The 72,089-nt window shown below is 41.5% G+C and overlaps 3 protein-coding genes across 4 annotated transcripts in view; 1 reads left to right on the top strand and 2 right to left on the bottom strand.

Annotated features, from left to right (window-relative positions):
- Positions 1-13,420: 13,420 nt before the first annotated feature.
- LOC120058239 (ceramide synthase 6-like) lies at positions 13,421-36,487 on the bottom strand. Of its 2 annotated transcripts, XM_039006757.1 has the most exons (11): positions 36,129-36,486; positions 31,699-31,804; positions 31,096-31,226; positions 26,223-26,280; positions 22,840-22,890; positions 22,608-22,700; positions 17,449-17,577; positions 16,978-17,084; positions 14,831-14,987; positions 14,281-14,304; positions 13,421-14,032 (listed from the first exon to the last, which is right to left on the bottom strand). In XM_039006757.1, the coding sequence occupies exons 1-11, from the start codon at positions 36,296-36,298 to the stop codon at positions 13,865-13,867; spliced, it is 1,194 nt and encodes a 397-aa protein (XP_038862685.1). In that variant the 5' UTR covers positions 36,299-36,486; the 3' UTR covers positions 13,421-13,864. The 2 variants fall into 2 exon arrangements, with proteins under 2 accessions (XP_038862685.1, XP_038862687.1); XM_039006759.1 differs by lacking the exon at positions 14,281-14,304 and having other exon boundaries at positions 36,129-36,487.
- A 1,932-nt stretch (positions 36,488-38,419) lies between these two features.
- LOC120057771 (STE20/SPS1-related proline-alanine-rich protein kinase-like) lies at positions 38,420-65,527 on the top strand. The gene is made up of 18 exons (XM_039006243.1): positions 38,420-38,525; positions 40,226-40,338; positions 40,836-40,944; positions 42,893-43,034; positions 43,423-43,478; positions 44,011-44,120; positions 44,213-44,314; positions 44,462-44,595; positions 44,876-44,924; positions 45,021-45,086; positions 48,338-48,460; positions 49,220-49,261; positions 49,819-49,875; positions 51,300-51,367; positions 62,589-62,641; positions 62,781-62,849; positions 63,244-63,308; positions 65,453-65,527. Exons 1-18 carry the CDS (start codon positions 38,420-38,422, stop codon positions 65,525-65,527), a joined length of 1,539 nt encoding a protein of 512 aa, XP_038862171.1.
- A 6,067-nt stretch (positions 65,528-71,594) lies between these two features.
- Positions 71,595-72,089, bottom strand: part of LOC120058011 (beta-1,3-galactosyltransferase 1-like) — a 990-nt gene continuing 495 nt past the window's right edge. The window contains exon 1 of the mRNA XM_039006498.1: positions 71,595-72,089. This exon is cut by the window's right edge and continues 495 nt beyond it. Coding sequence (XP_038862426.1) covers positions 71,595-72,089 — 495 coding nt within the window.

The raw sequence follows: 72,089 nt of genomic DNA, 5'->3' as shown, positions 1-72,089 counted from the left end.
ATCCTGGAAGGATATTGACCTCATCCCGTCAGTAGAGGATGCCTGGTTATTCTTTACAAGTGCTTTCCTCACCAGCTTAAATAAGCATGCTCCATCCAAAAAATGTAGAAAAAAGAACAGATATAGCCCTTCGTTCACTCCAGACTTGACTGCCCTTGACCAGCACAAAAACATCCTGTGGCGTACTGCATTAGCATCGAATAGCCCCCGCGATATGCAACTTTTCAGGGAAGTTAGGAACCAATATACAGTCAGTTAGGAAAGAAAAGGCTAGCTTTTTCAAACAAATTTGCATCCTGTAGCACAAATTCCCAAAAGTCCTGGGACACTGTAAAGTCCATGGAGAATCAAAGCACCTCCTCCCAGCTGTCCACTGCACTGAGGCTAGGAAACACTGTCACCACCGATAAATCTACGATAATCGAGAATTTCAAGAAGCATTTTTCTACGGCTGGCCATGCTTTTCACCTGGCTACCCCGGCCAACAGCTCTGCACCCCCTGCAGCAACTTGCCCAAACCCCCCCCCCCCCCCCCCCCTGCTTCTCCTTCACCCAAATCCAGACGTCTGATGTTCTGAAAGAGCTGCAAAATCTGGACCCCTACAAATCATCTGGGCTAGACAATCTGGACCCTCTATTTTGAAAATTATCTGCCTCAATTGTTGCAACCCCTATTACTAGCCTGTTCAACCTCTCTTTCGTATCGTCTGAGATCCCTAAAGATTGGAAAGCTGCCGCGGTCATCCCCCCCTTCAAAGGGGGAGACACACTGGACCCAAACTGTTACAGACCTATATCTATCCTACCCTGCCTTTCTAAAGTCTTCGAAAGCCAAGTCAACAAACAGATCACCGACCATTTCGAATCCCACCGTACCTTCTCCGCTATGCAATCTGGTTTCCGAGCTGGTCATTGGTGCACCTCAGCCACGTTCAAGGTCCGAAACGATATCATAACTGCCATCAATAAAAGACAATACTGTGCAGCCGTCTTCATCGACCTGGCCAAGGCTTTCGACTCTGTCAATCACCACATTCTTATTGGCAGACTCAACAGCCTTGGTTTCTCAAGTGACTGCCTCGCCTGGTTCACCAACTACTTCTCAGATTGATTTGACATACTGAATTCTGAGGGCCTGTTGTCTGGACCTCTGGCAGTCTCTATGTGGGTGCCACAGGGTTCAATTCTCGGGCCGACTCTTTTCTCTGTATATATTAATGATGTCACTCTTGCTGCTGGTGATTCTCTGATCCACATCTATGCAGGCGACACCATTCTGTATACTTCTGGCACTTCTTTGGACACTGTGTTAACAAACCTCCAAACGAGCTTCAATGCCATACAACACTCCTTCCGTGGCCTCCAACTGCTCTTAAATGCAAGTAAAACTAAATGCATGCTCTTCAACCAATCGCCGCCCGCCTGCCTAGCATCACTATTCTGGACGGTTCTGACTTAGAATATGTGGACAACTTCAAATATCTAGGTGTCTGACAAGACTGAACTTTCCTTCCAGCCTCGCATTAAGCATCTCCAATCCAAAATTAAATCTAGAATCGGCTTCCTATTTCGCAACAAAGCCTCCTTCACTCATGCTGCTAAACATACCCTCGTATAACTGACTATCCTACCGATCCTTGACTTCGGAGATGTCATTTACAAAATAGCCTCCAACACTCAGACTGCATCCAATTTGCTGAGTAATCACAGTGCCATCTGTTTTGTCACCAAAGCCCCATATACTACCCACCACTGCGACCTAGTATGCTCTCGTTGGCTGGCCCTCGCTTCATATTCGTCGCCAAACCCACTGGCTCCAGGTCATCTATAAATCTTTGATAGGTAAAGCCCCGCCTTATCTCAGCTCACTGGTCACCATAGCAACACCCACCCGTAGCACATGCTCCAGCAGGTATATTTCACTGGTCATCCCCAAAGCCAACACCTAATTGGCTGCCTTTCTTTCCAGTTCTCTGCTGCCAATGACTGGAACGAATTGCAAAAATCACTGAAGCTGGAGACTCAAATCTCCCTCACTAACTTTAAGCATCAGCTGTCAGAGCAGCCTACCGATCACTGCACCTGTACACAGCCCATCTGTAAATAGCCCACCAATATTGTTATTTATTTTTTTGCGCTTTTGCACCCCAGTATCTCTACTTGCACAATCATCTTCTGCACATCTCACTCCGGTGTTTAATTGCTAAATTGTAATTATTTCACCACTATGGCCTATTTATTGCCTTACCTCCCTAATCTTACTACATTTGCACACACTTTATATAGATTTTTCTATTGTGTTATTGACTACGTTTGTTTTATCCCATGTGTAACTCTGTTGTTTTTGTCGAGCTGCTTTGCTTTATCTTGGCCAGGTCGCAGTTGTAAATGGTTAAATAAAAAGAAGCACAAGCATTTCGCTACACTCACATTATCTGCTAACCATGTGTATGTGACCAATACAATTTGATTTGAAGTGGATTATTAGATTTAGTCCTTCATACACTTTTTTTGTTGGTCTCAATAGATATGAGTATTCAGAAAAAACAGGACACGCTTACTTTTTCCTTTCTTTAAAGTGATCGTGTCCCAAAACAAAGCCAACAAAGACAGAATATATCAACAAAGCCAAACAGGGGTTTCGGGATTGGAAATTAGAGAAATGTATGGTAAATGGGGAATAAATCTGTTGGTAATATTGTAACGTTTGAACGTTTTAGTGTTGACCATGTGTTAAACCACAGACGTCAAATTATTTGTTTTTCTTTTATTCAAGGTGAGATATTGCATTTTATTTTCCGAGACATCAACCAAAGTGACTGACTGTGCATACAGTTGAAGTCGGAAGTTTACATACACTTAGGTTGGAGTTATTAAAACTTGTTTTTCAACCACTCCACAAATTTCTTGTTAACAAACTATAGTTTTGGCAAGTCGGTTAGGACGTGTACTTTGTCCATGACACAAGTAATTTTTCCAACAATTGTTTACAGGCAGATTATTTCACTTATAATTCACTGTATCACAATTCCAGTGGGTCAGAAGTTTACATACACTAAGTTGACTGTGCCTTTAAACAGCTTGGGGGGGAAAAAAATATGTCATGGCTTTAGAATCTTCTGATAGGCTAATTGACATCATTTGAGCCAATTGGAGGTTTACCTGTTCAGGTATCAAGGCCTACCTTCAAACTCGGTGCCTCTGCTTGACATCATGGGAAAATCAAAAGAAATCAGCCCAAAGATTGTAGACCTCCACAAGTCTGGTTCATCCTTGGGAGCAAATGAAGGTACCACGTTCATCTGTACAAACAATAGTCCACAAGTATAAACACCATGGGACCACGCAGCCATCATACCGATCAGGAAGGAGACGAGTTCTGTCTCCTAGAGATTAGAGGTCGACCGATTAATCGGAATGGCCGATTTTAATTAGGGCCGATTTCAAGTTTTCATAACAATCGGAAATCGGTATTTTTGGACACCGATTTGGCCGGTTTTTATTTTTTATTACACCTTTATTTAACTAGGCAAGTCAGTTAAGAACACATTGTTATTTTCAATGACGGCCTAGGAACGGTGGGTTAACTGCCTGTTCAGGGGGAGAACGAGAGATTTTTACCTTGTCAGCTCCGGGATTCAATCTTGCAACCTTACAGTTAACTAGTCCAACGCTCTAACCACCTGCCTCTCATTGCACTCCACGAGGAGCCTTTCTGTTACGCGAATGCAGTAAGAAGCCAAGGTAAGTTGCTAGCTATCATTAAACTTATCTTATAAAAAAACAATCAATCAATCATAATCACTAGTTAACTACACTTGGTTGATGATATTACTAGTTTATCTAGCGTGTCCTGCGTTGCATATAATCGATGCAACGCAGGGGAATGATTTAACAAAAGCGCATTTGCGAAAAAAGCACAATCGTTGCACGACTGTACCTAACCATAAACACCAATGCCTTTTTTAAAATCAATACACAGAAGTATATATTTTTAAACCTGCATATTTAGCTAAAAGAAATCCAGGTTAGCAGGCAATATTAACCAGGTGAAATTGTCTCTTCTCTTGCGTTCATTGCACGCAGAGTCAGGGTATATGCAACAGTTTGGGCAGCCTGGCTCATTGCGAACTAATTTGCCAGAACTTTACGTAATTATGACATAACATTGAAGGTTGTGCAATGTAACAGCAATATTTAGACTTATGGATGCCACCCGTTTAGATAAAATACCGAACAGTTCCGTATTTCACTGAAATTCTAGTTTCCGGATTCGACCATATTAATGACCAAAGGCTCGTATTTCTGTTTGTTATGTTATAATTAAGTCTATGATTTGATTGAGCAGTCTGACTGAGCGATGGTAGGCAGCAGCAGGCTCGTAAGCATTCATTCAAACAGCACCTTCGTGCGTTTTGCCACCAGCTCTTCCCTGTGCTTCAAGCATTGCGCTGTTTATGACTTCAAGCCTATCAACTCCCAAGATTAGGCTGGTGTAACCGATGTGAAATGGCTAGCTAGTTAGCGGGGTGCGCGCTAATAGCGTTTCAATCGTCACTCGCTCTGAGACTTGGAGTAGTTGTTCCCCTTGCTCTGCATGGGTAACGCTGCTTCGAGGGTGGCTGTTGTCGATGTGTTCCTGGTTCGAGCCCAGGTAGGGGCGAGGAGAGGGACAGAAACTATACTGTTACACTGGCAATACTAAAGTGCCTATAAGAACATCCAATAGTCAAAGGTATATGAAATACAAATGGTATAGAGAGAAATAGTCCTATATTACTATAACTAAAACCTCTTACCTTGGAATATTGAAGACTCATGTTAAAAGGAACCACCAGCTTTCATATGTTCTCATGTTCTGAGCAAGGAACTTAAACGTTAGCTTTTTTACATGGCAAATATTGCACTTTTACTTTCTTCTCCAACACTTTGTTTTTGCATTATTTAAACCAAATTGAACATGTTTCATTATTTATTTGAGGCTAAATTGATTTTATTTATGTATTATATTAAGTTAAAATAAGTGTTCATTCAGTATTGTTGTAATTGTCATTATTACAAATACCGATTAATCGGCCGATTTAAAAAAAAAAAAATATATATATATATTTTTTTTAAACGTACTTTGGTGCGAAAAGTGCAAATCAATCCCAGAACAACAGCAAAAGGACAATGTGAAGATGCTGGAGGAAACAGGTACAAAATTATCTATATCCACAGTAAAACGAGTCCTATATCGACCTAACCTTGAAAGGCTGCTCAGCAAGGAAATAAGGCACTGCTCCAAAACCGCCATAAAAAAGCCAGACTACGGTTTGCAACTGCACATGGGGACAAAGATCGTACTTTTTGGAGAAATGTCCTCTGGTCTGATGAAACAAATATAAAACTGTTTGGCCATAATGACCGTTATGTTTGGAGGAAAAAGGGGGTGGCTTGCAAGCCAAAGAACACCCTCCAAACTGTGAAGCACGAGGGTGGCAGCATCATGTTGTTGGGGTGCTTTGCTGCAGGAGGGACTGGTGCACTTCACAAAATAGATGGCATCATGAGGCAGGAAAATTATGTGGATATATTGAAGCAACATCTCAAGACATCAGTCAGGAAGTTGAAGCTTGGTCGCAAATGGGTCTTCCAAATGGACAATGACCCCAAGCAGACTTCCAAAGTTGTGGCAAAATGGCTTAAGGACAACAAAGTCAAGGTATTGGAGTGGCCATCACAAAGCCCCGACATCAATCCAATATAACATTTGTGGGCAGAACTCAAAAAGCGTGTGCGAGCAAGGAGACCGACAAACCTGACTTACACCAGCTCTGTCAGTAGGAATGGGCCAAAATTCACCCAACTCATTGTGGGAAGCTTGTGGAAGGCTATCTGAAACGTTTGACCCAAGTTAAAAAATTTAAAAGCAACGCTACCAAATACTAATTTAGTGTATGTAAACTTCTGACCCACTGGGAATGTGATGAAAGAAAAAAAGCTGAAATAAATCATTCTCTCTACTATTATTCTGACATTTCACATTCTTAAAACAAAGTGGTGATCCTAACTGACCTAAGACAGGTAATTTTTACTCGGATTAAATGTCAAGAATTGTGAAAAACTGAGTTTAAATGTATTTGGCTAAGGTGTATGTAAACTTCCGACTTCAACTGTACATACACCTTCATGCTGAGGATCATACCAGAGTGAGTACAGTAAATAGTAGAGTATAGTAACAAGTGGTTTGGGCAACTTGGAGTGTTATCATGAATGGCTGGGAAATGTGATAATAGTAAAACATATTTTTGTCCACAGTTTTGTCGAGTGACCCACTCGGAGCAGGGACTTCAGGAGATTAACAACTTCTCTGCCTTCCTTGCTAATGTTCGGAGAGAATTTGTCACGATCTAAAACCTGAAAAGTAAATACACTTAATCTGTTCAATATCTTCTGACATATTTTAGAAATATCCGGTGTATTTGTCTCAAATATACACTGTCACCTAAAATGTGTATGTAATACATGATAATGTGTGTTCATGATGTAAATGTTAAATGGATGCAAGTTGGTGGGGTTCTTCAGAGGCTCCCACATTGTATCGGTCATTTGGGAATTTATATAAATAAACTATCTGTACACCTGCCACATTGAAGTTTTTCTTTGATATTTTACCATGTGCATTTGCTCCAATACAGACTATGATACTTCTGCGGTTCCTACAACACTTAACATGGGCAGCTCCTCCATGTAGGGTATTTCCCATCAACCTATCTGTCCATTCAATATCCCATGTCTTCCTTTTGATAGATGTCAAGAAGGTCTCCTGTAACAAATTATTTTGTTAGTGTATAATGAGGTTTTTCGTCCATCCCTACAGTCTTTTTAACGTTCCTTACCTTCTTTCATAATCAACTAATCTCTGTCTGATGTGATTTGCATTTCCCAATGCTACACCACTCTGCACCTGAAGGAGACATTATTATGTATGTGTTTTTTGTTTTTCAGAGGCAAGATCAGAATGATAAATCTTTGTGATCGTTCATGTTTCATTATTTATTTGAGGCTAAATTGATTTTATTTATGTATTATGGGTGTTACTTTCCTCGTCATCAGTCTTGGCCGTGGCTCTATCTTGGACGAAAGCAGTGAAGACAGTTTGCTTTCACTGGGGCCTCTGTTGATCTCACACAGAGGGTCCTTAGTAAACGATGGAGCTCCTGATTTTGACTGGACGAGCCAATTGAATAATACTGTGCTCACAATCATTTTGAAAACAGAACATAATCTGGTTAGGATGTACACTGCTCAAAAAAATAAAGGGAACACTTAAACAACACAATGTAACTCCAAGTCAATCACACTTCTGTGAAATCAAACTGTCCACTTAGGAAGCAACACTGATTGACAATAAATTTCACATGCTGTTGTGCAAATGGAAAAGACAAAAGGTGGAAATTATAGGCAATTAGCAAGACACCCCCAATAAAGGAGTGATTCTGCAGGTGGTGACCACAGACCACTTCTCAGTTCCTATGCTTCCTGGCTGATGTTTTGGTCACTTTTGAATGCATGACAATGCCCCCGTGCAAAAAGTGAGGTCCATACAGAAATTGTTTGTCGAGATCGGTGTGGAAGAACTTGACTGGCCTGCACAGAACCCTGACCTTAACCCAAAGAATTTGAACGCCGACTACAAGCCAGGCCTAATCGCCCAACATCAGTGCCTGACCTCACTAATGCTCTTGTGGCTGAATGGAAGCAAGTCCCCATACAAATATCTAGTGGAAAGCCTTCCCAGAAGAGTGGAGGCTATTATAGCAGCAAAGGGGGGACCAACTCCATATTAATGGCCTTGTGAATGTTGACCTGTTTAAAGTTCTTCCTCACATCGTCTACGGAGAGCGTGATCACACAGTTGTCTGGAACAGCTAGTGCTCTCATGCATGCTTCAGTGTTGCTTGCCTAGAAGCGCACATAGAAGTCATTTAGCTTGTCTGGTAGGCTCGTGTCACTGGGCATCTCACGGCTGTGCTTCCCTTTGTAGTCCGTAATAGTTTACAAGCCCGGCTACATCCAACGAGCGTCGGAGCCGGTGCAGTAGGATTCAATGATGCTTTGCCTTTTTTGATGGTTTGTCGGAGGGCATAGCAGGATTTCTTCTAAGCATCCAGGTTAGATCCCCGCCCCTTGAAAGCAGCAGCTCTAGCCTTTAGCTCAGTGAGGATGTTGCCTGTAATCCATGGCTTCTTGTTGGGGTACGGGCACTTTGGGGACGACATCATCGATGCACTTATTGATGAAGCCAGTGACTGGTGTACTCCTCAATGCCATTGGAAGAATCCCAGAAACATATTCCAGTCTGTGCTAGCGAAACAGTCCTGTAGCTTAGCATCTCCTTCATCTGACCACTTCCGTATTGAGCGAGTCACTGGTACTTCCTGCTTTAGTTTTTGCTTGTAAGCGGGAATCAGGAGGATAGAGTTATGGTCAGATTTGCCAAATGGAGGGTGAGGGAGAGTTTTGTACACGTCTGTGTGGAGTAAAGGTGGTCTGGAGTTTTTTCCCCCCCTCTGGTTGCACATGTAACATGCTGGTAGAAATGAGGTGAAACATAAGTTTCCCTGCATTAAAGTCCCCGGCCACTAGGAGCGGCGCCTCTGGATGACCATTTTCTTCTTTGCTTATGGCCTTATACAACTCGTTGAGTGCGGTCTTAGTGCCAGCATCGGTTTATGGTGGTAAATAGACAGCTACGATAAATATAGATAAACTCTCTTGGTAAATAGTGTTGTCTACAGCTACCTCAGACAAGCAAAACCTTATTAGATTTCTTGCACCAGCTGTTATTGACAAATAGACACAGACCGCCACCCCTTGTCTTACCGGAGGCAGCTGTTCTATCTTGCCGATGCACCGAAAACTCAGCCAGCTGTATGTTATCCATGTCGTCATTCAGCCACGACTCTGTAAAACATAAGATATTACAGTTTTTAATGTCCCGTTGGTAGGATAGTCTTGATCGGAGCTCATCCAGTCTATTATCCAATGATTGCACGTTGGCTAATAGGACTGATGGTAGGGGCGGGTTACCCAATCGCCGTCGGATTCTTACAAGGCACCCCAACCTACCCCTATATCTCTGTCTCTTCTTCATGCGAATGACGGTGATTTGGGCCTTGTCTGGTGTCTTCGTCCAGTACAAGGTGAGTAATCGCTGTTCTGATATTCAGAAGCTCTTTTCGGTCATACGAGACGGTGGCAGAAACATTATGTACAAAATATGTGTTGCTGTCATGTTATGTTGTTGTCTTAGGTCTCTCTTTATGTAGTGTTGTGGTGTCTCTATTTGTCATGAATTGTGTTTTGTCCAATATTTTAATTTTGAATCCCAGCCCCTGTCCCCACAGGAGGCCTTTTGCCTTTTTGTAGGCCAGCATTGTAAATAAGAATTTGTTCTTAACTGACTTGGCCAGGTTAAATAAATTCTTTGCAAACCTTTTATTTTTTTAAGGAAGGCTTACCTTGATTTGTTCACTCCAGTTAGTCACAACAAGTTTTCCGGTTTCCTCAACAACATTATCAAGCTATTCAAGAAAGGGATAAGAATAATATGTCTCAGTGTAGAATGACGTGTTGGTAGGAATAAATGATCCAAATTACTTACAGGTCTCTTCCTCTTGTTGTGCTCCTCTATGACTTGTTGAATTTCTAAAATGGCTTCTGCCTGAAAAGCACTTCCTAGTGCTTTAAAACCAAAACATAATCTCAGGGTACAAAATATCCAACAACATCTTTACTACAGGAAAGGCTCATAATAAGGTCATGCGTATAATACCTGTGTGCGTCCGCTGTATAGTACATTTCAATAGATACATGGCACCATGCTCGGTAGGTGGAACTTCATGGAAATGAAAACAACATGCAGTGTTTTTACAGCACTATTACAACTTTTATAAACATTGGCACATGACTTACACTTACAGTAGATATGATAGAAAAGGTACCCTACTCACTTGTCATTCATCAACTTGGATGCCTTGATGAGTTTCCCAGCAAGCTTCTGCAGTCCCTTGGCATAACTGATCTCCAGCTCAGCCCTAGTCACAGAGAAATGTCATCAAGGCACGTTACTTTTGTCACACTGAGGTGAAACAGTAACTACAGGTAATTCAAATTCAATCCGGAAGTTAGGACTTCAGCATGCAATTCTGAATGGATGTGTTGGTACGCACCGAAAAAAAGAATGGAAATGTCATGAAATATGTGCAGTCCAGCTTCAAAAGTGTTTAACTTCTCCAATCTGAGATGGCATACTATGCTCAAATAAATTACCTCACTAAAAGGATATTCAAGGAGTTGTGTATGCAAATACAATACATAACATCACATTGACCATACCTTTGCTGAAATACTGTCATGACCTTGCAGAAATGCTCCCCATTGTTGGAAAACCTCTTCAAATCGTGGTACAACAGGTTGTACTATAACACATTTACCAAGTCATGGTGTTGTCAAGCTGTGGCTATCTTGAGTAACCACTAATACAAACAGCTATGAAGAAAATCCATTACATTTTGAATTATGATACACACATATAAAAGAGAAATAAGCTACATTTCTCTTTGCCATTTGACTAAAAGTTGTCTTTGAAAAGAGGTAGAGTGAGTACTCACTGTACAGTTGCTCACAGGGTCCGGCGTTTTCAGTCTAAGGTGGTTTATTGACTTTGCACTTTGAACACGCTCCTCCTTAAGCCATTTATGCGGAAATCACCTGAGCATATACACTGAGCATACAAAGCATTAAGAACATGTTTTGCGTCCTTAGTGTATATGTTCAGGTGATTTCCGCATGATTTACTTTAGGAGAGGTGAATCCAGGTGAAAGCTATGATCCCTTATTGATGTCACTTGTTAAATCCACTTCAATCAGTGTAGATGAAGGGGAGGAGACAGGTTAAAAAAATGATTTTTAAGCCTTAAGACAATTGAGACATGGATTGCATATGTGTGCCATTCAGAGGTTGAATGGGGTAGACAAAAGATTTAAGTGCTTTTGAATGGGGTATGGTAGTAGGTGCCAGACGCACCAGTTTGAGTGTGTCAAGAACTGCAACGGTGCTGGGTTTTTCACACGCAACAGTTTCCTGTGTATCAAGAATGGTCCACCACCCAAAGGAGATCCAGCCAACTTGACACAACTGTGGGAAGCATTGGAGTCAACATGGACCAGCATCCCTCTGGAATGCTTGACACCTTGGTGTTCCTAATGTTTTGTACACTCAGTATATAGCCAGTGTACAAAGGAAAATTCCATTAGAAGATTCAACCATTTATGTCCTCACCCATCCACTGTCACTTTGTGCACATGAAAATTAATGTCAATAACTACGTAATTCATGAAAACCCTTTTCACATCAACAGGGATGATCGATACTGCATTAGAGACCTACACAATACACATTCTATTCAATCCATGTGTCCTTGGATGAGTCATATATGCCAATACAAGTAAAAAGAGAAATTACATGGGCTCCTGGAGAGCTAATATTTCTCTCTGAAACGCTACTTGAAGTTGAATATGCAATACATCTAGTTATATTTCAATGAGAATGGATTAGCGAGATGAATGTCCCGAAAGCATTGTTTCAATTAATTTCAATTAACCAGATCGACAAACATACTTTCTTACTTGCAATCTTTAATATTGTCAAGGGTTTTAAATGCATCATTGCTTAATAATACCTTCCTCTGTCTTCCAAGAGGGCCATGAACAATTAACGAAATACTTACCAGAAATGTTGTAGAATACTTATAACAAAATGTAATTGGAAATATAGCATGGCCCTATTTTTACACACACACATACATAATGCTGTTACTGATATATCTTGTACAGCTTATGGATGGATAATGTGTGTTTGTATTTCCCATAATAATGCATTGTTGTAAGACCACATTACTATTCATTTGTGAGCAAAACAAATGCAATCAGTTTTAGCAAGTGAAGGGGGGGGGGGGGCATCACTGAAAACAAATCCATTTGTTTAGCATTTTGCCAATGACAAGACTCATGCTGTAATGTGTGTACCTGTTGATGGAATAGTGAAATGATATGAACTATGGATTGGTTCACAATTAGCCAATCTTAACACTGACAAAGTCATTGAGACATGTTGACAATAATTTGCAAATTTACAGAACCAGTCAAAAGTTTGGACACATCTACTCATTCCAGGGTTATAAAAAAAACAAACTATTTTCTACATTGTAGAATAATAGTGAAGACATCAAAACTATTAAACAACACATACGGAATCATGAGATTCTTGAGATTCTTCAAAGTAGCCACTCTGCCTTGAGAGTTTGCACACTCTTGGCTTTCGCTCAAGCAGTTTCATGATGTAGTCACCTGGAATGCAATTCAATTAACATGTGTGCCTTGTTAAAAGTTAATTTGTGGAAATTCTTTCCTTCTTAATGTGTTTGAGCCAATCAGTTGTGTTTTAACAAGGTAGGGGTGATATACAGAAGATAGCCCTATTTGGTAATAGATGAAGTCCATATTATGCCAAGAACTGCTCAAATAAGCAAAGAGAAACAACAGTCCATCATTACTTTAAGGTCAGTCAATGCAGAACATTTCGGGAACTTTGAGTTACCAGCCTCAGAAATTGCAGCCCAAAAAAATGCTTCACAGAGTTCAAGTAACAGACATTTCAACATCAACTGTTCAGAGCAGACTGCATGAATCAGGCCTTCATGGTCGAAATTGCTGCAAAGAAACCACTACTAAAGGACACCAATGAGAAGAAGAGACTTGCTTGGGCCAAGAAACACGAGCAATGGACATTACACCGGTGGAAATCTGTCCTTTGGTCTGATGAAGCCAAATTTGACATTTTTGGTTCCAACCGCCGTGTCTTTGTGAGACACAGAGTAGGTGAATGGATGATTTCCGCATGTGTGGTTCCCACCGTGAAGCATGGAGGAGGAGGAGGTGTGATGGTGCTTTGCTGGTGACACTGTCAGTGATTTATTTAGAATTCAAGGGACACTTAACCAGCATGCCTACCACCTGGTTTGCGCTTAGTGGGACTATCATTTGTTTTTCAACCGGTCAATGACCCAACAAACCTCGAGGCGGTGTAAGGGCTTTTTGACCAAGGAGAGTGAAGGAATGCTGCATCAGATTACCTGGCCTCCACAAATCACCCGACCTCAACCCAATTGAGATGGTTTGGGATGAGTTGCACCGCAGAGTGAAGGAAAAGCAGCCAACAAATGCTCAGCATATCTGGGAACTCCTTCAAGACTGTTGGAAATGCGTTCCAGGTGAAGCTGGTTGAGAGAATGCCAACAGTGTGCAAAGCTATCATCAATGCAAAGGGTGGCTACTTTGAACAATCTAAAATATATTTCATAGTTTTGATGTCTTCACTGCTATTCTACAATGTAGAAAATAGTAAAAATTAAGAAAAATCCTGGAATGAGTAGGTGTCCAAAATTTTGACTGGTACTGTATATCTATCCAAAATAAATAACATAAAAGACACATAACATAATTAAGTACCCCCAGTATGCCAGTCAGACTACGTTTAAACAGCATACTTTCGCCATAATAGTGGAATGCGTTCATTCGTTGGCTAAACAGAGAGACTGGGCTGTACCGATAGGAGTGCTTTGATATTTCATTGAATGCAGTTTGATGCAAATATAGAGAAAGATAATAAAATGAGGGGAAACATGGAAATAATCAAACTGAAAACTAAGAACTTCCAGTACCAGACAGGCAATGTTGTTCATGTGGCACACATGTAGTATCTATGAATGGTGTGTGCAGCTTTGCTCCAGTGCTTATAAATGTCTCATAACAGTGGTCAGTGTTCATCTAGACAAGGGGCCCCTGCTGACAGGTACCCATTGGTCCCGTGGACTTTATTGGTCCCGTTGGTGGTGCTGTTGTGGTGCTTCTGAACAGGAGTGGGCGGAGGACCGGTGTCCTCGTCCGAGCTGGACTCAATGTCACTGCGGTCGTCTTTCGACACCTGTGGAGAGGTGAAGACGCTGTCAGAACAGCTCATATACCATCTGATGGCATGACAGAGGAAGTAAAAGCAGTTGGCCATCGCTTTTGGTTTCCTCATTTTACAACTGGTTTCCCCATTTTACAAATAAGATAATGTAAAAACGAAAGAAAGGGATGTCATGTCAGAACATTCTGTGATTGTGACTTGATAGTGAGATGACATGTGACAATACACAAGTTTCTTCTCCTTCGGTTCCAACTACTTACATGTAAAGGATTCCACTTCCCTGCCTTGAAGGTTGAAAGGTTAGCGTGAGGGATAGAAAAAGTAAAATCAAAACAGGCCCTTTAGTGAATAGCTTCTGTAGTACAGTACATGTATAGTGAGCTTGACTGCTAAGATTACCCAACGCTTTGCTTTGCATTTACAATGACAAGAAGTAACATGGTAGTACTAAATTTTAACTACATACATAATGAAATGACTTTCTAACTACATAAAGACGGTCCTCTTGAGTGTACTGTATGGAAAATATGACAATGTCTGCCCAAATGGCACCCTATTCCCTATGGGCCCTGGTCAAAAGTAGTGCACTACATAGGGTGCCATTTAGGACCCTAAAATGCGAACTGGGGGAGAATCTCAATAACGTTTCCTTGACTACTCGCATTCTCTTCTCAACTCCTTTTCAAAACCCATTGGAGGAGAAGCTCAGAGAGGGACCTCTGACTTTCTCAACCAATGAGTTTTGAGAACCAGGCGAGAGGACGCGAGTAGTCAAGAAAATGTAATTGAGACTCTCCCTTTGTCTCTCACCTTTCCTCTGGAGATGGCTCGACAGGCTATCTTCACTATGAGGTAGGACCAGAAGGAGTGCAGGAACTGCAGCAGGATCAGCAGCAGGTTGAACACCCACCAGGAGGGGTACGGCCCCACGATCTCCCAGCTCTCAAACAAGGTAGTGTTTAAAATCCTACGAGAAAGAGAGACAGAGTGTGAGAGAGCGAGAGAGAAATAATTAGTCAACTCATTTGATAAGTAAACCACACTACACACACATTCAGTGCAGCTCATAACGACAGGATGTAGTAATGAGACAACAACAACGTCTCTATTGGGAATTGGATAACAGACTGGAAATACTTATTGGTTTTAATACGTGTCTCTCTCTGAAATTAACAAAAACCTGTCAACTAAAGTACACGCCAGAAAACCCAATCTGAGGCAGGTGTCACCAAATAAGCTACTTGTTATTGTCTTAGAATTCTAGGTGAACAGAAGACAGTAAATGTTCCTGGTGCTCTAAGGTAGAGTGGAGGAATACAGATGGCCAGGTGGTTGAGAGAGACCCTCAGGGACAACATAAGAGGCTAACGTCCAGAGCCTTCAGCCCCTAGCTAAGGGTTTCCCAAACTCAGTCCTCGGGACCCTAAGCTTTGATCATTTGAATCAGCTGTTAGGGCAAAAACAAAAACGTGGGGTCTTCTCAAACCCTTGGGGTCCTGAGGACCGAGTTTGGGAAACGCTGCACTAGCTTGCTCTCCATCCTCCACGACAGACAGACTCACTCTTAACAGCCAAGGATAATTATCACCCAGGAGACAGACAAATAACTTTATCCCTTCTCCCCGCTATACCGTGCTGTGTGGGAAAGCTCATGCAGCACTTTACTGTATGAAGTCAATCTGTCATATAATGTACACACTACTAGAACCACTTTAAAGAACAAGTTAAATCCTTCATTCACGTCTCTGATGAATGGCTTGATAGCTATTTCAGTGAAGGTGGAGATATAGTTGGATAATTGTACATGATATGAACCCTGCTGATACTGAAGCCATGGCAACAGTTGTACAGTCACACTAGCTTTCTGGTTGCTGTGGTGCACTCTGCCTGCACTGTGATATACTGTATAACTCACGACGGTATACTAACAAGAGGAAATCTCTGAATGAGACTTTTCTAAAGGATTCATATTTCTTTAGAGACAGTGCACTGTACTGTGGAGGTTCATGCTTTAGTAATCTTTTGAATAAAGTGTCGTTTGTCATTTTGATCTGGTAATTAACAGCGCCGTCCGAGTGTGGGCTCAAAATTGGGGTGACGTCTCAGAGCGGGATAGTAATTCACGTCGCTTTTTCTCTTCGTACAGTGACGGTACTGCTGAGTCTGCCAAGGACATGACACAGTAAGATGGTGCGCGCATATTCCTCTACTATGACTGATTTGCTACTGCTTCGCTCTCTCTCATATAAAAAAGGTAGGATGCCTCGCTGATGACACATCAAAAACATTCCGGTGCAATCCAAATTCGTCATCTAATTGGAAGTCCAATATGTAAAAAAGACAACATTCTGGCATTGATACCAACTAACACAGGCACTGTGATAACATAAAGAATTAGGTAATTGAGGTTTTCAAAGTGTAAATTGAATGTGCCATTTTAGATTCCAGTCTCAAATTGACCCTGGCTTACATAATTAAATGATCTCAAAATAATGGTCCGTCTTTCATTTTATTTCCCCCTCCCTCTTTACTGGGGAAGATGCGTACGTCAATATTGTTGCTGTAGTATCCATAGTAACTATTACTAAGCAACAAAACCTGTATAAAATGAAAACCTTCCTGGAAAAATTGCAAAGCCCATTTGGAAAGTGTCAATATTCTGAGATCTACAGTACATTCATGTCTCCTGTATTCGGAGACAGATTATACACTGAAACAAACATTCTCCGATATACAGTATCATCCTGATCTGTCTCAACTGGCAGCACACAAGTGCATCTAAAAGACACTCGAGCCCATTGTTTCAATTGAGCTGTAGTCTTTCACAGAGAAGACATTGGCCGGGTCCCAAATGCTGCCCTATTCCCTACATAGTGCACTACTTTTGACCAGTGGCCGTAGGGAATAGGGTGCCATTTGGGACACATACATTCAATGTAGAGACAAAGCCTCCTTACCAGACAGGATAGACACCCAGTCTGGAGCTGATGAAGACCATTGCAAACATGACAAACAGGAGGTTGCAAAGTCTCTGAAACTTGGCATAGTTTGCCATTTTGGCAGCCTGCAACAGATGACACAGACACACGCAAAATGGTTACAAGAACAAAACGTGGATGTTGTATCTATCTTTTTCATACACTGAAATTGGTTTTGGCAGTACATAATTGAAATCTACAGATGGCCGATTTCCCCTCTGATAGCTACTGTGCTTGCTTGTGATTCTAAAACAACCACAAAAGAACACAGGACCCTCCCACATGTCCGTGGGGTGTGAAGAACACACATCAGGGCCACGTTCAGCAGGCAAACCTTGTGGAACATTGCAGAGAGAAATGTAATTCGTAGAACTAACAAAAATCTTTTTTTTTCTACATGCCAGACACCTGAACATGCCTCGCTGAACGTGTCCCCGGGTCTCTACTCACCTCCACCAGGACGTCGGCGGAGTCGTGGAGACACATGACCAGCGTGCCCACTCTAGCCATGTTGTTGACGTAGGCAAAGGTGATGAGGGAGATTGTCGCCAGGTGGTGCAGGAACATGATCAGGAAGTCCTGGGGGGGGGGCACAGGCGTCATAGTCATGTCACACAATGGCAGAGGGAGAAAGCATTCACAGCTCTCTATCATGTCTCACATCAAGGGGACATGTACAGCATGTGGGTTTTATGAAAGCTTCGGCGTCATGCAGAGAACATGACCGCTGTTGTATTCTTTGTGCTCACAGTAGATAAGTGGACTCCTTTGCACCTTGTACACTTGCTGGCTGCGCACTATGCAGAACATCTATGGTGACAAGGTGCGGGTGACATTCTGACAAGGACATTGCCCCTTTGTAAACATTACACTCCGTAAATGACCAGATACGCTGTGCAATTCAACTTCCCTCCTCATCTGCTTTTGCTTTGTGCTGACAATTCTATTGTTTGTTTCTCTGAACGCAGGACTCAAGGGCAGCTGACGCCTTCCTTTCTCATCTACTTTGATGGCTAGACAGTTATTCTTTTCACAAATTAATGAATGAATGTGAAAACTAAGTCTAGTTAAAAATGTACTAAAAAAAGAGAGGCGAGTCTACAATGTACTACAGCTAAAGTGATTTCTAGTCAGTCTAGAAGAGTCTAGAAGGTTAATATCCCCTGATAAGTGAGGCTGAGGCTGAATAAGGATGACATGCTAGAGCCCTCCTGTGCCCCACAGGGTTGAAAAGGCTCAGTACAGCAGGACAGCAGCAGAGCAGCCAGCCCAGAGCAGGAGGAGGAGGAAGAGCAGTGGCACAAATACAGAATGGAAGCATAGCAATAGAGTGCAGGGAACATACTGGAATTGTCAGGGGGTGCAGAGGACCTCCTCAATGCGTGGCTTTGTGCAATGAAAAAACTGAAAGGAGAAACAAAAAACCAGACATGCCAACAGTCAACACGGAGATGAGAGGTGAGGGCATAAACACCATGGCATCATGGGACAGCTGTGAGTGAGTGTTAGGTGTTCAGTGGTGTGGACAGGGTGGGGCAGAAAGAGAAGGAAGAGATGGGAGGCATGCAAATTGGCATTCTCTGAACTCAACTAGGGAGCTGGTTTAAAAGAGAATGCCATGGCCAAGGAGAGCCCTCCATAAACAATACCCCCATATTCTACCCCTTGTTCTTGACGCCGCTTAACAGTGCTAAAGAAGATTGAAAAGAACAGAAGCAAAAAGAGCTATGCTGAGGCAATATTTACAGCTCAAACATGGAGATGCCCTGACCTGGAAAATCTCTGGCAACCCGACTATGGGATGTATTAGAAAGAGTGTATGCGTGTGTGAATCAAATGTGTGAACAGACATGTCTGTCTGCAGATGAGCAGTTCAGCAGTGGTCTTTTCCATAGCGGCTGTGCATGTACGTTCCATGGATTATTTATCTTTAGTCTAGGGATTAAGTGTGAGTGGGTCACAAAACTGGGCCTGGTGTCATCACAGCTGTTTGTTTGACCCTCAGTTACTGTGTTTAAACGTCATTCAGGATGAAGTGGAGTGAGAGGCTAGGTTACGAAAAATATATAAACATGTGCTACTAACAAAATCACCTCAGATAAACCAGGTCTAAAACTAACTTGAAACCATTTATTGTGTCTCAATTTGTATTCAATATTTCAATGAATCTTTTTAATTCTTAAATAATAGTTTTCATCAGTGGGGACAAGGAATGACATGACGCTGAAATACATTTTTTTTAAATGGAGAAATGTAATAATCTTCAGATTCTAGGAACTGAATAATGAAATGAGACTGAATCGAAAACAAATGAGGGGGAAACGGTTTACAATGTCTGCCAGAAAATTCCAGTAATCCATCTCCTCCTCTCAGAGGCCTGTGATTTCACAGAGCAGAGATTAGACTAAAACACCACACCAAGGCAAAGACCAAAAAATAAAACAAAATCATAGAACAGACAATAGGAGGCCTAAATGCAGACAAACAATAATTAAGGCTTTCTTGAGATTACCACTGCACAATAGAACTGACTACAAAGAAAAAAAAAAAAAAGTAAAAAGAACACATTTGGTTTCAGAATGTATTAAAACCAGTTATGAGACATTTCCCTTTGATTTAAAGGGATAATCCACCCCAGAAATAAAAATCATGACACTCCTGTCAATTTGGTGAAATCTTCTGTTCTATCAGTGGTTAAATGAAACATTTCCCCCATGATTTAACTTCTAAGTGGTCCATCTGTGAAATCAGGAACTCATGTAGGAACATGTCATAGTTACATGGTTCTCGTCACTGGTGATATGGTATAGTGTGTTATCCCCTTTCATAACGCTTTTAAAACTATTACCTGCTCTCCAGATTGCCAAATCAGCTAATAGATGATATGGGCATACTCGTCTAGAACACATCCATCCGTTTATATTGTTATGACAATGTTTATTTTTCGATGTGCTCAAGCTAAACAGTGTACCAAATGATTCAACTCAGTTTTTCCTTCAAGTACCATCTCGCAATGCGCCCTGTGTCTGTGGGAAACGTCTGTTGTTGCCATAGCAATGTACTCTGCACTTGCTCTGGGCAGAGAATTGCTAATTGAACTCGGTGAGAGAGACTCCTAAATTGATAGTGCAGTTTGTTTAGCTACTTCACATGCTAATATTGACATTGGTATTATTGTGTGTAGCCAGCCAGCCCGGAGAGCATTGCATTGTGGGTTTAGTAGTTGACTTGAGCTGCAACAGATCTCCACAACAATTTTTACATGTTGCTACCAACCTTGTTATAAACACAAAATGAAACATTTGTTTACCCAAAAAATATTGTTCATACAGTTGAAGTTGGAAGTTTACATACACCTTAGCCAAATACATTTAAACTCAGTTTCCACAATTCCTGACATTGAATCCTAGTAAAAATTCCCTGTCTTAGGTCAGTTAGCATCACCACTTTATTTTAAGATGTGAAATGGCACAATAATAGTAGAGAGAATTATTTATTTCAGCTTTTATTTCTTTCATCACATTCCCAGTGGGTCAGAAGTTTACATACACTCAATTAGTATTTGGTAGCATTGCCTTTAAATTGTTTAACTTGGGTCAAACGTTTCAGATAGCCTTCCACAAGCTTGCCACAATAAGTTGGGTGAATTTTGGCCCATTCCTCCTGACAGAGCTGGTGTTACTGAGCCAGGTTTGTAGGCCTCCTTGCTTGCACACGCTTCTTCAGTTCTGCCCACAAATATTCTATCGGATTGACGTCAGGGCTTTGTGATGGCCACTCCAATACATGGACTATGTTGTCCTTAAGCCATTTTGCCACAACTTTGGAAGTATGCTTGGGGTTATTGTCCATTTGGAAGACCCATTTGCGACCAAGCTTTAACTTCCTGACTGATGTCTTGAGATGTTGATTCAATATATCCACATAATTTCCCTCCTCATGATGCCATCTATTTTGTGAAGTGCACCAGTCCCTCCTGCAGCAAAGCACCCCAACAACATGATGCTGCCACCCCCGTGCTTCACGGTTTGGATGGTGTTCTTCGGCTTGCAAGCCTCCCCCTTTTTCCTCCAAACATAACAATGGTAATTTTAGGACATTTCTCCAAAAAGTACGATCTTTGTCCCCATGTGCAGTTGCAAACCGTTGTCTGGCTTTTTTATGGCGGTTTTGGAGCAGTGGCTTCTTCCTTGCTGTGCGGCCTTTCAAGTTATGTTGATATAGGACTCGTTTTACTGTGGATATACAGTGGGGCAAAAAAGTATTTAGTCAGCCACCAATTGTGCAAGTTCTCCCACTTAAAAAGATGAGAGGCCTGTAATTTTCATCATAGGTACACTTCAACTATGACAGACAAAATGAGAAGAAAAAAAATCCTGAAAATCACATTGTAGGATTTTTTATTTATTTATTTGCAAATTATGGTGGAAAATAAGTATTTGGTCAATAACAAAAGTTTCTCAATACTTTGTTATATACCCTTTGTTGGCAATGACAGAGGTCAAACGTTTTCTGTAAGTCTTCACAAGGTTTTCACACACTGTTGCTGGTATTTTGGCCCATTCCTCCATGCAGATCTCCTCTAGAGCAGTGACGTTTTGGGGCTGTTGCTGGGCAACACGGAGTGGGAGAACTTGCACAATTGGTGGCTGACTAAATACTTTTTTGCCCCACTGTAGATACTTTTGTACCGGTTTCCTCCAGCATCTTCACAAGGTCCTTTGCTGTTGTTCTGGGATTGATTTGCACTTTTCGCACCAAAGTACGTTCATCTCTAGGAGACAGAATGCATCTCCTTCCTGAGTGGTATGACGGCTGCATGGTCCCATGGTGTTTATACTTGCGTACTATTGTTTGTACAGATGAACGTGGTACCTTCAGGTATTTGGAAATTGCTCCCAAGGATGAACCAGACTTTTGGAGGTCTACAATTTTTTCCCTGAGGTCTTGGCTGATTTCTTTTGATTTTCCCATGATGTCAAGCAGAGATGCACTGAGCTTGAAGGTAGGCCTTGAAATACATCCACAGGTACACCTCCAATTGACTGAAATGATGTAAATTAGCCTATCAGAAGCTTCTAAAGACATGACATCGTTTTCTGGAATTTTCCAAGCTGTTTAAAGGCACAGTCAACTTAGTGTATGTAAACTTCTGACCCACTGGAATTGTGATTCAGTGAATTATAAGTGAAATAATCTGTCTGTAAACAATTGTTGGAAAAATTACTTGTTTCATGCACAAAGTAGATGTCCTAACCGACTTGCCAAAACTGTAGTTTGTTAACAAGACATTTGTGGAGTGGTTAAAAAACGAGTTTTAATGACTCCAACCTAAGTGTATGTAAACTTCCGACTTCAACTGTATGTGTTATTTAACACTGTTAATTATAGGAATTAGTGGTTTGGAGTGGATTATCCCTTTAATAATGGCTTTATTATTTAAAAAATCTTAATATTATTATTCATTTTATTTTGTATTATTATTAACAGATTTACCTTGAAATGGGTGTTTAATCATATGCAAACAAATATCTATGGAGCAAGCAATGTCATAAACAAACATTGATTAACTATATTATATTGATGTATTTACTAAATTGGCATCCTACCTTTCTTCTGATATCTGTGAACTGGGAGAAGAGTAGGGACAGGTAGAACGACAACTCCAGTATATAGTAATAGTGGATGTCCACCGTCAGTGGCTGTGAAAATACACACACACACACAACTCAATAAAGTTGGATCAAAACCATGTCCTTTCAAATACAATAACTGTTGTAGCTAGGTGAAAAGAATTAACAGAGAAAACATTGGAGAATTTTCTCATGATCAAAACATTACCTGATAAGGATAGTCGTACCAGCACTCTCTTGTGTTCCATAACCATGGTGTCTGCAGACACAAAAAAATGAACAGAATATTAATGTATTGTTATGCTGTTTCCAAAAATGTATTACATTCATAAAGTGCATTGATCGCCACACCTGTATGCTATGCTGCCTCTGGCTCAATACTAAATGTTTGCTTAAAAGATCCAGCACATCAATAATCTTGCAACCGTAACCATGTCAGATTGTATTTTCATTAAGGGAAACTTAATTTAATCAAAGCAAACTTTTGCTATACACTAGTAGTGCAAATTAAGAATGAACGCGTTAGCCTGGGGACAAAACTGAGAATGCTCATTCTGGTCGAAGGCGACATGATGAATGCTGTAGTGAACTGGGGGATGTGGTTAAGACGGTCTTATGTCTTGACACAAGAGGGACTTATACTACAAAGGCATGGTAATGAGTTGCTAATCATCATAATCATCTCTCACAGGGTGTTTGCCTTCAATGACAGATGATTCTGGACCAAACCAAATATAACCTACTTAAAACTGCAAACTCTGCTTAAGTTGACATGCAAACATAGACTCTTACATTAGGGAGTTGAATGTATTTTGTAGGTCTATAGTGTATAGATTTGTAATAGATACAGTGCCCTTTTTGTACCACCAAGCATGTTGGGCCTAGTGAGTCTCAACACACCCGGGAGACTCACTAGGCCCAACTGTAGGAAATGAACTCCTTCCACAAAGTGCATCGTCATGCAAGTTGTTGCAATGAGAAATTATCCTCGCCGCAATGTCTCCTATTCACCCCCTAATCATGATTCCTGATCAACGGCATCATCAGCAGCATTCAATTACTACAGACACAAAAGGCTTTTGGCCTCAGTACATTACACAATATCAGTGCGCACAGAGTCAAACACATAAAAAACAAAAGATACCCCTTGGAGTATTTTCAGTTACTTCCTCACACGTGTGTATGTAGATAGATACACACACATACAGTACATACATATATACACACACAGTGCCTTCGGAAAGTATTCAGATCCCTTGACTTTTTACACATTTTGTTACAGTACAGCCTTATTCTAAAATGTATGAAATAGTTTATTTCCCCCCCCATCAATCTACACACAATACACCATAATGACGAAGCAATTATTTTGGGCTACTTTGGTTGAGGTCAGGGGATTTTGGAGGCCAGGTCATATGATGCAGCACTCCATCACTCTCCTTCTTGGTAAAATAGCCCTTCCACAGCCTGGGGGTGTGTTGGGTCATTGTCCTGTTGCAAAACAAATGATAGTCCCACTAAGCGCAAACCAGATGGGATGGTGTATAGCTGCAAAATGCTGTGGTAGCCATGCTGGTTAAGTGTGCCTTGATTTCCAAATAAATCACTGACAGTGTCCACAGCAAAGCACCCACACACCACAACACCTCCTCCTCCATGCTTTACGGTGGGAAATACACACCCAGAGATCATCTGTTCACCCACACCGCATCTCACCAAGACACGGCGGTTGGAACCAAAAATCTCACATTGGTACTCATCAGACCAAAGGACAGATTTCCACCGGTCTAATGTCCATTGCTCGTGTTTCTTGGCCCAAACAAGTCTCTTCTTCTTATTGGTGTCCTTTAGTAGTGGTTTCTTTGCAGCAATTCGACCATGAAGGCCTGACTCACACAGTCTCCTCTGAGCAGTTGATGTTGAGATGTGTCTGTTTCTTGAACTCTGAAGCATTTATTTGGGCTGCAATTTCTGAGGCTGGTAACTCAAACGTATTCTCTGCAGCAGAGGTAACTGTGGGTCTTCCATTCCTGTGGCGGTCCTCATGAGAGCCAGTTTCATCATAGCGCATGATGGTTTTTGCAACTGCACTTAAAGAAACTTTGACTGACCTTCATGTCTTAAAGTAATGATGGACTGTCGTTTCTCTTTGCTTTTTTGAGCTGTTCTTGACATAATATGGACTTGGTCTTTAACCAAATATGTCACGCCTGTGCCCACTCCCCGGCGCTCTAAGGCATTACGCACTCCTGCCACCATCATGACACACGCCTGCCTTCCCCCCGTCACGCGAATAATCGATTACTCACCTGGACTTAATCACCTCTCCACTATATATCGGTCTGGTTCCCTGCTCTGTTCCCTGCTTCAGCATTAATTGTCGTTTGTCGTTGTTTACCCATCTGCTGACACTGTTCCTGTTTTGTTACCTGTCTGTTCCTGAATGAATGTTGACTCCCCGTACCTGCTTCTCATCTCCAGTGTCGGTCATTACAGAATGCTGAAGCCGTCATATGAAGCATCGGGGAGTGCTGGCGTTGCGCGATTGGTGGTGATATCGGGTACGGGGGCCCCACCAATGGAACCGGGAGTGCCTAAGCCAGCTTGTCGGGCTGTCACGCCCTAGCTGGCTTGAGAGGTTCTTGCCCCGGAAGGCACCCATCCCACGTCAGGCCTCAGCTGGCTCGTCAGGCTGCTACGCCACCGGATTATCGGGCTCCCATGCCTCAGTGGGATCAACAGGCTTTCACGCCCCAGCTGGATCGTCGGGGGGTGGGGGGGGTACTGTCACGCTGAAGGTGCCAGGCTCCCCAGCATTACGCACTCCTGCCACCATCATTACACACATCTGCCTTCCACTGTCTGTTCCTGGATAAATGTTGACTCCCCGTACCTGCTTCTCACCTCCAGCGTTGGTCATTACAAAATAGGTTTATCTTCTGTATACCCCCCCTACCTTGTCACAACAACTGATTGGCTCAAACGCATTAAGAAGAAAATAATTGAAATACATTCTAGGTGACTGCCTCATGAAGCTGGTTGAGAATGCCAAGTGTGCAAAGCTGTCATCAAGGCAAAGGGTGGCTACTTTGAAGAATCTTAAATATAAAATCTATTTTGATTTGTTTAATACTTTTTTTGGTTACTGCATGAATCTATATGTTATTTCATAGTTGATGTCTTCACTATTATTCTACAATGTACAAAATTAAGAAAAACCCTGGAATGAGTATGTGTCCAAACTTTTGACTGGTACTGTATAGAGTAACAATAGTGTTAGACTGAAGGTGACAGTTGACAGGGAACTAGTTTCTCAACTGTGCATGTGCTCGAAGACAGTAATATCTGCATAATGGATGCTGTGCTGAGAGCAAATCTATCCATTATTTATCAGTGAGCACTCGTTGGAGTGTTTGAGAGGTGCATTATTTGTCACTTGGTCCCCCTTTCATAGCAAGATCCACCTCCTCCGGATATCCTCGAGTGCCCAAGCCTCTGTTACAGCTCCTCCTTGAATAACATGTCTTCAATACAAAAAGTGCTCTAATAACTTTTCATCAACAAAATGATTTTGGAAAGTAGCACACTCACCTTTTTAAGGAAACGTACTCCGTAGGTAAATATATAGAGGTAAAATGTAAATCTCCACCTGTGAAAAAAACAAAACAAAGAGAACAGAACATCAGTCAGTAACACAGTTTTGGGGTTTGGATGCATCCTCTGTGGAATGTCAAAAGAGAGGCCATGTCTAAGCTGCTGTAAGGGAGGCCAATCCAAGGACAGCCAAGAAAGCCACTGGCTAGTTCCGAATACCCATACTTGCGTTCTAAATAGTAGGCTTTTTGAGTATGCGAAAATAGAACAGAAATTTTGGAATATGCTTTAAATGCCAGGATGTCATACTAATTTCAACTGTTCATCAGGTAGAATTTGCTGCACACTATTGAGGAAGTGTGTTTGACAACAGCTGATAAATCAGAACAGGGCACCCGCTCTGCAAACATTTACTAAATGGCACATACACCTCCATACTGCTTAGGACCCTTCTCTGTTTTTTTTCTGTTCTATTTTTCTCAATCTAACAACACTTATTTTTATTGTAAGCACTGAATCACTGGTGGTAATAATATACACAGTTTTTACTTCTTAGGCCAATTAGTGGTGAACACAATAGAAGTATCATATTCCAAATGATTTTCAAAAGTCACAGAATCAAATGAAAATAGCTTATGAAAAAGGAAAGTCATTAGTCATGTTGATCAGCTACTCAGTTTAACCTAGAGAAGAGTGCCAATGTTACATTTCCATACAGGATTTACCTCAGCGTTTTATCCAAAAGGCTCAGACTTTTCTGTTTCCACCTACACTGGGCGGACCTGCTCCCACTTTGGCCCAAAGCCGGGGCCCCTGGTACTTTTCAGCTTGCATTTACATAACAACGGCTAACTGTGAACTTAAAAAATTGATTTTCTGATCGTAACCAGAGTACAGGTAAAGCATCCTGTATTGTGATCACTGACATTTGATACCCCAGGACTTACTGGGACTTACATGGATTTACTGTAGTGTATTCATCATTGCATATTGTGGTGTGTTTTCTGTCTACGGCTGTCAAAAATACTTACTTCTTGTAAGGCCAGCTAAAGCTACCCACACTAAAACCACCTGAGATGTATGTAAAACTCCCAATGTCACACAGCATGATCACCATTTGTCAAGTTCCCCCTCGGAGGCCAGTCAGTAACTATTAGGTTCATACAACATCCCTGTCACATTGTGCTATTCAGAGTTGGAACTTCTTGTCTGTGATTTGTAGCCTGGTACATGATGGGTATGCCTGTGTGCTGCTGTGACTGTGTGAAACAGAGTACACCTGCAGCTGACAGGCAGCTCCACCTATGAGAGGCCATATTAACGGAAAGACTCAGTCCTGAATGATTGATGCATTTTGGCATCATTACGAGCCAGAAGAAGGAATCTGTCTCAGTCAAGTGTTTCTATTAAATAATGTATTTAAGTTTTTTTTTTAATGAATAATAACTACTAAACAAATATAAATGCAACATGTAAAGTGTTTGTCCCATGTTTCATGAGCTGAAAAAAAAGATCCCTGAAATGTTCCATACGCACAAAAAGCTGATTTTTCAAAAATATCCCTGTTAGTGAGCATTTATCCTTTGCCAAAATAATCCATCCACCTGACTGGTGTGGCATATCAAGAATCTGATTAAAACAGCATGATCATTCAACAGGTGCACCTTGTGCTTGGGACAAAAAAAGGCCACTCTAAAATATGCAATTCTGTCACAACACAATGCCAGAGATGCCTCAAGTTGAGGGAGCATCCAACTGGCATGACGACTGCTGGAATATCCACCAGAGTTGTTGCCAGATAATTTAATGTTAATTTCTCTACCATAAGCCAACCTTGAACGTCATTTTATAGAATTTGGCAGTACGTCCAACCGGCCTCACAGTCGCAGACCACGTGTAACCACGTCAGCCCAGGACCTCAACACACAGCTTCTTTACTGCGGGATCGTCTGAGACCAGCCACCCAGACAGCTGATGAAACTGTGGGTTTGCACAACCGAAGAATTTCTGTACAAACTGTCAGAAACTGTCTCAGGGAAGCTCATCTGAGTGCTCGTCGTCCTCACCAGGGTCTTAACTTAACTGCAGTTTGGCGTCGTGACCGACTTCAGTGGGCAAATGCTCACCTTGGCCACTGGCACGCTGGAGAAGTGTGCACTTCACACATTAATCCCGGTTTCAACTGTACCGGGCAGATGGCAGACAGCATGTATATTGTTGTGTGGGTGACCGGTTTGCTGATGTCAACGTTGTGAACAGAGTGCCCCATGGTGGTGGCGGGGTTATGGTATGGGCAGGCATAAGCTGCGGACAACGAACTCAATGTATTTTTTTTAAATGGCAATTTGAATGCACAGAGATACCGTGACAAGATCTTGAGGCCCATTGTTGTGCCATTCATCTGCCACCATCACCTCATGTTTCAGCAAGATAATGCACTGCCCCATGTCGCAAGGATCAGTACACAATTTCTGGAAGCCGAAAATGTCCCTGTTCATCCATGACCTGCATACTCACCAGACATGTCACCCATTGAGCATGTTTGGGATGCTCTGGATTGACGTGTACGACAGCGTGCTCCAGTTCCCGCCAATATCCAGCAACTTCGCACAGCCATTGAAGAGGAGTGGGACAACATTCCAAAGGCCACAATCAACAGCCTGATCAACTCTATGTGAAGGAGATGTGTCACGTCGCATGAGGCAAATGGTGGTCACACCACATACTGACTGTTTAGTTGTTGCGTTTATATTTTTGGCCAGTGTAATTTCATTATGTAACCCCCTTGTAAGGTCTGAGAAGGACGTGTGTTAGTTATTGTCTCTCATTCCTTCTCTCAGTGCAGTCGTTTGTTGATTGTTATGGCCTGTGCAGCAGCATCTCCCTGCTCAGTATGGCTTTGATCTCTGAACTATCAACTGGAACAGCTCTGCCTGAGAGTCCATGATCACAGGAGAAACTTTCCCATCCAATCAATGTGCAGTAGTTATGGGTATGTGCTGGGTTATGTAAGCCCAGAGCAGAGCAGAGGTTGGGACTGGGCGTGCCTCCCTCCCTCTCTCTCTGCCACGAGGTAGTGCAGTGCAGTGGCGTCCAGGCTCCAGTGGCAGTGACTCACCCGGGAATGCAGACGCTGGGATGTGAGAGCCCTGGCACTCCGGCCACATCTCTGACAGGCTAGCAGGCCTCAGGGCAGACTAGCGTACTGTAGCATTGGTCTAGTATACCCAGGTCTCTGCCACTGGTTGAATTCACACTTGTGCTGCTTTTCGACTAGAATACCAGTGTATACAGACTTATGTTATTTTAGAGAAATTGTGTTCATGCAGAATGTGCATAATCAAAACAGTTGCATTGTGAGAAGGTGTTAAACATTTGAATGAAAAGAAAGGCCATCGTTTATGGAATTCAAATAATCAAGCCACAAGTAATAGCTCTCTGTGGTTGATTCATTTAAAAAACAAATGAGCTGGATGCATTGACCTAACGATAGGCCAAGAAGACGGTTACTTGGCAACTGGTTAGTCAAACACTGTCAAACATTGTGCTTCAAGTGCTGCTGAATCAGTGCTATTTATGTACAATTACTATGACTCACAATTACTTTCGCTGAAAATACTTCTGCTGGTGACTGTGTACCAAATACATGGTCCTGTTAAATACAATGTAGTTGCATTCAAAGCCATGAAGGCATGCTACTGAAGTAATTACTCTTCATACACTTCTGTGGTGTTCTATGGTCATCATTGAGCAGAAAGCAGCAGATACAGAGTTGACAATGTTCTTTGCTGCTTTATCATAGATATTCTTATAAGTTATTGCTTATATTTATGTCCCTCCAAATTCTCCGTATTAGGACGTTCCAGACTTTCTATTTTACAAAACACAAATCTGAGCTTTGTCTTTTAAGGTTCAGTGGATTATAATCTGCTGCCTTTGGCTCTTTTCTTCTTTACAGAATTGAACCAGAGGAATGGAGGCAGAACAGTTCAGACAACCAGCACTGTGGTAGAAAACAAAGCACGTGCCCCACTGGGGACTGGGGACCAGACTGTCCCGTTAAAACTAGCTGCAAAATAAATAACTGCATGCAGCTTCTTTGGGATCTGCTGTCTCCAGTCTAAATGTGTCTCTCTTTCTCAGAATTATGAAAAAGGAACAGTGTCCTCAGCTTCGCCATCCTGAAGTGTCGGAGACAACAGCGTCCTCTCAAACCCAGACACTAATTACAGTAGGATTACTGCTGAGACGAGTGTGCCTGGGTCGGTTTACAAAATTACATTTTAAGCAAATGATACAACAAAGAAACCAATCAGGCATCCAATCCATTCTGAGTCTGTCAACTCCATTCTGCCTACAGACACGACACTGCATATATTTAAAATGTAGGGACATCCTCTATTAAAAGTGAGCTTAAAATATTGAGAAAACAGGCAGAGATTTGCTCTAGTTACATAGAGGCTATGCTTTTGTGAGACGTTTTTATTTTATTATTCCACTAAAGTAACTGAATCCAGTTGCTGAACCATGGCACATTTCACACCGACAAACTGAATCTGGTATTTCTCTTTGAAGATCAAATAATGACCACGCCAGTCATCTAAGCAGAGAATCCCTTCAACAGTGAGCCCCTGAGTGAGCAGCCCCAGGGCGTCAGAGACCCGCTCTGTGCCTCACTGCCTCTCCCACTGCCAGCCTGGCTCCAATGGTGTCAGACATGAGCCCACTCTGACAGGCCTGCTCCAGTAAAGGCAATGACTGGAAAGCCTATGTATCCACACCTAAAATCAGTTTCCACTGAACAAATGCGCACCTATGTGTTTATATTAGTGATAATATGTAGCATTTTGAAGCTGTCAAGACCTCTTACATGCTCTCACAAAAGCGAGCCAACGTGCTGGGTTTCTCCTGGTTCCTGCGCTGTCGGAACCAGCGCTGGATGGTCCGTACATCCCAGTCCAGCTGTTTGGACAGGCCCTCCAACCTCTTCTCATCTGGATGCTAGGAAACATAAGATCCAGACACCGGACTGTTAACAAGGCTGCCATTATTGTGGGGAAGGTGTGACATGTCAGAAGTTAAAACAGTCTTGATATTCGCAGAGATAAAAGGCAATCAATGTCTGAACGTTTCATCAGCATCGTGTACTAAGGGGTAGTAAAACTGTTGCAATTGTCCATCATTTGAACCAGTTTACGAGCTCCTGAAAAGAAGACGCCCTAAAGTGCCTTCGTTTCCACCTCAGAATGTCTACCCAGTGTGGAGGTAGTCTGCTAGATTGCTCAGTAGGTGAATCTGAGCATTTGTTGAAGAATCTCACTTGAATAATAATAATAATAATAACAAATGGTACAAATATTGCTTTCTCAAACTGAATCCAATGCCTTTTTTTGCAAGAGATTGCTTTTAATCTCAGTTATCAGTACTAAAATGCAAAGACATGACATAGTGGAAACACAGGCACTACTTTTACCTTGGTGATAGCAGTGAACACCTTCTCCAAAATGGCATTGGGCTGGGCTTTCTGTGGTCCATTGGCTTGTATCTTGAGACCCAAGGCACATGGTCTGGCAATAAACCTACAACAGCATAACACAACAATGTCAGAATATTCTCACAGTAGGTACTGTATAATCACCATCTAATTGTTGTTCATGGGAAAAGTGTTTTTGTTTGTGGTAAATGGGGACCATCGTGGCAGCAACATTGATAATACTGACAACCAGTTGTTAAAAATACATCTCAAAAGCTTCAAAATCTTATCCAACTATAAGTACAATGTGTACATTTCTGAATCAGTATTTCTGTATACATCGTCAGCAATTCGCAATGTAAGAATCTGGCTAAATTTCACAACCGTATAAATGAAAGATGGTATCATGACGTTATATGATTGAGTAACAGTCACATTCATGGACAAAGGGTTATGGGAGATTAAACTGCTGGAAGTGTTGCCAAGATCAAGATGAAATGTCCATGTGCAGACAGCCGTGAGAGAGAGACAGCTGAGAGAGAGAGAGAGATTAGCGGTCTAGTAGTCTATTCATAAAAAAAAGTCTTTACTCTGCAAATGAAGTGTGCCGTCAGCAATCAGAAAATCTCATCTGGAGGGACCAGCCTAAACGGACCTTTCAGTTGTATCTATAAAAACCTAATGTGTTAAAACACTGCCTTACAAGTGAATTGTGAACACTGACTCAGTATTTCTAATTCTTGCTGCCTAGCTGCTATTGACAGAGTTACTGTGCTCAGTGAGAGGCAACATAAGGGCAACAGCAGTTGTTGGCAGGTTCAATGGATACTAATCCAGTACTACTATATGTTTAAGTAAATAGTATCATAGATGCCCTTGAACAATAATAGTACATGTGAGGCTTGTGTATGCATAAGCAAGCTGTGTGTATAATCTACATTTAAAAAGCAAACATCTTGGTCTTGCCGACACTTCACAGCAGGAACCACAGTCTTCACTCCTTTGTTTGGCCTACATATTTTTTACAGTACCAGTCAAAAGTTTGGACACACCTACTCATTCCATGGTTTTTCTTTATTTTTACTATTTTCTACATTGTAGAATAATAGTGAAGACATAAACAACTATGAAATAACACATATGGAGTGTAGTAACCAAAAAAAAAAGTGTTCAACAAATCAAAATATATTTTAGATTCTTCAAAGTAGCCACCCTTTGCATTGATGACAGCTTTGCACACTGTTGGCACTCTCTCAACCAGCTTCACCTGGAACACTTTTCCAAGGGTCTTGAAGGAGTTCTCACATATGCTGAGCACTTCTTGGCTGTTTTTCCTTCACTCTGCGGTCCAACTCATCCCAAACCGGGTCAAGTTCCTTGGTGTCCACATCACCAAAGAACTATCAAGGTCCAAACATACCAAGACAGTCGTGAAGAGGGTACGACAAAACCTTTTCCCCCTCAGGAGACTGAAAAGATTTGGCATGAGCCCCCAGATCCTCAAAAGGTTCTACAGCTGCACCATCGAGAGCATCCTGACCGGCTGCATCAATGCCTGGTATGGCAACTACTCGTCATCTGACCGTAAGGCGCCACAGAGGGTAGTGCGAACGGCCCAGTACATCACTGGGGCCAAGCTTTCTGCCATCCAGGATCCAGAAAGCCCATAAAATTGTCAGACTCCAGTCACCCAAGTTAGACTGTTTTCTCTGCTACCGCTGCTACCGCACGGCAAGCGGTACCGGAGCGCCAAGTCTATGACCAAAAGGCTCCTCAACAGCTTCTACCCCCAAGCCATTACACTGCTGAACAATTCATTAAAAAAATCGCCACCGGACAATTTACATTAACACCCCCCCCGTACACTGCTGCTACTCGATGTTTGTTTGTTACCTATGCATAGTCACTTCACCCCCACCTATATGTACAGATTACCTAAACTAGCCTGTACCCCTGCACACTGACTCGGTACCCGTGCCTCCTGTATATAGCCTCATTGTTATTCTTATTGTATTACTTTTTATTATTACTTTTTATTTTAGGCTACTTGGTAAATATGTTCTTCTTCTTGAACTGCACTGTTGGTTAAGGGCTTGTAAGTAAGCATTTCACAGTAAAGTCTACACTTGTTGTATTCGGCACATGTGGCAAATAAAGTTTGATTTGTTTCGATTTGAAACTTCTCAATTGGGTTGAGGTTGGGTGATTTTGGAGGCCAGGTCATCTGAGTCAGCACTCCATCATTTTCCTTCCCTTACACAGCCTGGAGGTGTGTTGGGGCATTGTCCTGTTGAAAAACAAATGATAGTCCCACTAAGCGCAAACCAGGTGGTAGCCATGCTGGTTAAGTCTGCCTTGAATTCTAAATAAATCACTGACAGGGTCACCAGCAAAGCACCCCCACACCATCACACCTCCTCCTCCATGCTTCACGGTGGGAACCACACATGCGGAGATCCGTTCACCTACTCTGCGTCTCACAAAGACACGGCGGTTGGAACCAAAAACCTAAAATTTGCACTGAGACAGATTTCCACCGGTCTAATGTCCATTGCTCGTGTTTCTTGGCCCAAGCAAGTCTCTTCTTCTTATTGGTGTCCTGTAGTAGTGGTTTCTTTGCAGCAATTCGACCATGAAGGCCTGATTCACGCAGTCTCCTCTGAACAGTTGATGTTGAGATGTGTCTGTTACTTGAACTCTGTGAAGCATTTATTTGGGCTGCAATTTCTGAGGCTGGTAACTCTAATGAACTCTGGGGCTCATTTTCCTATGGCGGTCCTCATGAGATCCAGTTTCATCATAGCGCTTGATGGTTTTGCGACTACACTTGAAGAAACTTAAAAGTTCTTGAAATTTTCCGGATTGACTGACCTTCATGTCTTAAAGTAATAATAGACTGTCGTTTCTCTTTGCTTATTTGAGCTGTTCTTCCCATTATATGGACTTGGTCTTTTACCAAATAGGGCTATCTTCTGTATACCAACCCTACCGTGTCACAACACAACTGGCTCAAACGCATTAAGAAGGAAAGAAATTTCACAAATGTACCTTTAACAAGGCAAACCTGTTAATTGAAATGCATTCCAGTTGACTACCTCATGAAGCTGGTTGAGAGAATGCCAAGAGTGTGCAAAGCTGTCATCAAGGCAAAGGGTGGCTACTTTGAAGAATCTTAAATATATTTTGATTTCTTTAACACTTTTTTGGTTACTACATGATTCCATAGGTGTTGTTTCATTTTGATGTTTTGATGTCTTCACTATTATTCTACAATGTAGAAAATAGTAAAAATAAAGAAAAACCTTGGATTGTTTTGTATTTAACTAGGCAAGTCAGTTAAGAACAAATTCTTATTTAAAATGACAGCCTACGAACAGTGGGTTAACTTCCTTGTTCAGGGGCAGAACGACAGATTATACCTTGTCAGCTCAGGGAATCGATCTAGCAACCTTTCGGTTACCTGCCGCCCCAATGGAATGAGTAGGTGTGTCCAAACTTTTGACTGGTATTACAGGCCATATCATCAGTAATCAAGAAAATGTACATTTAACAACAAGCCTCTCAACGGTCCAATGAAGACTTATACAGCACAAATATATCAATGAAAAGTCCAATTCCCATTGTGACTGTTTTCAGTATTAGAGGTGGACTGGAGGTGGTGGGTTGGTGAGTGAGGTGTCATGGTGGTGGTGGACTCAGCAGAATGACCTTATGACAGGCATCCAATCAGTGACATCATGTACAGTATGTAGCCTACAGTAAGACACATTGCAACTGTAGCCTACTGACGCTTAAACACCTATATGCCACATCATGAGCCTTTATAAAAAGGGTGGTATTAGGTAATATTGAGAAACTGCTGTGGGTTCCTGTCTGTTTCCGATTGATGTCTATTGCACAGTCTGTGTCTGAGCGATGTACCAGGCTAGCATCAACACTTAGCTTGGTAGGCTATGTACAATTGGGATAGGCATGCTTACAACAAATAGGCTACATGAAGCTAAACACAATGATCACCATTATGACATAGCCAGCACAGACCCTTGCGAGGTCAATAGAAGCCTAGGCTAAATGAGACGAGCATGACTCGAATAATGCCCTCGACTACTGACAGCTGCAACTTGCAGCTTGGATGCGAAGTCAACATGTATCTCATTATGGAAAATAATTCAGGTCTATTGATCCGACACATATCTCGAAAAAGCTTTGTGACAATACAGACAGGCATATAGAGAAACGTTAATGTTACCTTCATTATTGGATAAATCGCATCACCATGTGGATGTCATTGTCTAGAAATTCGGTGAGAGCTAAACATGCTTCAATACCCGATATACTATTCTTTAAAATAGGCTTTCTTTAGGCTACATGTAAATGAAACGAACCCAACATTATCTTCAGTTATACCAATCACTTATACATGCACCCACCTTTCGAAAACCAGTCGAATCATAAATATGCAGAAGGCTAAAGGACAAGCCAGATACAAATCCTCAGCTTGCGGGAAGGTTGCCTCATCTGTGTTTTTTAGGTCAGCCCAGGTTACATTGTGAGGGAGCCAAAATCTCTCGTTCCAAAACCATGCCAAAATACCTGCCATTTCCTTGTGTTATGGACACTTTGTCCCCCTTACCAATTGACAAGAAATGAACGCGATATCAATGGCCTATAGCGTAGTTGCAGCAGTCTCACAGGCGATCTTTGCAGGTTTTTAGTGTGATGGATCAGTGTATGCTCCGCCAGTCTATTTACCCCCTCGCTCTTTCCAGTGTAGGGAAGTAGGCATCTGCTCCTCCGCAAGTGATTGGTGCATTGAAATGTCAAACATGCAGTCGCAATCCAGAAGTATCATGTTCAAAGGTCTATGGTTTAATGTGTTGTAGGTTATGGCACTAGCAAGGTATTTTGTTTAATTTATGGAATAGGCTGGCTGTCCATTGATTGTGGATTAGGTAATTATTTCCTCAATCCCGTGCATAATAATACGGTTAGGCTATTGTTGATAGGCTAGCCAACTCATAATATATTCGTGTCCTGACTGTTCCTACCACGTTTTGGTTAGGCAAATGTCCCATTTATGAAATATCAGGCAAACGAACAGTATCATCATGAATACTTGGTAAATCATGCCACCTACTGACCAGCACACTCATAGCAGAAGACACGTTATATTTTATTCATTTTATTTTTATTTCACCTTTATTTAACAAGGTAGGCCAGTTGAGAACAAGTTCTCATTTACAACTGCGACCTGACCAAGATAAAGCAAAGCAGTGCGACACAAACAACACAGAGTTACACATGGGATAAACAAACGTACAGTCAATAACACAAAAGAAAATTCTATATACAGTGTGTGCAAATGAAGTAAGATTAGGGAGGTAAGGCAATAAATAGGCCATAGTGGCGGAATAATTACAATTTAGCAAAAACACTGGAGTGATAGATGTGCAGAACATGAATGTGCAAGTAGAGATACTGGGGTGCAATGGAGCAAAACAAAAAATAACAATATGGGGATGAGGTAGTTGGGTGGGCTATTTACAGATGGGCTATGTACAGGTGCAATGATCTATCTGTAAGCTGCTCTGACAGCTGATGCTTAAAGCTAGTGAGGGAGATATGAGTCTCCAGCTTCAGTGATTTTTGCAATTCGTTCCAGTCATTGGCAGCAGAGAACTGGAAGGAAAGGCGGCCAAAGGAGGAGTTGGCTTTGGGGGTGACCAGTGAGATATACCTGCTGGAGCACCTGCTACGGGTGGGTGCTGCTATGGTGACCAGTGAGCTGAGATAAGGCGGGGCTTTTGCAAAATGGAAGACAATTCCAGATTTAACTTTGGATTGGAGATGCTTAATGTGAGTCTGGAAGGAGAGTTTACAGTCTAACCAGACATCTAGGTATTTGTAGTTGTCCACATATTCTAAGTCAGAACCGTCCAGAGTAGTGATGCTAGACGGGCTACCCCGGCCAAACCCTAACCCGGACAACGCTGGGCTAATTGTCAATGTCGATGTTATTATAGGATAAATGAATAGATAAGTGTAAATACATAGGCCAATGTACATTTAATAATTATTTTCATTTCATTTATATTCATTAAAAGGCTAACATTATTTTATTAGTCTAAGCAGTTTTCTCAGGAGTACAGAAGTCTATATGGCCATGGTATGTGATTGAAGGTATAATATGGCCATCTAGTGGACATATTTGATTAGTGGTCACTGTGATCCTTTGTAGCAACTTTCATGATCCAGGATAGAATGTCACATTTTCATCACTGCGTGATCCAAAATAGATCTGCAACAAATCTAACATCCAGGCAAAACGGTAACCAAAGCTGAAATGCCGTAGGCTTAAAACAACTGGATTGGTTCAAATTAAGTTATTATCAAGTTATTAACAAATAATAGGCAATTTATTTGATTGATTCATTATTTGATTTGGCGACTACAAAAACAAAACGTTCACTTTTGGAATTGAAAATTGTTCTAAAACGACCAAATTTTATAGGCCTATCACAAATTCAAGTGCACGTTTTTGGACATGATTTTGCGTTATAATTTAATTCCGCCTTTTTGTGGTGAAAGTTGCACGGTTATTTCCGGATGTTTTCATCGCAGGCCATAGTAATTCTCCGCAGCAGCTGACACTTCTGTAGTCAGGAGGTGAAGGTCTGAGGTCGCTAAGTAGCTCAGTAGCAGCAGCAGCAGCAGCAGCATCATGGCGGAGCAAGGCGGATCTCCTGCTCCTGTCCAGAATCCGCAACCAGTGCTGACAATGAGCTGGCCAATTACCAGGGAGTCTTACGAGTTACAGGAAGTCATCGGTTAGTAGGCTACCTCTTGATATGATTATATTGTTTATATGTAATGTTTTGTCATGGATATGGCTCGGGCGGTTATCAGTGGTGAATGACGACGAGGGCCTACCGGCTTTTTCATATTCAACAGCGTCTCTGTAATGCTTTGCAATGCGGATGTTAACAACCCCAATTTGCTTCTTCTTGTAAGAGGAAACCACTTTTTTCATCACATAGAGAGATATTTATAGTCACGGTAAAGTTATATGTATATGGGTAGGAATGCCATTTCATGTAAATGCGTTTTTAACGCAGTCGATTTCTTCTATGCCGAACGATGCTCAATTATGGCACGTGTCCACTAGGCAATATTGAAATAGATGTGTCTATGTATGGATCATCTGAATGAAAATCGCATGTAATTGTCTTGATCGTGCACCTGCAGTCCTCACGGGAATGGCATGGTGTCGTTGAGTAGAGCAGGGATATTCAGTTGCATGCCAACTCTGAAGTTAGACAGAGGGTCTACTCTTACATCAAAAGTCCCATTTTATTATTAATATTATTATTATTATTTTAGGCCTTTTGTGGTGATTTATGGTGAGTATTGTTATTTGGTTATGCCACATTTTTTCCTACTTATAAGAACAAATTGTTGTCACAGATTAGCGACTGCTCTGGACAATAAATCACAAACAGCCCATTGACCAATAGCCTCTCATGCCAATTTTATTATGATAGTTGTAAAAAATAATTCAATACATTTTAATACATTGCCCTGCCTCACCAAGCACCGTTATAAATATTAGTGAGCCTATAGGAGTAGGAAGCAATATGACCATTTACAGTGGAAAAGAATGTTTAGTTTATTGTTTCAGCACATCAGTCAAGTTTCGTAGGTCATCGAGGTTTATTTGCACTTCTATTAGGTTACATCAAGGAGTTATAGAACCGGTTACAGTGTTACAGTACTGAGCTCACTCGCTGCTGGTCAGCATTACTCTCCACACCCTCTCTCTACTGGTGTTAACATCAGACTTCATTTGGTAGGCCTATAATGCACTTATTCATGTTCATTTCCCAAATGCTTAAGCTTTTTTTGCTCATTTAAGAATTCTGTCATGTGCAAACTGTGGGAGACATTTGGATCTGTCTAATTAGCTTTTGTCCAGAGGGATGAATATGAATTTTGCATATAGATGAGCTGACACCGACAGCTAAAGAAAACCGAATCAGTGCTGATAAGGGATAGCATTACTACAGCCAAGAGCTCCTGTGGCTAGTTAGTCATCTGTCCTGTGCATATAATCAACTGTTGAGCAGTCCGATCTCCTCTCATCCTTACCTGTCACCAGCAGTTGGCATGGTATGTACTGTGTCACATTCTTAGTACAACATAACTATAGCTTAGCGTTGCCTGGTTCTTCACTCAACCCCTCTTCTCAAAGTTGTCTTGGATACACTGACTGTTATGCATAGGAATTTAGCATATGATTGGAAAATATGTTTGCACATACTGTATTGGTGCAATGGTGCTCTGAATTGTTGTTGCAGTCACATTATTTGTCACAAAAAGCTCTAAATATCCCAAACAGACCAACAATGATCCTGCATGTGTCAATGATCCCTTATACTTTTCACCTTGGTCACTTTTGATGTTACTGTATTGTCCTGTACTGTCTCCTGTCCTGGTTCTTAATTGCACCCCTATTTGTCTGTGATTCCAGGCAGTGGGGCCACAGCCGTAGTGCAGGCTGCCCTCTGCACTCCCAGACAAGAACGCGTGGCCATAAAGAGAATAAACCTGGAGAAATGCCAGACCAGCATGGATGAGCTATTGGTGAGCATAACAATAAATAAAGGCTATATCTTCATTGTGTGTGTCCACAGTGCCTATGGCCTTCTCTGGCCCAAACTTTCCTGATTGAGCAGTAATTTTACTTTGGTATTCTCTCCTGTGTGTGTGTGTGTGTGTGTGTGTGTGTGTGTGTGTGTGTGTGTGTGTGTGTGTGTGTGTGTGTGTGTGTGTGTGTGTGTGTGTGTGTGTGTGTGTGTGTGTGTGTGTGTGTGTGTGTGTGTGTGTACTAGAGACTGAGTAGGATCTGTGAGGGCTGTGCTACACTAAAGTGTCCATTTGAATAAGAAATTAGTATTTGTTGACATTATTAAGTATTTGGTAAACTATAACTTTGTATATTTGGAAAATCATTTGCAGTAATTTATTTGAAATCTTTAGTGAAGTAAATGACAAATTAACAATCCTCGTTATAAGAAAGGTTGTCAAAAGTTGTTGACTTTATTTTGTCTCATGTGTGCCTCTTTCCTCTTAAACAATAGAAAGAAATTCAAGCCATGAGCCAATGCAACCATCCAAATGTTGTCACCTACTACACCTCATTTGTGGTAAAGGATGAACTTTGGTTAGTCATGAAACTTCTGAGTGGAGGTAAGCTTTTACCTTCAACATCTTAGCAAAATATAGCTGCCATCTCTTTTTTACTTCCACGCTAAGCATTGAAAGTGGCCATAATAACATAACACATAAACACTGTTATGGACTACATTGTGAGTCCTTTCATATGTCGGGACATTGATCTCATCAAATGTTAACAAGTAATTGTCCATCCTTTGGACCAGTTTACTGTAGACCTATGTGCAGTGGCATCCCACCATGTAAATGGCTGGGATGAATATTGAAGATGGCACAGTTGAAGTCGGAAGTTTACATACACTTAGGTTGGAGTCATTAAAAGTCGTTTTCAACCACTCCACAAATGTCTTGTTAACAAACTATAGTTTTGGCAAGTCGGTTAGGACATCTACTTTGTGCATGACACATAATTTTTCCAACAATTGTTTACAGACAGATTATTTCACTGTATCACAATTCCAGTGGATAAGAAGTTTACATACAGTAAGTTGACTGTGCACTAAGTTGACTGTGCCATGGCTTTAGAAGCTTCTGATAGGCTAATTGACACCATTTGAGTCAATTGGAGGTGTACCTGTGGATGTATTTCAAGGCCTACCTTCAAACTCAGTGGCTCTTTGCTTGACATCATGGGAAAATCAAAAGAAATCAGCCAAGACCTCAGAAAAAAATTGTAGACCTCCACAAGTCTGGTTCATCCTTGGGAGCAATTTCCAAACGCCTGAAGGTACCACGTTCATCTGTACAAACAATAGTACGCAAGTATAAACAACATGGGACCATGCAGCCGTCATACCGCTCAGGAAGGAGACGCGTTCTGTCTCCTAGAGATGAACGTACTTTGGTGCGAGAAATGCAAATCAATCCCAGAACAACAGCAAAGGACCTTGTGAAGATGCTGGAGCAAGCAGGTACAAAAGTATCTATATCCACAGTAATACGAGTCCTGTATCGACATAACCTGAAAGGCCGCTCAGCAAGGAAGAAACCACTGCTCCAAAACCGCCATAAAAAAGCCAGACTACGGTTTGCGACTGCACATGGTGACAAAGATTGTACTTTTTGGAGAAATGTCCTCTGGTCTGATGATACAAAAATATAACTGTTTGGCCATAGTGACCATTGTTATGTTTGGAGGAAAAAGGGGGAGGCTTGCAAGCCAAAGAACACCATCCCAACCGTAAAGCACGAGGGTGGCAGCATCATGTTGTGGGGGTGCTTTGCAAAACAGATGGCATCATGAGGAGGGAAATTATATGGATATATTGAAGCAACATCTCAAGACATCAGTCAGGAAGTTAAAGCTTGGTTGCAAATGGGTCTTCCAAATGGACAATGACCCCAAGCATACTTCCAAAGTTGTGGCAAAATGGCTTAAGGACAACATAGTCAAGGTATTGGAGTGACCATCACAAAGCCCTGACCTCAATCCCAGAGAAGATTTGTGGGCAGAACTGAAAAAGCGTGTGAGAGCAAGGAGGCCTACAAACCTGACTCAGTTACACCAGCTCTGTCAGGAGGAATGGGCCAAAATTCGCCCAACTTATTGTGGGAAGCTTGTGAAAAGCTACCCTAAACGTTTGACCCAAGTTAAACAATTTAAAGGCAATGCTACCAAATACTAATTGAGTGTATGTAAACTTCTGACCCACTGGGAATGTGATGAAAGAAATAAAAGCTGAAATAAATCATTCTCTCTACTATTATTCTGACATTTCACATTCACAAAATAAAGTGGTGATCCTAACTGACCTAAGACAGGGAATTTTTACTCAGATTAAATGTCAGGAATTGTGAAGAACTGAGTGTAAATGTATTTGGCTAAGGTGTATGTAATCTTCCGACTTCAACTGTAACAAACTTGCTTAAGGCAGAATGATTAAATGGAATAGTTGACATGTAATGACATATCAGCCTTGGGCATTGTGGGCACTCTGTTTTTCTGTCTGCTTCCTCTTTTTAGGATCCATGTTGGATATAATAAAGCATACCTTTAGCAGAGGAGAGCACAAAAATGGAGTTCTAGATGAGCTCATCATTGCAACAATACTGAAAGAGGTCCTTGAGGGACTGGACTACCTGCACAGAAATGGACAGATTCACAGGTAAGATACCCTGGAGTTTGAAACATTAATATATATATATATATTTTTTTTTTAAGTAAGATCGAATATATAAGTTCCAAAATATGAATCTATAAAATGTAATCTAGGAGTTACATAGTGGTAGATAATTTGTGTTGACTATTCTGTTTCAAACTTCCCTTTGATCACACATAGGTTGTGTTTTTTTTGTTTTTTTTTACTTACCTGGATGTCAAGGTCATTAAAAACTAAACCACTATTACCCCCTTGGTCTGTGTTCCAAATGACATCAGGCTGCAAAACAAATGTACACACATGGATGCAATCGATGCTGCCCCACTTACATAGATCGATACTGTTGGGGCATGACCGGGGTGTTTTTGCTGTGTGTGTTTGTTTGTGACTTCAGGGATGTGAAGGCTGGGAACATCCTGTTGGGAGAGGACGGCTCTGTTCAGATTGCAGGTGTGTGAGTAATGTCACTATTTCACCCCATCTTCACCTGTCACATTCTGTTCTCACAGCTCACTCACTGCCACAGTTATATACGACTTTTTATGATGTTTCCATACATTCAGTTAATTCAACAGCATAATAGACAAAACGCCAGACTTCCCCAATCAAAAGTAGACGTAGACTTGTAAAATGGCAAAGATGAATATCGTTTTTAAGCTAGCGGAAATCATGGCAGTTTAGAATATTTACTGAATAACACTAACATAAAGGTAGTCAAACAGGTCCCCCATCATAGATCACAGGAGGCCTACGGTCTCTGTCATATAGTTGGACGACCTTTAGCCAGCAAACACTCGAAAGAAAATCTGTCTATCATGAATGCAACGGAAGGTGTTGAGTGTGCACAGTTTGTATTAGGTGTAGAACATGAAATAGTTGTGAAAATACTGCATAGCATTAATATATTCCTTTCTATAAGAAGTTAATTAGGTATAACATTACATCAATGCATTTCATCTGATTTATACATATTTCCCAATAGATTTTGGAGTTAGTGCCTTTTTGGCCACTGGAGGAGATATGACCAGAAACAAAGTACGGAAGACCTTTGTGGGCACACCATGTTGGATGGCTCCTGAAGTAATGGAACAGGTGAGACTGTCTTGTGGCCAGTTTTAGTAACATCTACTAGCTGTTTGCACATAGACTGTACACTACTAACAGTAGTGCTGCTATGCCCACAGGTACGAGGCTATGATTTCAAAGCAGACATTTGGAGTTTTGGAATCACTGCCATAGAGTTGGCCACAGGGTCTGCACCTTACCACCGATACCCACCCATGAAGGTGAGCCTGATCACTGTATATCCAGTTGCCAGTGGAATATGCCTACATCTTAACTAATGAACCATGAAAGGCAGATTTCTACCCTGTGTCTATGTAACTACTGAGAGACCACATGCATGTTTTTGACCCTTCCTCTTCTCTTCCCAGGTCTTAATGCTGACCTTACAGAATGATCCCCCCACCCTAGACACGGGTGTGGAGGATAAAGAGATGCTGAAAAAATATGGGAAATCATTTAGGAAGCTAATAACCCTGTGCCTTCAGAAGGAGCCTGCTAAGAGGTTTGTACTTGTCTGCCATTTTGTGAACTGCATTAGACCTACACTGTATATCTGTGGAGTCTGTCACTCTGATGGCCTTGGGTGGTGATCGAGTCTCTGTAGAGCTTCATCCACTTCTACAAGAGAGTCCTGAAATACAGTTGTCATGTTTAGTGGTCTCACCCATACCCACACAATAAGATATATTCTCACACAGACCGATTGTAGGAATCGTACATTCAGTTCCAGGCCAATGATTTTTATGTGTTCTTATATCTCCATATATTTTGCTTCTCTTTAGGCCTACAGCAACAGAACTTTTGAAATGTAAATTTTTCCAGAAGGCCAAGGTATGCTTTTCCCACCAGAAATGTACCTGTTCTATTTGTGGGGTAAAGAGTTGGTAGGTTGATGTTTTTAACGCGGGATGTGATTTTCATTTTCAGAACAGAGAGTATCTGATTGAAAAGCTGCTATGCAGAGCACCGAACATAACCCAGAGAGCCAAAAGGGTAATGTCTAAACAAACATAATTCCCATTAAAGCAATCCCAATATTGACTAAACATTATGAACAAAGTATGCTAAGGTTTGGCAGGACACTCTCCCCCAGTCAACACACATCGAGTGTCCTCTCTCTCTCTCTCTCTCTCTCTCTCTCTCTCTCTCTCTCTCTGTTCAACACTTCATTCACTTTGTGCTCAAACTGTTCTGTGGGGGTGGCTGCAAATATGGTCCACTGCTGGAACAATATCAGTCATGCAGAATGGATGTGCTGACAACTCATGCATTAGTGGTCTGTAATGTCGCTCAGACGCTCACTGCAAGTGGCAGACAAAGACAAATGGGATTTAACGTGAGTGGTTAGGTAACTGAGAGGTGCACTTAAACACACCATTTGCATGCTCAGTTGCCTTGCGGTCACAGCTAACTGGGATGCAGCAGTGTGGCAGGCAAGGCTGATGTTTGGTACGCCATCATCCTCCTATTCCCAGAAGGCAAAAAGATCAGGGTGAACGGATTGGATGGAAATTCACTGACAGGGCATGGGTGACTGTGGAGGTGTCGTGCGAAACAATCATTTAGCAGAGCATAATGTCAATAGAGAGGGAAGTGACTCGTGACAGAGTTGTCAGATGGAGGGGTGGACAGTTGCTGGCCAGAACAACAGTCCCAATCATTCAGATTGTGTGGGTTGATTTAATTTGGGAACATAGTTTAATGTGAGATTATGGTTGATTGTAGCATGACAGTACAATGATTAGTATTCTATTCTGAGGCTGTAATGTAATCATGATGCCCTCTTCAGCCAATCCTGATCCTGCAAACACATCACAGTTTTGTCTTCTGGCGTAAATGCACAGCTCGTACGTACAGTAATGGAGCTGTGTTGAGTCTGTCTCACTTGATTGCAGATGAGGAGTGCGAGTCATAGAGTAGTGTCCTCTGTGTTGCCTCTGTGATAATAGAATGGTTTGTTTGTGTGCTGTTCTGACCTATGGAGAGTCACCCACATTATCCACTCAGCAGACACAGGCCAGCCTGCACAGAGAAGAAACCTAGCAGAAACATTGTCATCCCAGGACACTGACCTGTCCACATCATGGACCAGATCAGTCTCTCTCCCTGTTTGTCCCCCCCTCCCTCTGTCTGTCTCTCACTGAGGTATAATAAGAACTGGAGACTGCGTCCAAGATGTCCGACCATTGTTTTCAAGATAATCTACTCATGTTTGCATACGCCGATTCATGGACCGCCTATATCCGAGTTGCATCGAGTTTATACGGACCACCATCACATGTGCACTAGCACTCAGTGCGCACAGGGTGCAGAGCGAGCAGCGGTCACGTCATCCAAAAACATGGCAGACATTGGATGAATATAAAATGTTAATATCTTCGGCTGTGAGTGATGAAATTTTTTTGGGCCTCAGCGACAGTTATTTGAGTAATTCAATGGATGTTTTGTGCACAAAGGTGGTGACTAAAGTGTCTTATTTTCAAATCTTACTTCCCTATGTGGCCGTGCATGGAAATTGTCTTTCTGGGTCAGGTGACAGTTATGCTGCAGTACCGAAGCAAAACTGTAGGAGTAGTCAAAACTGTGCTACTAGACCAAGGGTTCCAGTCTATCACCTGCCCCCTTCTGCAGACTCCCTTCCCCCCTCCCTTAGCCTCCCACCTCCCCTGCCCTCTCTTACAGTATCTCTCTGATTCAGAGGGGTTGGGTTAAATGCGGAAGACACATTTCGGTTGAATGCATTCAGTTGTGCAACTGACTAGGTATCCCCTCTCCCTTCTCCCCTGCCCCTCCCTGAGTCTCCCTCCATTCTTTCCCTCCTGCCTCAACCTCTCCCCCTGCCCCTCCCTCAGTATTTCTCCACTGCGCCTCCTTGAGTATCTCTTCCCCTTGCCCGTCCCTCATTCTCTCTCCTCTCCTGCCCTCTCTCTCTCCCCCTGCCCCTTCACTGAGCCTCCCCTCTCTCCTGTCTTCCTTTTTCTGCTCTAAGAATCTGCTCCCATGAGCTATAGGCTTGTTAAACATTGGAGTCGCTCCCCAGAGGAGCAAGGAAAGGTAGATTTTGCAATAGAAATGCAAGGAGTTTTATTGTGTAGGGTACCTATTTTTACATCAGTAGGGATGTTCTAAACATGGGTAGACTGCTATATCACAATCTACAGAGAAGTACATATTGGACCATGGGCTGTGCAGGCGTATTAATTCAACCAGCGTTGAATACAAAATAGTAATATTCAAGACATGCATCTCTAGGCAAAGGACAGGATTTCAGCAGTTGTTCATTGGCCAGCAGAGGACACCCTTGCTCCTTAGTTGATCTCCTAATAGGGAGACCTGCAGGAGGTATTGAGCAAAGATTATTTCTAGAGGCTGACACCGAGGGTGGTCGGCTGCAGCAGTCACGGATGTGTTACGTAATTGAAAGTTGTAAAATAATACTGATATAATACTGAATGATTTCCCACACTAGTACACAGATAATACAGTTTAGAGTCATTGCATCTATAGATGGCTCTTGTAATTTGCCTGTATGTACACCTTAATCTTCTGTTTGTATGTTTCTCTAAATGTGCATGCTCATAAATATTGAAATTCCTGTTCCTATAGTACTAAATGTAGTTGTACACATGCTTTGGCATAGACAGCTTGATGGTACCGTATATGTGTGTGTGTGTGTGTGTGTAGAGAGACATACAGGCCACTGAACTGTCACATGCATCCACACACAGTGGACTGATGCTTTTTTGTTTTGCTCAAGGAGCCAGAGCAGAATTCCAGGAGCATGGGCTCTGTGTCAGGTTCGGAGAGAGAACTTGATGCCGTCAGAAGGGTACATGTTCTTTGACTTAGCCCTAGAATGCTGGGTGCTTCCGCTTAGATTCATCCAGAGTTAGCTTCTTATTAAGGAGTTTTTGTGTTTTGTTTTCTCTGTGTTTCGTTTTGGTGTTCTCTGTTCTTTTGTTTTTTGTTTTCTGCAGCCGTTTTGTAGACCTTAAAAACTCTCAGAGAGGAATCCAAGCCCAAGCTAGTGTTTGTGCAATGTTTGATCAATTCAACTGCACTCTCATATAGTACGAGTGTATATTTCTAAAATCCTACAAACTCATATAAGACAGATTAATAACATTTGATGTTGTGCTGACTTAGTGGGAGAACCTCTGAAGGGGTATGCTACTAAATGTGTTTTGTCTCTCCGCCCTACAGTTTGATGATGTGTGTTAACAGTTGTGCTGTGTTTGGCCCAGGTGAGGAGAGTTCCAGGGTCCAGCGGCCATCTGCACAAGACGGAAGACGGAGACTGGGAGTGGAGCGATGATGAGCTGGACGAGGGGAGCGAGGAGGGCAAGGCTGCTGTCAATCAAGGCAGGGTAGGTGAGACCATGACAAGAGATGTGCATCCAAACTAAAGCCACAGGCTGGAGAAAAATGGGACAACTACACTCTTAGGGAAAAAAGGTGCTCTCTAGAACCTTAAAGGGTTCTTCAGCTGTCACCATAGGAGAATCCTTTGAAATCCATTTTTGTTTGCAGGTAGAAGCCTTTTGGTTCCAGATAGAACCCTTTTGGGTTCCATGTAGTGTAGAACCCTTTGTATAAAGGGTTCTGCATGGAACCCAAAAGGGTTCTCCTATGGGGACAGCCGAAGAACCCTTTTGGAACCATTTTTTCAAAGAGTAATGTTGAGGACATGAAACTCTCCTTTTGTTTTAGCCTTTGTACAGTCCTAGATCCTGCATGGATCTCTGTGAGAGCAGTGAGCTAGCTGTCACTGGAGTCACATGTCACATGTCACTAGAGTCACAAGTCACTATAGGTAGTTGGTAAGGGTTTGAAGATGGCTGTAGGGGGCTGGGGAGGGAGAGGGGAAGACAGCCATGATCAAAGATCAAAAGGTTATTTGATATAGATGCATAACCTGAATGGCTCTTACAGGGAATAATTACACAAAGCAATTATGTGACAAATGCTGATTATGATGTTCTGTCTGCTTCAGCTTTAAATGTTCAGTTGCCTCCCCTACATTATGCTAATTATTCTGCAGGGATTGAGTTCTACACCTGGCAGTCATATTTAGATTTGTCAAGACTGAGAAGATCATTTTGTTTGTGTTTGATATTGCCTTCCAGTCGCGAAGGGTCAGAGAGGAGAACGAAGATGAAAACGAAGACGTAAGTTAGCTCTTTTCTGTTCTATAAACAAATATGCAGTACATGGTTTATCATCGTTAGTGTCTTTTTGATATCATTGAGACAGATCCTCAGGTGAAATGTGGGGGAAGATTGATTTTTATAAGTATGTAAACCTGCACATTGACAAGGTTAATAGACTTACTTTGTCGCTGTTTCTTCCTGTATAATTTGATTACTTTACAAAGGGCATCATTGGAAAATCCAATTGGCTGCCTTTTAACAGGGAGCAGGTTGTGTATAAATGATTAAATCTGAAATAAACCTAGTACGTCTCACCCGCCACAATCTCTCGGACTCATTGATTTTAGCAAGGGTGAACGTGTATGCATGCTTTCTCTATTTGATTGATTGTTCAAAAACAACAAAATGTTTTACATATTGATTGTTTTGTATTGACTTCTCTATTTGCTGACTGAGATGAGCGATGTCTAATCTTGTGCAAAGATTTGTTATTGCTAACAATGCTCCTCTATAGCACAGAAAAATGACTAGTATATTTTATATCTTTACTCTATGCCTTTTGTTTTGTGCCACAGGATGAGGAGAACGCCAACATTGTTCCCATTGAAGGGCTATCCATTCAGCATCCACAGGTGAGGCTTTCAGGAGCAGCAGCAGAGGCAGATGTTATTTGTCATGATTCAGTGACCTTGATGCACCACTGAGTGTGTGTGTGTGTGTGAGTGTTTTTGAGTGAGTATGTGCCAGTATCCCTGAGGCTCATGGAGGGGCCCTTTCAGCAGTAATAAGTCAGAGTAAATGGCCATCCTGCTGACACTGCCAGCTCAGGGCTTAGCTGTTAAGGTTACTACAAGCTCCACTGTGTGCGCGTGGGTGGAGTGGGATTTTTGGAGTAGCAGACACCTTTTGGTAACATGATATCCTCGCCGGTCCCACTCCCGTTCACAAGGGGGTGATAGCAAAATATATTATTTTTGTCTTTTCGTTTTGTGAAAACAAGGAAGAGTCGCCTTCCATTGCTACTAGTAGCTAGCTGGCAGCCTGGCGGGTTTAGCCTGGCTAAAAACATAGCAAGCTAGCTAGCCTTTTAGCTTCCCAAATCTCCATGTGAAATAATCAGATTTATAATTTAAAAAAATAACCTCAAACATAACCTAAAACATTATCTCAGTTGGATATGCTGCTTTTGTAATCTTTCCCATATCAACTAAAAATAAAACGTAATGTTTTGGTCATTGAGAAAAAAGCACATGGCTAGCTAGTTGGCTACAGCAAGTTCTGTAGTTTCACAATAGCCTGTAAAAATGAGTTATTAATTCTTAACAAAATACCTTTTTGGGTGAATTCTTGTTGTCTTATTTGTTGTGAACGCAAAAAAGAGTCTTGTCTTGCTGTCTTCCCATTCTAGCAAGTTGGCTAAACACTGCAAGCCAGATAACCTTTTAGCTTCTCACATCTTCATGTAAAATAATCAGATTTATAATGAAATAATATGCCCTGGCAAATATTCTTATACTTGCTGGTGTAACCTACAACGTTATGCTAGTTTGATATGCTGCTTGAATGTATTCACACAAGTTTTGGTCCACTAGCCTGGAATCAATAGTTAGTACTTTGTGGGGGGGATTGATACGGCTACATTGTTGTTTGAACAGTTACTGAGATTTTATTTGCTTATCGATACAAAACAGACTACTTAGATGCATAGCCTGTAGATCAGATCAAGGAACCAAGCAAGCTTCATTGTCTACACAACACTGCCCCCATGGCTACAGAAAGTGTGATACGGCTCGAGGCCATAAGTGCTACTGTGGTTCTTACTTTGTTGAGTCAGGGCCTAGTCAAAGGATAGTGCCTCCTCAAAAACAGAACTCAATGATCTTGTCAGAATACATCAATACAATACACTGTATATATTGAATGTATTTTGTGTGATATAACTGATGTATTCTTCTGTTGCTTTTGTAGTTTAATCAGTGTATATTCAGTTATATGTTTTATGCTCCAGGAGATATTGAGTACTTTCTGGCTTTATTGACTCACTCTTTACTTACAGGTTCAACCATTTGAGAAGAACACAGGGCCCTATATTCAAGGTGCTCTAAATATGGTCCTAAGGCTAAGGTAAGCAGAGTCTCAATTTGGCCTCATCCTCCTTACGTCCGTTACACCCAAACAGAGGTCTGAGAATTACTCAACATGTACCCTGCTGCTAATAGACCTAATGATGACATAAGGATGTCTTGGCTCTCTAAAGAGATGATCTGACTGGTCTCTCTAATCTGGCTGAGAGGTTGGGTTGGAAGAGGGAGAGTGTTACACTCGATTGACTTTCCATTGGCCCCGCTCCACATTACTGTGTTCTCAGGGACTGAATTAGAGGGCTGTTAATGACCTGCGCTGTCACCAGACTTACCAACACTGACCTGATCTGACTTCACCTTCATTTCAGCTAGTCCAGACACTTTCAGCCACTGGGACGTATCTGCCAGGTTAAAGACCTATTGCTAAAAGACAATTGAAGGCTGTAGCAAGACTTGTGACCAATATGGAATAGGTTTAGGATTAGATTTAGGCGCAGACTTATCACTCTTTATATATTGTGTCCTTTTATGATACATGTATGATAACTAGTGTCGTTTAGGCTTCAGACTCCTCTAAGCAGTCAAATCCTTTCCCAAGAGGATGCTAGTTTATATTTATTACATTGAATTTAAATCCGTTTTACTTCCCCCACAGCAAAATGAAAGCAGGTTTAAACACAGTCTGAAAGCAGGATATGCAAGGCAAATGTGCAAAACTGTGACGCACGCACACACACACATAGACAATGGAGTATTTCTGGACAGTTTGAAGTCTGCCTGCTGCCCCTTGACGAGCAAAATGCAGTACTGGGTGCAGTGTAGCATAGTAGGCTCTGGGTCGATGAGATAGCAGGCAGCATCTGAAGGGCCCTCCCCAGGCCCACTGCGCAGCACACAAAGCCATCCCCTCCACTGCATGCCAACAGCAGGCCAACTGGAGGGCTGGCTACTGGAGAAGTGTAATTATTCTAACCTTTACATGTAAATAAATGGACAGTTCTGTGAGCAGTGGGGCTGTAGTTATTTGTCAGTGGCCGTGGTTCTATTCATTGCAGCCGTTTCAGGCTGTTTTCCCTGGCTGTGTATGGGGAGCAATGTATCATTTGCTAATAAGTGGTTTGCTGTATGTACTATGTATTAAACCAATCCTGCTCTGCGCTAAGGGCAGTCTCGCCACAGCAAAAGGATTGCAGTGACGTGTGTCTTGGTAGATTAAGTCAAAAGTAAACTGACAAGATCCACACCTCTGATCTGTGCTGAAACAGTCAGTCCCTGTCATGCAGCAGCCAAAGGAGAGCAGCACATTTATCAGGACTCTCAATTTCAAGCCCTCCTTTGGCTGAAGGACTTGTACAGATAAACTCAAATGGCTTTAGCTTAGCCCTGTCAACTCCCAATCTCCCATAGAGCAATAATGGGGCTTTGTTGCAATCGGTTTTGACACTTTATGTAGAATTATGATGTGGATATATTTGCAGAGAGATTTCTATATAACCCCATTTAGTCCATGAACTGTAAAAGCAGTTCTGGGAGCACCCGAAAGAGCATTACATTACATTTGATTCGCTGGGCTGAATTACATTGGTGACATTGCACAGCTTTTGAATATGTCTTAAACTGGTATAACGCAATACCTTATTTTCTCCACAGTCCTGAGTCAGTGCAGTAAAACAAGTGTTCCATTATAACACCATCATCTACACTCACCATCTCTTTTCGCATGACAGAAAATATGTTTGCCACTACAGTTTGTAATGCATCAGCCTAAAGACGTCTACTGTACCCAGTCCCCAGAGGTTCAGGAGATGACATGGTCACTGGTCAGACTATGAGTGACAAACGGGTCCTTAAGCAGATACAGTAAAAGTGGGAATACTTTTGAAGCGGGCCTTTTGGATGCAGCCATACTTTCAAGGACAGATGCGGAGAACGACAGACCTCTTTGTCTGAGAGGACGGGTGGAACAGATGTTAGAAATTCAGCAACGTGCCTTTAAGTCTGGATTGTCAACCGAGGGTTTGACATGTCTTTAATGACATGTCTTTAGTGAGAGCTTGACAACAGGATTAAGGCTAAGCTTAATAAAAGTCAGAGCTAGGAGGTCCCTGTAGAAAATTTACTGAGGGTACTGAGGATGCATGTTAGGTGAAAGGAATCACAGAAAGGAGTGTTATTTTGAATAATTCATAGGGCATCCCCAGGGAGCTTAGGAAATGTTTTCATACAATTCTTACATTGTTTCTTTGCTGACTATCTAGTTAACATAATAGTAAGACAAGTGAGATAACTGTAGTTTATTTCCATTCAAAGTGAATTTATGTTGTGGAAAACAGATGGGGAAATTGTTGGAGCTATCTAACCTGATTCAACCTGAAACCTATAGCATTATTAAAGCCCATATTGAATAGTGCCAGCTTTGTCTCTTTCCAGTCACAATGGAATTACAGTAATCACTCTCTTCTAGATACATCTTTATATTTTAATCAGTGATTGATCGGCAGTCAGATGGGACACACCACATTCCACCAATCATAATATTATGTTATACTCTTCCATACAATAGTAGCTAGATGTATCTAGTTGTTTTTACAAAAGACTTGCATTGACAAGTTTCTTAGGCTTCAGTTTTGTAATCGTAATAATCCATGCAGATTCAAATGTAATTATAGTTTTAATCCAACAATTGCTTCACTAAGAGTAAACCATGAACAGAGCTCTGGTGGTATAAGAGCTGCATCGTGTGGTGGTGGGGTTCTCTTGGGTAAAAATACAAAACTAATTTGAAAAACTTAATTGCATCTGAAAGAACAAACACAAGACTATATAAATTCTCTTCCCAAAACTGATAAGGATGTTAAGGCTGATTTGAAAGGGATTTATGCTAGTGTGAACCCATAAATTAAGGTTCTTTCGAGAATTGTATTCAGATGGGATGCTATGGTTAGTTGACCATGGTTACAGTTGCAAAGGCAGGGTATGTTACTGGAAACTTTCTAATTTTACATGGAAACTATCAGAATTTTGATATCTTTCAAGGATTTCATGTAATCTATCACAAGATTTCTAGTGGCCTTTATGGGTACTTCAGATTATCTAAGGTGTCTGTAATTATGTCTGGCTCTCTGTGTGGCCTTATCACATGTAAAATATATGACATCATTAAATAAGATGATTTAAAAATAAAGCAGAATGACAAAGCTGTAAAACATCCAAAATATAAACCATCAATTTAGTGAATACCATTGGTGCTTAATATGAGGGTTTCAGCATAATATAATTTAAAATAATTTTTACACTTGTATTTATTTGACTAAGTCTATGTATTTGTTGTCAATATTTTGGCGGCAAACTGGTGGCAGTTGTGAAGTCAATAGTTTAGTTAGGGGACTTGGAACCGGCAGGAAACTTCAATTAAAAGACAGTAAGAACGACAGGAAAAGTTTGAATGACCTGGGAGTTGAACTGTTTTATTTTGTACAGAAGAAATTGAACATTTGATCTGCTCCATGAGAGAAAGACTACTTTGGCACAGATATTGACGTTTCATCCTCACTGGCAATTGATTGCTGATTTAATAGGGTATGTAATCATGGGAGGATAGAAGTCAGACAATTAACCAATAGAGCTCCAGGCAGATGTGGCATATTTATTCTGTCTGTCCATGGGCTGGAGTTATCATGCCCACGCAGCCCACCCTGCCTTGTGTAGACTCAGACAAAAAGTTTTGATTATTGTACGTTGCCGTGTGTAAACTCATTCATTAAAACCCACAAGGAAGTCAAATTACTCTCCTTTATTTTGACAGCCCAAATTAATTACTAGCACATTAATACTATCTCCTCTCACACAGTGGGCCCATTCATGTAGGCTTTTCCAAGGCCGGAGCTCTGAAGTACTTTCCCTCTCCCACTCCAAACACTCCCCAGTTTACCCACAGATGTTTGTATTGATTTTTTGTTGGTGTTTTAAGAAATGACCTCCCTGTCAATGCCACACAGGATTTAGAGTTCTCCTGTGTAGTCAGGGGCGGACTGACCATCTGACATTTCGGGCAAATGCCAGATAGGCTGGTCCATTTTTAGCCTGGTGGGCCTGTCTAACTTTCTTTTGGGGGGGGGGGTTATAATTAACTGGCTAATAATGGGGGCCTCAATGAATAAAATGGGCAGGTGTGGGGTCATCGAGGGGGGGAAAAAGGTCAGTTGTGGGGGCCTCAAGGAAAGAAATGGGCCGGTGTGTTAGAAATGTCAAAGCCGATTTCTGGTCACTCAATCCCTGTGTGTAGTCTATACACAACAGACCATCTGTTTACCTGGCCTCGGTCTTGAACTGCAGTGAACGCTCTCAGTGCTAGAGAGCTTTACAGCTAACTTTCCCCAACATACCAATCATACGTCTGGACAGGATACATTGCAAACAGCTTAGGTGGCAGAGTGCAGTTCAGAAGTATTAAATTGTTCTATAGACAAACATTACTTGAGTTACTCAGGGGAACTGGGAGTGATGACATTCTGTCATGTTCTACAGTGGAGATTCTCCCCTCCATGAATGGCACTCTCTCTGTGTTTGCCAGTCAAGTGTTTGCCTGAGTCCTCATTGCCTACCAGGGGAAATCTATTTTAGTAGATAGAAGACCTCTCTATACTAATTATTTCAGCTCATGCTTTACCTGGTAAACACTCCAATCGCCCCAATGCTTGTTAGTGCCCACTGACATCTCTGGTGATTCATTTGGAAGGTGTGGGATGCTGGGATTTGAAGCTGACTGAGCAAAGTCATGGTTTATTCTGTCTGTTTATTCATGGCTTATTCTGTCCCTGTGCTGATGGGTTGATAAGAACACAGTTATTTAAGAAAATCTTAACACTCCTATTAAGACTCTGGAAGATTGACGTTTTTAAAAGAAGCCGATTAAAACCCCTAAAACTTCTAAACGGTTTCTCAGTCTGTGTGTGCGGCTTAGCTCCGACTGTCCTCTGCGATCTATTTACCTCCCACAATGTAATCTGACAGGGACTTTCCAGGAATCTGCTGCCGATCTCTCTGGAGGAGGACTTAGTTGGTAGTTGGAGACGCAGGGCTCAGGCCCTCTGCCACAGATGTGGCCGCAGAAACACTTTCAGCACGCTCTCCCACTGTCCGTGGATGAACTGGAGAGATCTTACTCATCCTACATCCATCCGATAAACTCAAGTTTCACCCCTGACTTCTCTCTAGCTGTGAATCTGCAGAATTGGACAAGTAAAGTTGACTCACAGGCAGCTGATGGAAATCCACTCCTACTTCTCTTCCTACTGCCTCTCTGTCTCTCTCGCTCTATCTCGCAGAACTAAGTTAGCCCTCACAGATGTGTCGGAGCATGTTCCTTACATGCAAAATCTCCTGTAAAATGTAGGTCAAGGGCTACCAGGCGGGCGGAGATGGATGTGATTTATGCATCTTAATTACAGCCCAATTTAATCCCACTCCCACAACGCTGTGTACAGTAGCCTGCCCAGCCACTCCCCTCCTTTTGAAGCTATCAGTCATTGTGCTTTTGTTATAATGACTCCATGTACTGTATTAATGCCAACGTTAGAGCGAATTTAGATGGGGTAGTACAGTGTAAAATTGACATAGGATAGACATGCAGATGGACTTTTATGCATCATGTCGGTATTAGGAGAGGCATCCTCTTGTCTTGCTGGTTTGAAGTTGCTGTATGAATTAGTAGGCTGCTTTAGTTCTTAGCCAGATGGGAGCTCGGAGCCAAGAGAACTCACAGACAGATGTTACCTTCACACAGTATGGAACTACTAAAACTACAAGTCCCTTTTTACATCATTATCCTTAGTCAACCTCCTGCTACTGTAATACTTCTATCACCCTCTGAAAGATTAAAAGATTCTACCTGTTTTACATTAAATCAATTATACAATGCATTTGAGCTGCTATATTCCGTGTTTCAGCTGCATTCCAACACTTCATTTGACCTTAGGAAAGGATCAATCGGGCATGTGACAAATATGGAAATTCACTGGATGGCTTTCATGGAGTAATTTATCTGTTTTATTCTCCTAAACCAGATATATATATATATATATATATATATATATATATATATATATATATATATATATATATATATATATATATATATTTTTTTTAATGTATTTAACATTTATTTAACTAGGCAAGTCAGTTAAGAACAAATTCTTATTGACAATGACGGCCTACCTAAAGGCAAAAGGCCTCCTGCGGGGACGGGGGCCTGGGATTAAAATAAATAAATAAATACAATATAAATATAGGACAAAACACACATCACAACAAGAGAGACAACACTACATCAAGAGAGACCTAAGACGACAACATAGCAAGGCAGCAACACATGACAACACAGCATGGTTGCTGCTAATGCTCATGCTAATGTCTGAGCAGAGATGGGATGATGACTTTAAGGAATGAAAAATAATAAAGTTATCAAAACTAAGTAATATACACAACTAAAATATTTCATTATTTCTTAGTCATGTCCTATTTTTCCATTGATGTCTATCCAATGTGGACCTGACACAGACAATGGAATATTTTCAATGTTTTGGCAATTGAATGTTCACTATTTTGGGATTTGGAATTTCCGTGTATAAAGCTGTAAAATCATTGTAATGTCATTACTTCATAATGCATTAAATGTTGAAAAAAAATATTGACATTGAAAACCGTGATCTTTTTAAAATAATCGAACTGAAACCTAACGAACCTCAAAAAGCATTAATCGCTCAGCACTAACGAACAACGACAATTACACTGTTTGAGTGATTTTAAAAGTTGTACATTATTCTGGTCATTCCACTGCAAGGACACTTCAAATCCAAATCAAATCTCCAAATATGTCAGTCTTAACACAGCCGCAAGTACAAGATTGCATTAGCACAGTTACCATTATCTACTTCTTGGAACCCATTGAGATTTGTCTTTAATGGACTCTATTCCTGCTGACACATGGTATCAACTGTTTCTTAACATAATCATGTTAGCCTACTTCTAGAATAATTTCCTGAAATTGTTATTTTCCCATTTACATTTCTGGCATTCATGATATTCTAACACCTTGCCCAAACCGGCTGCATATGTATTTAGCCCCCCCACACCAAACGCGATCACGACACGCAGGTTAAAATATCAAAACAAACTCTGAACCAATGACATTAATTTGGGGACAAGTCGAAAAGCATTAAACATGTATGGTAATTTAGCTAGTTAGCTTGCACTTGCTAGCTAACGTTAATTTGTCCTATTTAGCTAGCTTGCTGTTGCTAACTAATTTGTCCTGGGATATAAACATTGAGTTGTTATTTTACCTGAAATGCACAAGGATCTCTACTCCGACAATTAATCCACACATAAAACGGCCAACCAAATCATTTCTAGTCATCTCACCTCCTTCCTGGCTTTTTCATCATTTAAATTATATGGTGATCGCATCTAAACTTTCATTGTATTACCACGAGTACCGGCAAAACAGTTCGTCTTTCTATCACCCACGTGGGTATAACCAATGAGGAGATGGCACGTGGGTACCTGCTTCTATAAAACAATGAGGAGATGGGAGAGGCAGGACTTGCAGCGCGATCTGCGTCAGAAATAGGAACGACATCTATTTTAGTCCTTGGTGTCGCAGACGCTCGTTGGCGCGCGCAAGCAGTGTGGGTGCAATAATTGAATAACATGGATTTCTAAATTTATTTTGCGACGCACGCGACGTGTCCGGTCTGGTCAGCATGTAAGGAGTAGGACAATCCAATCACGATCTGTTCTCTGTTGTTGATTTGGTTCAGTAATTTTGCCTGCTGTCTTGATCACGTCACGATCACGTCATAATAAATTCAGGTATGTTTATCCCCGTTTCGTTACGTTTGCTTACATTTTAAGGAATGTTTTTCAACAGAATTGGTGGAATGAATACACCCCTGATCACACACGAACACAGTTCACTTTTATAGCAGGCACATACAAACAGCATAATAATTCTGCCCATTGTAGAATTTCTTCTCGAATCTCTGCGCTCTCCTCTTCATCTTTTTCCTTAGCTTGTGGACTTCAATGCACAACACATCAGCTATCTGTGACCAGGTGAAAAAAGCTTTCCAAGCCAAACCTTAATATCATAACCGCTACACACAGCCTACATCGTTGTCACCATATTAGCGACTGTCATAGCTAGTCAACATAGCTACTAGAACTAACTCGTTAGTAAACCCATTTCAATCATGCAGTACAGTGGTCAGCAAGCAGTTTAGCAGTTACACCAGTGGGCCCCATTGGCAATAAATTCATAAAACCAAAAGCTTACCTTGACTTGGAAGAGTTCCAGTGTTTGATACCATTAGCCAGCTAGCTAGCATAGGATCCCTCTCTGTTTGAGCCAGGTGTTTGAGTAGGCTAAACTTGCTAGCTGCAGTCGCTAGCTAAGTAAAAGTGGAAAAAATACAATGAAATATAGCTAGCACTCTCTCTCTTTCTGTCTCTCGTGTCTCCTTCATTTTTAAAGAAATTAATTTGTTCAAAACTGTACAAATATTGTCTTCCTCTCTTTTTTAGTCAACAACTCACCATATTTTATCCACTGCAGTGCTAGCTAGCTGTAGCTTATGCTTTTAGTATTAGGTTAATTATTTTGATTGGGTGGACAACATGTCAGTCCATGCTGCAAGAGCTCTGATAGGTTGGAGGACATCCTCTGGAAGTTTTGTATTGAAGTCAATGTACCCAGAGGAGGACGGAAACTAGCCATGGTGCTACCTTACAGAGTGTTGTTGAGGCTACTGTGAACCATTATTGCAAATCAGTGTGTTTTAATCAATTATTTGGTGACATTAGCATAGTTTTACCTAAAAAGGATGACTTTTTTAATGTTTCAATATTTAAACATTTTTTAAATTCACTGAGGATGGTCCTCCCCTTCCTCCTCTGATGAGCCTCCACTGCTGTACATATACAGTGCCAGTCAAAAGTTTGGACACACCTACTCATTCCATTTTTTATTATTTTCTACATTTTAGAATAATATTGAAGACATCAAAACTATGAAATAACACATATGGAATCATGTACTAACCAAAAAAGTGTTAAACAAATCAAAATATATTTTATATTTGACATTCTTCAAAGTAGCCACCCTTTGCTTTGATGACAGCTTTTGGCATTCAACCAGTTTCATGAGGTAGTCACCTGGAATGCATTTCAATTAACAGGTGTGCCTTGTTAAAAGTTCATTTGTGGAATTTCTTTTCTTCTGTGTTTGTAATGTGTTTGAGCCAATCGGTTGTGTTCTGACAAGGTAGAGTTGGTATACAAAAGATGTCCCTATTTGGTAAAAGACCAAGTCCATATTATGGCAAGAACAGCTCAAATAAGCAAAGAAAAACAACAGTCCATCATTACTTTAAGACATGAAGGTCAGTGAATATGGAACATTTCAAGTAAGTTTCTTCAAGTGCTATCGCAAAAACCATCAAGCGCTGATGGTTGAAACAGCCCAAATAAATTATTCACAGAGTTCAAGTAGCAGACACATATCAACATCAACTGTTCAAAGGATAATTACTGCAAAGAAACCACTACTAAAGGACACCAATAAGAAGAGATTTGCTTTGTCCAAGAAATGCAAGCAATGGACATTAGACTGGTGGAAATCTGTCCTTAGGTCTGATGAGTCCAATTTTTGATTTTTGGTTCCAACCGTTGTCTCTTTGTGAGACGCAGAGTAGGTGAACGGATGATCTCCGCATGTGTGGTTCCCACCGTGAAGCATGGAGGAGGAGGTGGGATGTTGTGGGGGTGCTTTGCTGGTGACTGTCTGTGATTTATTTAGAACTAAAGGCACACTTAGCCAGCATGGCTACCATAGCATTCTGCAGCGATACGCCATCCCATCTGGTTTACGTTTACTGGAACTATCATTTGTTTTTCAACAGGACAATGACCCAACACACCTCCAGGCTGTGTAAGGGCTATTTGACCTAGAAGGAAAGTGATGGAGTGATGCATCAGATGACCTGGCCTCCACAATCACCCGACCTCAACCCAATTGAGATGGTTTGGGATGAATTGGACCGCAGCGTGAAGGAAAAGCAGCCAACAAGTTTTCAGCATATGTGCGAACTCCTTAAAAGCATTCCAGGTGAAGCTGGTTGAGAGAATGCCAGGAGTCTGCAAAGCTGTCATCAAGGCAAAGGGTGGCTACTTAAGAATCATAAACAAATCCAAATATATTTTACGTTTTTAACACTTTTTGGGTTACTACATGTTTCAATATGTGTTATTTCATAGTTTTGATGTCTTCTGTATTATTCTACAATGTAGAAAATAGTACAAATAAAGAAAAACCCTTGAATGAGTAAGTGTGTCCAAACTTTTGACTGGGACTTTATATTTATATTCCTGACTCGGACATTGCTCGTTTTGTGTGTATTGTTTTGTATTGTTAGGTATTGCTGCACTGTTGGAGCTGGAAACATAATTTTGCTGCACCTGCAATAACATCTGCAAAATATGTGTATGCAACCAGTAACATTTGATGTGATGATGTTGTAGTCACCACAATAGGCTATATACAGTACGTAGATGAGTTTTTCCCAACCTGTACAGTATGCATGTTCACCACTGGTACACAGACCAAAAGGAGGGTTTGGCCAATGCACAGAGAGGCTGCTGTTTACTATAAACATCAGTCAGCTGTTCTTTGGAACTCTTCATGAGACTTACCCCCATCATGGCAACTCAAAATAATCACATTTATTGGGCTTTACAGTGCAGCCTATTTAATATACATGAGTCACATGCAAGGATAAACATTTGACCACTAATGCTACACCAACTGTGTCGTCCTTAAATAAATACAGGTGGATATTACAGTAGCTAGAAGTAACACTGACTTAAGCAGTTAGTTAGGAAAACGATGTGCTTAACATGGCCCAGTGTGTGAAGCCTAGAGACGCGTAGGGTTAAAGTGTCGATGTGGCAGACGGGCTGTCTCTTTCCACTCCTCCATTCCTGAGGGTCTGCTTGTCAGGATCCTTTTCAGACAGTCTGAATCAAATAGAACACACGGAGACTCTTGGCCTGGTCCCAGATCTGTATTGTAGCCAACTCCTCTGACTATTGTTGTCATGCCATGGAGTTGTAAAGCACTAACAGGCTAACCAGGTCCTGGACCCACTGTCTGTTCACATGTGACTCATCTTAAATACTTATCACCTTCCCATCTCTCTCGCCAGGAACTCCAGGAAGGAGCTGAATGACATCCGGTTTGAGTTCACCCCTGGCCGAGGTAAGAGGTGCACACAACGAAGAAGCTAATGTTAGAATGTGGTTGTTAGCACCATTTGATATTGTATTGAAGTGTAGTACCGTATGGCACATGTTAACTTCTCACCTGGTTCTAATGTTGTCTGTTATTCTCTCCATAGACACTGCCGATGGGGTTTCCCAGGAGCTATTCTCAGCTGGCCTTGTCAATGGACACGATGTTGTTGTCGGTAAAAGTTTCATCCTTGTTTTCTAATGTAATGCAGGGCTTATTTAAACCCACATGCTTAGCATGTATTCTCCATACCTAGGTCAAATGCATGTGTAAAATACTTGAAAGAATTTGAGGTGCGCTTGATTTAACTCGGAGTTGGTACATTTGAGACTATTTTACCGGGCAAACTAAATCAAGTGCGGTTCAAGTATTTAAACGTATTTGACAAATGTATTTGACCTAGGACTGGTGTTTTCAAAAGAATCATATCCCTCTCAAAGTCAATGAGAGGTATAAGAGCAGCGATGTACGGTGTTGATTTATTCATCATATGATCTATGGTAGATAATCTGATGTGACTATGCAATAACACTAGTAACACATACTCTATATATGACATTACCTTTCAGTTGCTGCTAACCTTCAGAAAATTGTAGATGACCCAACTACCTACAAAGTGTTGACCTTTAAACTGGTGAGTGCCCAAATGATGAATGTCACACCACCTCATGTCTCAAGCTAGCTACAGTACATGAAGTAAGAGGGACGCTTCCAAAAACCAGAACGTTACATCACACAGATTGATTGACTTCCATAACTCTCAACCTACATAGAAAATATGTCTCACACCAATTAAATCACAATGCTTTAGGGTGGTGGTGTCTGGAAATACTGATACATTCAAATCCCAAATGAGCAGTGGTGCTAGAGAATGGGAGAAATCTGTGATGACAGTGTCGCGGCACTGACTTTGTCCTCTAAGTGAAATAACTGATGGTTGACACTCCTAATCTGCACATATGCTTCCCTCTGTGCACACCACTATGTGATTGATCGACACCGAGTGGAACAATGCAAATTCTCTACAGAGAAGAATTAAGGGAGCAATTAATGCCACTCCCGGTGGGTTTGCTGTAATATTAGGGCTATTTTTTAGCACCCTTTTGGAAGGTGTTGATGAGGTAAACAACATCTGTGCGGTTGGTCACAGTACATCACTCTTTGACCTTTCTGCCATGTACGTCTTATCAGCAGCTGGTGAATGTCGCTGGAGATACTCCCTGGTGTGCAGAACTGCATCAGAGGGGTTAGTGCAGCAGCATCCAGACTGTGCTGCTGGCTGGGGCATGGCTGGTTAAATATATTGGCCAGAGCACTTTCCCATTTCAATTTGTTAACACAGTGTTCCAGACGGCACGAAATCACACACAGCCACTCAACTCCAAATATCGACTAAAAACACTGAACTATGTTTGTGGTTTCACTACACATGCCGACAGTGAGAATAATTATCTTCGCTCCGAGAACAATTCCGAACGTTTTGCCAAGAGGGTTTATACCACAGGATAGACCCACCAGTCTATCCGGGGAGTGACAGAACCTCTCTCCATTCTCCGCTCTAAATTGCTGGTGGTGGGCAGACATCAGGCCACTGACTCATGCTATACCACTTCCAGGGGGATAGCGATGTGAAAAATATCAATGGCCTCTCAGAGACTGCACTCAAACCATTCTGAATGCGTCTGGCCAGTAATAAGGGATCCTTGTGGGTCAGCATAGGAGCATTACGAGTTTAGAATTTAGCCATATTTAGCCGCACTCACTCTCTAATGAACTTTCAATAAAATACCACTTATATTTCAGCAAAAGCTCCTCTAGTTCTGAAAGGGCTTTTGTGGAGTTAGCCATGCCAATAACTCAAGTGCAGTCAAAATAATTCTCTGTTTGTTGTATTTTCTTTTTTCAACCGGCGCGTCTTATTTACAAAAAGCATTGAACACGATAGGGAGCTTTGTGAGACTTCTGGATCACTTTGAGCTTTTCCTGCCAGTGAAACCCCCCAGGTCTCAGGATGCCAATATCATCATGATTAAATGCAACACAGACCTGTGCAACACAGACCTGTGCAACACAGACCTGTGCAACACAGTCATAGAGCTTTTAACAAGGAACATATCCAATCTTTCTCCGTGCAAAGCACAGCACGATAGATTGCGCTGCAACCCTTCACAGTAGAAGCTGTTGCATCAGAATATTATTAGTTATTAGATTAAATGAATACCCTGAAGGGAAATTACAGTTGTCTTTGTGCATGTTGCATTGCTTGTGTCACATGATTTCTAGTAACAACAGTAATGAAAGATACCTTGATGTAGTAATTAATAGAGCTGTTAAGGACGTCGTCACGGGTGATACGAAGCATTTTCTATTATCAAATGGAGGAATGTCATTGTTCTATCACCTTGGCTGTAGGTGAAATAGTGTAGATACTTTTCAAAGCTTTCGCCGTAAATGTTTCATTTGGCAAATTATCTTTTGAAGGACTGTAATTCCTCCACTCTGCTCTCATGTCTTCGTGGCCCTGTAACAAGGGGACAAATCTCCTGTACTTCAAGTTTTCTTGGTTTATAGGATTTTAAGAGCAAAAGAGGTCAAAATAATATTAATCCGTTAAATAGTGGCTTACTACTTAAAGTAGGATCAGTGCCAAAACCAATCCTTATTGTTAGGGTACAACTGTTCATTGGGTGTTGGATTATGTCTGGTAATGTTGTTGTGTACACAAGTGTTAGGATTTCATGGCCCCCCACCTACCCTGTTGATCTGTTCCTCCATCAGGTCTCTGGCTGTGATGACACTGAGATCCCAGACAACGTGAAGTTGATTGGCTTCGCCCAGCTGAGTGTTAGCTGATGCCCTCCTCATCGTGGCCATCGCAGGTGAGATGGAGGAGTCAGGTCAGAGCAGACAGTCAGACAGACACCCCTTCCTTTCTTCCATTCTCCCCTGCCCCGATGCCCAGCTCTGTCACAGATCCACTCCGCTAGCTCCTCCCCCGCCCTGCCACTGGCTCACGGCCCCCTCCGCCCCCCAGGCTAGGTCATGTGCACGGAACAGGATTCAGCCAGGAAAACTAAAGATGTTCTCAGGTGGTAATAGCTGGGGATAAAACAAAGTGGCTTAGGGGTTGTTTTTTTTTTATTATGTTACCTCTGCTTTCAGCGAAGCTCTTACTATTATTTATTGAATTTATAAACTTTTATTTGTTTCTCACCGTTATGTTTTCATGGTGAAAAATATTTGCTTCTTCAACTTCCATTTCACAGACTACTCATTTGAGATCAAGAAATGTTTCCCATAGCTCTGTGTTGTAGTCCCTCTTCAGAATGTAAGATTTCATTTGATGGAAGAAGCACATTTTCATGATAACATTATGAATGTTGTAAAGGGAATGAACTGTACTGTGTATAGATGAACGTAAACCAATACATTGAAGGGACCCGTTTTCGTTGAAAGTGAGGGATAGGTGAAACCTGAATGCTGCCGTGTGTAATGTGCTGCTTATTCATATGACAGTGTTGATGCTTAAAAATGCTAGAGGTGCCTTGTTCATTGATCTGTACCTAAGAACGTAGGTAATGTGTGAGACCGAGAACAGCAGAACCTGTTTATGTTGGTTGATTTAAGACCATTTCACAAACATACATCTGTATATTCCAGCAGTGGTACAACTCAATGGTAGGATTTTCTCAAGTCAATAGTTAAGGACAAGCTACAATGCACTTTTGGGGCAGAGTATATGCACCTGACAAAACAATGCTTAGCCCTGGGAGACTCACGTTATGAATTGTAATGAGAATTTAACCTGTATGCTTTGTCGTCAGACAACAATGGTCATTTGAAACATAACAAACCATAATCCTGTAATATGCTTCAGCTGATGTGTTTTCGGAAGCCAAAATGAATTGATAAAGGGCTCTATTCAATCAGATCCGCTTTAGCCAGCATCCACATAGCGGTTGCTTTGCTGGTGTTGGAGGTGGAACTGCGGTAGAGCTGTCACATCCACAAGTGGCTCCTGGCATTATACCTAAAGCGGACATTGCCATTGGTGGCACCAAGTCGCATTAAGAGAAATGCCATGCAGCCTCGTTTACAATTTCGAACACTGGAATGTGAGATGTCATCTACACCTCGATTAGGCTGGTGGAAATTAATCGAAAAATGATTTTCTATTTGAGTGTCGTCATTTCTATATAGCCTACACTTTCTCGTTCTGAACTTCTAATGCGAGTGGGATGGGTGTGGCTTCGTGACAATGATCAAGAGCAGCTGCTCACCGATTTGACAGCTCCAACGCAGTTACACTTATGACACCGCCAGAAACATCAGCTATGCGGGTGTGGGCTACCGACGATTAATGCTTGATCTGATTAAATCTAGGCCACAATCTTGAAAAATGTAGTTTCTTGCTCTGTCTTACTGCACTACAAGATGTTTTTTCCTAAATATATTAGTCTGAAATGTGCTGTATAACAATGCATCTGCAAACGAAACCCAAAGGCAACTATTGAAAGGTTGATGAGCCATTTGTTTGTCCAAACAAGTACAGTAGCTCTAAATTTAAATTATTTTCTAAATTAAAGTGGAAAATAAATATTAACTTGTACTAAATACGTTATTTGAATAGCTAAATGATTGTGTTTTTTATGTACAGTATGTGTACCATTTCTGCATATTATCTTTGTTCCCTTTCTGTAATCGGCCGATTAAACATTTCTGCAGAGGAGCAACAAATAAAAATGAATTGCAATTATTAAAACTAATGTTGTGTTGAGTTGTTTTTCATTTTACTGCAATAGATGTTGATTTTCTTAAAAGTTAACTGACTGAAGTAATCCCGTCCAGATTGTAAAACATTACAATGTTCTAATGCAGTGGTTCCCAAACTTTTTATAGTCCCTTACCCCTTCAAACATTCAACCTCCAGCTGCGTACTCCTTCTAGCACCAGGGTCACCACAGGTTAATGAGAAGGGTGTGAAAGGAAGCACATAACGCTGCAATGTTGGGTTGTATTGGAGAGAGTCTCGGTCTTAAATCATTTTCCACACACAGTCTGTGCCTGTATTTAGTTTTCATGTTAGTGAGGGCCGAGAATCCACTCTCACATAGGTAGTACATGGTTGCAAAGGGCATCAGTGTCTTAACAGCGCAATCCAGAAATCTGTCAGTGGCTTCTGATTAAATTCAATTTTCACAGAACCACTTGTTGCAATTTTGATGAGGCTCTCTGGTTCAGATATCGGTAAATGGACTGGAGGCAGGGCATGAACGGGATAACAAATCCGGTTGTTTGTGTCATCCGTTTCGGGAAAGTACCTGCGTAATTTCACACCCAACTCACTCAGGTGCTTCGCTACATCACATTTGACATTGTCCGTAAGCTTGAGTTCATTTGCACACAAAAAAATCATACAATGATGGAAAGACCTGTGTGTTTTCCTTGTGATGCATACAGAGAAGAGCTCCAACTTCTTAATCATAGCCTAAATTTTGTCCCACACATTGAATGTAATCCTAGATTCAGAGCATTCAGGCGAGAAAAAACATCACCCAGATAGGCCAGTCGTGTGAGAAACTCATCATCATGCAAGCAAGTGAAAATTATGGTCAGTAAAGAAAACTTTATGCTTGTCTCTCAATTTAAAAAAGTGTCAATACGTTACCCCTTGAAAACCAGCGTACTTCTCTATGTTGTAAAAGCGTTACATGGTCGCTGCCCATATCATTGTATAGTGCAGAAAATACACGAGAGTTCAGGGGTCTTGCTTTAACAAAGTTAACCATTTTCACTGTAGTGTCCAAAACGTCTTTCAAGCTGTCAGGCATTCCATTGGCAGCAAGAGCCTCTTGGTGGATGCTGCAATGAACCCAAGTTGCGCCGGGAACAACTGCTTGCACGCGTGTTAGCACTCCACTATGTCTCCCTGTCATGGCTTTTGCGCCATCAGTACAGATACCAACATGAGCAGCAGCTCCGTTTGGCTACATACGGACCGAGACAGTAACGGTTAATGTGATTGGATGTTAATTATTTGAGTAGGCTACCTGTATTTGACATTGTGTTGTTATTTCGCTGAACACTACATGGTTTTAATTTTTATTTGGCGTACCCCCGACGGCATTGCAGGTACCCCTGGGATTACCTGTCCTAATGGGAATACCTGTCCTAATGGAAATGAATTAGAACAGTTTGGACAACTTTGTGAAGGACACTCCTCACACATCCCAAGTACATACGGAAGAGGCAATGAAATGGTGAGGAATCCTCTCAGCCAAATAGTTCCTCCATTTATTATAAACAAGTTACAGAATTTGGCAATGTCACCATCTGGCAGATACACTGCTGTCGGGAACAGTCTGCCAAGTGACACTATGTGGCATGTGGATGTTTGGCAGATCCCCAAGGGGAGTTGAACTGGCTAGAGCCACTGAAAATTCAAAATGTTACAAATGCACACATTTACATGGAAATATTTAAAAAAAAAAATTGTTGCTGGGAGTAATTTGTGGATGGTACTCGAGTTTGTTGACAAATACAAAACATTTGATGAACATGAAAATCCATACAAGTAGCTGTAATTCAACAAATCTAAACCCCAAAAACAAATGTCATCGACATGAATGCATGATTAGGGTCAACAAGTGTACAAGGCATTGAATAGGTTTTATTATTTACAAGTATGTATATTTTTTTATGTAAATAAAACATACTGTATATCACAACCCCCTTCAGGATGGATCTTTAAACTTTCACAGTCAAATGTCACAATAGCTTATACACTGAACAAAAATATAAACGCAAAAGGTGTTGGTCCCATGTTTCCATACGCACAAAAAGCATATTTCTCTAAATTATTTTGCACAAATTGGTTTACATCCCTATATTGAGCATTTCTCCTTTGCCAAGATAATCCATCCACCTGACAGGTGTGCGATAAAGAAACTGATTAAAAAGCATGATCATTACACAGGTGCACCTTGTGCTGGGGACAATAAAAAGAGAATTTAATGTTCATTTCTCTACCATAAGCCGCCTCAGATGTTGTTTTAGAGAATTTGGCAGGATGTCCAAATGGCCTCACAACCGCAGACCATGTGTATGGCGTTGTGTGGGCAAGTGTGTGCCGATGTCAGCTTTGTGAACAGAGTACCCCATGGTGGCGTGGGGTTATGGTATGGGCAGGCATAAGCTACGGACAACGAACACAATCACATTTTATCGATGGCAATTTGAATGCATAGAAATACCATGACGGGATCCTGAGGTCCATTGTTGTGCCATTCATCCACCGCCATCTAATCATGTTTCAGTATGATAATGCACAGCCCCATGTCGCAAGGATCTGTACACAATTCCTGGAAGCTGAAAATGTCCAGTTCTTCCACATGGCCTGCATACTGTACTCACCAGACGTGTCATTCATTGAGCATGTTTGGGATGCTCTGAATCGACTTGTACGACCATGTGTTCTAGTTCCCGCCAATATCCAGCAACTTCGCACAGCCATTGAAGAGGAGTGGGACAACATTACACAGGCCACAGTCAACAGCCTGATCAACTCTATGCAAAGGAGATGTGTCGCGCTGCATGAGCCAAATGGTGGTCACACCACATACTGACTGGTTTTCTGATCAACACCTCTACCTTTTTAAAAAAGTCTCTGTGACCAACAGATGCATATCTGTATTCCCAGTCGTGAAATCCGTAGATTAGGGCCTAATTTATTTATTTTAATTGACTGATTTCTTTATATGAACTGTAACTCAGTAAAATCTGGGAAATTGTTGCTTGTTGCGTTTCTATTTTTGTTCAGTATCATACTAGACTTTAAAAAAATACTTGAATTACATTTGGACCATAACAGCCATCCAAGTTCTAGAAAATATAATTATTTCACATTACTTCAATAGCAGTACTTCAGTAAAGATATGCCAAATAGACATGATAATACATTCATTTGTGAATGTAGATAGTTGTTACTATGTAAATTGTCACTTGCACAAGATGATATTTATGCCTGTTGAGACTTGGTAGCGGTAATGAATTGTTAATGAATCAGCTCTCTACGTACAGTATAAAGTAATAGGAGACAGTTTTATCAGAAGCCTGTAGCATGACACCATTAATTACTTAAAGTACACCGTAAGAAAAAAAATATATGAATGACATCGAAATGTTTCTTTCCCGAAGAAGTGGCAGTTAGCCTACATTTACACCGATATTTAAACAAAAAATACCCAGGCAAATAAAAATGTATAGCATCTGTTTACCCACACATGTAGTTTTGAACACTGCAGTAGTGAACATCACTACCAATAGTGTTAAAGTACATCCAGCAGAGATGTCTTCATTTCTTAATAAATAGCAACTATATGAAAATAACCAACAACATTCACACTTGGTCTACGTTTGTTGTCATTGTTACAGCGTTATTTGCCATTTCAAATTGTATGTATTATTGTGTGTACAGTAGTTGACCAGACATAAGATCGGTAGGAGGGATGAGACATGATGTGGGTGAGGCTCTGTCCCACTGTAAGGAAATACCGGCATCCCCCAAAACAGCATGAGAACTTGGCATAAAGTAGATAGATTTACACTGACAAATAAATTGTTTTTTCTTTCAATAATAACTCTCTGGTTTCACTTGTAAATGTTACTTTAAAAAATGTACATTAGAGAGTAAATGTTCATCAACATGAGTTTGTGAAGTCTATAGTTGGAATTCTAGACAGATAACAAAATGACTAGCAACAAGACTATTTTAGTGTGTGTTTGAATGAGAACATGCGCTTTACAAGCTTCATGCACCCAACAGCTACAGAGTGGATTCAGTAGTATGCTAGTAGCCTACAGAGAACTAATGCTGTCAGAAAATGAAGAAGAGTCCAAGTTGAGTTGTCCTCAGGTGCCACTAGCATCTGAGGTGTTTCTTGCTTGACATGTCGTTCCAGATTCGGTGCATTTCTTCCGGTGAGATCTGATGGACAGTGATAACACGACGGTACCTGCACAGGCTGTAGGCCATTTTCCAGTGATTGAAGCCACTGTTCTGATAGGGATGGATGCCCAGCTTCCTCAGACACAGTCCCACGTACACATCCTCCAGGTGGAGCAGTCTGGTGTGCAGAGAGGTCTTATAGATCAGCTCAGCCACGTCCACTGAGAACACGTACCCCGTTCCCGAGCAGAACGGGGGGTACTTAGCCTCGGGGTACAGGTCTCTGGGCATGTACCACTTACTGCGCATGTCTCTGATGGGACCGCCGTTGATGACGTAGCCCGTGAAGTACCTCCTCTTGGGCTTGGTGGTGGGCTTCAGAAGCTTGTAGACCAGATTGTCCATGTTGACGAAGATGTCACTGTCTGTCTTCATGACGTACTGGGCCTGGGAGCAGAAGGTGGCCAC

This window comes from Salvelinus namaycush, chromosome 13 (assembly GCF_016432855.1).
Source record: "Salvelinus namaycush isolate Seneca chromosome 13, SaNama_1.0, whole genome shotgun sequence".
In the NCBI taxonomy this organism is placed as follows: Eukaryota; Metazoa; Chordata; class Actinopteri; order Salmoniformes; family Salmonidae; genus Salvelinus; species Salvelinus namaycush.
Note: the sequence above shows the minus strand (reverse complement) of the source record. Positions and strands in the feature narration are given on the sequence as shown.

Bases quoted from the DNA above. Each gene is read 5' to 3' on its own strand.
- LOC120058239 (XM_039006757.1), bottom strand. From the start codon at position 36,298: ATGGCAGGTATTTTGGCATGGTTTTGGAACGAGAGATTTTGGCTCCCT. The intron at 31,227-31,698 runs GTAAAAGTAGTG...TATGTTTCCTAG, and splicing joins TGTTCACTGCTATCACCAAG to CATCCAGATGAGAAGAGGTT. The intron at 14,988-16,977 runs GTAAGGAGGCTT...TCTTTCTCGTAG, and splicing joins CTGGGTGTCTATCCTGTCTG to GATTTTAAACACTACCTTGT.
- LOC120057771 (XM_039006243.1), top strand. From the start codon at position 38,420: ATGGCGGAGCAAGGCGGATCTCCTGCTCCTGTCCAGAATCCGCAACCA. The intron at 40,945-42,892 runs GTAAGCTTTTAC...TCCTCTTTTTAG, and splicing joins CATGAAACTTCTGAGTGGAG to GATCCATGTTGGATATAATA. The intron at 63,309-65,452 runs GTGAGTGCCCAA...TTCCTCCATCAG, and splicing joins AAGTGTTGACCTTTAAACTG to GTCTCTGGCTGTGATGACAC.